Genomic DNA, 50,604 nt, shown 5'->3' with positions numbered 1-50,604 from the left:
CGAATTCTGACTAGGTAAGTACTAATAATATGTAGTCCCAAAAATGATAATGTATTACCTTTAAAAGTAAAAATACAGTCATGTCATCATGAGTCAGTGTGAAACAGAAGGTTAAAGAGTAAATCGATGCGATAAAACCAAAATTATACTTTTCATAACACAGAATAAGCTGATACATTATGTTGATATCTTATCTACAACGAGAAATACCCTTTAATTTTCCTCAAAAAGTACTTATCGATATTGTTATCAAGCTTTTATTCATTTACATCGGATCGATAGCTGTTAGAGCAAAGATAATATTGTAATTATTCGTGTTTGTGGCAGATTAGTATACTTTTCACGTGCTTATGGGAAACTTGTGAATTTTTACCAAACCGTAGATAATAAGTAAAAGTATTTGAGTAAACAAAAGTAGTTGAAACAATCACGCAAGAAAATAAATATAGTTCTACTTCAACCGTAAATAAACCGATGAGGAAACCTTGAAGGTATCTAAATGGAAATCGGCACATTTCGATAAATATCTCTTATAAATAGGTCTGTCCTATTTACCGTGCACCAGATTGCATATTGAATAGCTGTACAGTGTACCTATAGCACTAAGCCTAGGAAGGCTGGGTGTGGTGCCGGACCTGTGACCTAGTTTATTGCCCTGACATAGTTTACTAGCATAGGACACCTGAAGATCGTCCGGACTGTTTCAGGTCACCAGCTAAAGGCTTAGCGAATATGACAACTATTTCATGCAAATATTCGTGCGCAACCTGATTTAAGTTTTTGAAGTAATTGCAAATTCCTGTGCTGAATTGGAAATGTGATAAATGGAGTAGCTGCACGAATGAGCGATTAGTACTATCTATGAACGTTTTTATCCAAAAGTAATAAAAAAGTGCTTAAGAACGGTTACGAAGGGTTCTAAATTAATATTTTGGAATTGAAATAATAAAAAGATGGGTATGTGTGTTTACAGTTAAAAATATGAAGTTGGAGTGTATAAATATTTATTGTTTTTGTAAAAAAGTAAGAATTCTAATTAGAGCCAGTTTTATCGTCAATGGATAGGTGTTTAATAATGTCTCTCACTAAAAAAAGTGAACACAGCAAATGTATGAGAACAACTGTCAAAATTTCACCCGATACTTCTACTCATTCAGAAGTGGTAAAACCGGGGCTGTATATCATAATTGCACCATTAACAAAAGCTACAATATAATATATCGACAGAAGACATATTAGAGGTATACCGACCTGATAAAAGAAGCTTATTAATGCTCGCATGACGTAAACACCCATTTATCTGTAGTAACATATTGCCAGATTAGATATCACTAAAGTTACAAGTAAAATGTCACGAAAACCTGCATACATTTTTTACAAAAGAGTCGTCTTTCTTTTGATTCAAATTGGATGCTGAAATCCAAGATCAAATACCGATATATCCATTTAATCTTGTGACCTAGATTGTCCTCTGAAATTCTAGAATAAGCACTTACTTTAAATATTATTGAAGTGAATTTTATTTATATTTTAAGAAACCTACTGTTGCTCTGAAAACCCATTGCATTTACAACTTAAGAAGTGCAGTACGTTAAGCAACTTTAAGCGAGGCTAGCTCTATGATTATTATTTTAGTAACCGACGATTATTTTCCTTTGGAACATAATCGTTTGTCCCGATAGCTATCAATTAGAGAAGCTCTTGTTAATACCTACTATTGAGTTAACAATTAACTGTAAAAAAAGCATTGCAGATTTGTTCAAAAGGAAGCAATCTTAAGTATGGTTCTATACCTCAAGAGTAAGGCCAAAAATTGAACTTGTCATACTGATTGCATAATAATAAGTTGCCTTCATATAAATAGGAAAATATTTGCAAATAACACTCTAGAATTCTGATTCTTCAGGAAATAATAAATGTATTTGATAATTCAAATTCAATAACTCGTTCCCGTCACGTTACCGTCTGATCTACAGCGGCTTGCAAAAATTCCACTCAAAACAGAAAAGGTTATAGGTGAAAGAACAAAAAGGAATTTTGTTTCTTTTTCGTACACCCACACTCGTTAAGTAAAAGCGTAGCGACGGGAATTGAATATATTCGTGCTTTAAATTACCAATGACTGTGGGGTTACTGCATATACAAGACTATGTCTGTGGCTTTACCTAATGAACATTTGTTTTGAAAACCTCTACGGTGAGTTGAACATTAAAACCGGCGAAATGCGAGTCAGACTCGCGCTTTCCGCACCAAAAAATACGATTATTAAATGGGGACCCCTCTTAATATTTTGTATTTTTATTATTCTTTGTTATAGCGGCAAATACATAATTTGTTAAAATTTCAGTTTCCTAGCTATTACGGTTTATATGACACAGCCTGGTGACAGACGGACAGACAGACTGCGGAGGCTTAGTAATAGGGTCCCGTTTTCACCCTCTGGATACGGAACCCTAAGAATCTTCTTTAAGTGGTATTTTTCCCTAATCATGAAAACTTTAACACTCCATCCATCCATTGTTCTCAGTGTGGTTTTACAATCCAATCAGTAGATTAATCAATATTATTCCTTAATCTCTATGACATAAATTGCACTACAAATATCTTTATGCTTTCAGATTTACGGCTAAAAGCCAGTGCTAACGACATTAGATTGGACTTGTGGTAAACTGTGTCCATAGTTCAAAGGGATGTTATAATTGAATCGTCTTTGAGCGTCCTCGCTTAACCCGCTGCAGGAAATGTCTATGGGAAGGTTCATATCTGACGTCGCGTATTATCGGTCGCGCAACGCCATAACAGACAAATGTATAGAAAAACGCTCGATCTTTCACACTCAACCGATGATGCGTCGATGCAAAGCCCATACAAATTACGTTACGCCGACGCATCTTCCGTTCACGCACGTTCCCTAATTTATCGATTATCGGTGTCGCTTATGGATAAAACAGGTAGCCCTCAAACCATGCATCAAGGAAACACAATTAACTTATTAAAGACTATAAATCATGAAATAACGTTTCACACAACAATAGCAGCTTACGGCTGTAGGCGTTAACTGGTAGTCGAAAGATTTAAGCTTAAATTCCACTTAAATTATCGCTGGCAACCCACTCTAGAAGCTAACTGGAAAGCCATTGAATGTTCTTAGTAAATTAACTTGTGAAAATACTATATGAGTTTAAACACCCACTTGCTTTTTTAACATTTTGTCAAGAGAATAAAAAAGAAAGTAGGTATTCATTCTAGTTGGATGCCTTCATATATCGCCAACTGACGCGAAAATACGCGCTTACTGTACCGTCGTATAAAATAAGGTTACTGCTACAGCATCCCGTTCATATATTTTTCTTCAGTGCTGCTATAAACAGTTTTGCTATTCAATGCGAAGCCACTACATGTCGCCATTTTTATGTGGGCGACTTTGCATCGCTGATAGAGAATTTCACGGATCTTTTCAGTCAACCCACCTTCCACACTGAACGCTCTTACATACAAAGCACTGACTTTAATTAAAAGCCATATCAGTGCAGCATTTAAAATAAAATAACCGGTTTTCTCCAGCCAGCGGAAAATTACCAAACCCAGAAATTCTAACTAAAAAACAAACACAAACTTGCAAAAGAAAAACAATACAATTCGTAACTTCCAGAAGCCAAACAAACTTCCCTTTATATACGAGTTTGGTGAAGTTTTTGCTACAACATAAATGTTTATAATTGGTACTTTTACAGGTTTCGTGTACTAAAGGTAGTTGCTTCAACATATCGACTGGTGAACGTCTGCGAGGCGCCAGCCGGCCATCGACCTCTTGTTTGTGACGACTTCCGCACCCGAACCTGACGATGCACTTTGACTGCACCGAATTTCACCCGATACGACCCCCTCTCCCGACCTACCCCATGGAACTGCGAACCCACCCGTGGGAACTTTGCGCCAAATGCATGGATTACGAAATCGAACAGTACATACTTCATATACAAATCTATAATCGAATAGCTACGAATAGTATTACCTAACTGAAGCTCGACTTTTGACCTTTCGATATATCTGCTGAAAGAGGAACTACAGCAGCCGCTAGGTATATTTAGTATTTGCGTGGGAAATGCTGCATACAAACACCTACACTACATGAATACGCAACAACTGCCGCAGTATTGAAACAAGTGGAGCTAATAATACAGCTTGCTATACTTACTACGTTTATTAATACAAAGTAGGGTGTGTAATTACGTTTCCAATAGATAGATTGATAGAAATAATTACATAGCATCTATAACCGATCTATATTTCCGATATATGTATAGGCATAGAATTAAATTAATCATAAAAAACGCTTTATTTCTTTTTATATCAGTAATATTTAGTCTGCTATCCAGACTAGCTACAACATATAAAAGTACTTGATCGGACTGTCGTCATGCATTACGCCCACATAATAACATAATGTACATCGCAGTCCCTTCATATTACTCTGAACTGTGATGCCCACATGATCAAAAGATAAATATATCTTGCCATAAATTTGTACTTCGAAAATCTGTCATAAAGACACGGAAAAAGAAGGAAAAATGTGTTTTATCCATGCGAATTCATCCAATCAATCTCTTTTGAAAAAAAATCCTGGCTTTGTAGAGCCGGAAAATTAACACATAAATCGATCTATCTAAGGTTTTACGCGTACGTTTCCATCGAAGAGTCCACTATAAATTGCTAATGCTGGCAGGCTGGCAAAACACGGTACTGCTACCATTGATTTCTTTTTAAAAGGCAAGTGCCGCAAGGACTGAATAATTCCGGTATAGTAAAAGACCTAAGCGATGAATCACGATTAAACTGAAAAGTGTTCTTTGAAAGAGTGGCTTTTTGGTGACTAATACATGAATCATTACACCAGATACAGGACCTCGATCAATCAATAGCAAATACTATCACAAAACGTGTCACAAGTTTTAAAAGTACGTAAATTTTAAAGATTACTTTCATACAATCAGTCTCGTTTCCTCCTGTAATTACAAAGAATTATACTTATTAGATATCCTTATTTCAAACAGAACGAAGGACAAATAAAAAGATTCACGCTGTGTACTCGTGCATACGTTTTTCTTCGTAATATATTACACGAGTAGCAGATTTATTATGATACATCCATTGACACCGGCCTTCTGTTTGGATCAAACAATACGAACATAAATTATTTTGGTACATTACAACAGCGTAAGATGTGTTTGAACACAAAATAATATAAAAAGAAATCTTGTATGTACAATCGAGCTTTTTCTTTTTACACAGACAACATTGGCTGTAATTTGATGTAGAGATAAATATAAATTACAATGGAAGCACAATGTATGAGACCTAGGATCTGAATAAAAATTACTTGAAACCTAGATAGGTCTTTACGTCAAATTACAAGAACGAAACTCACGAAATAGAACTGAAAGGATTTTAGTCAATAAAATGACTACCAATAGCCGTACACGCCAGACGCAATATTAAATTACTATAACTCTCAGCTAGGTACTAGAATTTACTAGATATTGGAGTAGTTGTTTTTAGTTGGCACTGTAGAAACGAATGTCACTATATGAATTTAACACATAAATCTAGGTTTCCCAAACGAGTATAAGGAAATAAACATACTGTGTAATGAAAGTAGACGTTTGCCAAATTGCCTTTAAAATCGAAACGACAGGGGTATTCCACAGAGAATCCAATTCAGAGTTACTGTTATTCATTTTACAATGTCATACAAAACATTACTGTATATCTGATGTATAAAAGACCACGTAAAAGAGCGTTTCGAATGCGAATTCAACTTAATTGGATTTTTGAAAAGTCTTGTACTGTCAAAACTAAAAATTACTTACAGTACCTCGATTCTCTACCACTATCGACTACCGACAACCGGCTAGCTATCGAAATTTTGACATTTAGAATGTACTGCCAAAATGTTTCTTACGACAACCGTCAGAGGCGCTGATCAGATTTACATACAAAATTTCTCGATGACAACCGGCTAGCTACCGACATTTGACATTTAGAATGTACTGCCAAAATGTTTCCTACGACACCCGTCAGAGGCACTGATCAGATTTTCATACAAAATTTCTCGATGACAGTTTGATTGTCGGTAGTCGATAGTAGTAGAGAATCGAGGCACAGTTGTAACTTTATGTTACGTCTGCTTCTAACGAGTTAGTTTAAATACAAAAAGTAAATACGTATATAGCTTAATCGTTTCGGTTGTTATACTGTGTACCTTTTTTATTTTTGGTTGTCACTGCTAACATTTTTGTAATAAGTATTTAGTAGTAAGTAGTTTAGAGTACTTTTAGGAAGTAGAATGATGATGACGATCAAAAATATTTTGATATTTATATAATAATAAAAATCTCACTTCTTTCACGACTGTTTGGAATTTTTCATCCGTTAAAATAATATTCGCAGTAATTGAGCTTAAAATATCAAACCCAAAAGTTTTTGTAAATTGATGTGTTACACAAAACGTATGTATTAAAAATATCTGGTATTATCTAAAAGCATTCGTTAAAACGAATACCGTTTTTATTTATAAGCCACTTTTCACAGAAACGACAATTTATATTTAGATAGCACTTCTCGTGTTTTCGAGGTATTTTCTTATAAAATGCCAGTAAGAGCTTTTATTTTCCTTATTTAGATCATATTATTCCCCACAATTAAATTGTGCGGTATACCTTGATATGATAACTTCTTTGTTTAATTAAGAAGAATATTTTTAATCTCTTCGTCAACTTTTACAAGTTCTTCATACCAACTAAAGTAATAAACACATTTAAGTTATCCTTTAAATGGAGTCATCAAATAAATATAAACAGAAACATGTTCCGTCTTGACATTATCCGGACCTTGCCCGTAGCGCAAGGAGTATCCTATCTGCAACAAGATACGTACAGTTTCACTTCTGACGTAAGGACATTACCTTCACTCTAAGCTACTTTTCCACTACAGCGCTATACTACTGTAAAGCTAAGGCCATAGGAATTTCTCCACTTAATTGCTCTCACCCACACCCCAGAGTGCAATGAAGTATTATATGACTAGTTGAATGAATGAAAGTGCTACGAACGTGCTACGAAAGCGCTACGTATATTTACTTTTGTGTTGGCATGAGCCACATTTTTACTCGGAATGATATGAAAATTAATGGTACACACAACATGAAAATTGAGTCATACTAATAACAAAAAAGCCTTTTCGTGGTACTGGTGGTTTTACAGTGAATTTTAATGATTAAGTTCGTTTTCACGCATTGAAATAAGCATTAACGAATACTCGGCTTTTAATACAACGTGCCTTTCTAATTTCATTAACATGTATTCAGATGAGAATCGGACCCTAAAGGTTCAAGTTTATTACTCTCAACTATTTAAAGTGGGGTCTGAAGGAAGGTTGACCATATCTTATCCATTCTGTATCCGTTCTTAGGGATCCCATTCTAAATTTAAACCGGAGCTTGAATATACGCGAGCTGTGCTACACGCGCGTCGTATTATCTACGTATAGGTCGTGCGTCCCACGGGTCCTCGAATGCCACCCTAGCGACTGTTAGTTGCGCGCTGTTAGCCTACAACATACAACTTTTAAATTATTCAAACCAATATTTGAAGTAAACTAAGTTAAAGATAATAGAGCAATAGTTCGTCAGTTGTCAACGGTTTCTCTTGAATAAAAACAGTGTGGTAGTTTAGCAAGATGAATAATCTGTGGGCGCGATCGATACAGAATGCCGCGGGTTGAGGGGTAGTTGGGGGTGACGGGATGCCGGGATGAGATGGGGATGGGGAGAAACAGTGGGCGCCGTTTCATTGAGAACGTGTGGGCGGCGCGCGTGGGCGAGCGCTTATAAAGCCGCCCGGCCCTCCCCTCCTACTTACAGTCGTGTCTCGATCGCGCTCCCAGTAACATCTAATAGTGACAATGTGCAACATGCGGCTCTCGAGCTTAAGGTGAGTCTTCTTTTTATTTTATTTTTCTATAAAGTAAATAAATTCAGTAAATTAAATGAAAAAAATAATATTTTGGTTTGAGCTGGTGCAGTTTGCGATTACTATTTTTTATTTTTTTAAAGAGTTAAAGTTTTTTAATTATTATGAATAACAGTGAAAATATTTTTGTTGTAGGCTATTAACAGTCTTTCTCTGCTACTTAGTAGCAAACGCAAAGGCCTATCCCATGCAAGGTTGGCCTATGTACCCACAAGCGTCAAGGGAATATCCCGACGATGAATACTACTATGCACCGAAAGTGCAGTACTACTATGATACTCCGGCTATCAGTGTACCCGAAATTCACGGTCAAGTTCCTTACCCGTATTTCTACGACCCATATGGCCACTTCGTAGCCAACGAAGCACCTAAGAGGCAAGAAGAAAGACTAGCGGCTCTCCCCATCGGACAAGAGACTTGGTTTGAGAGCGACACCACGCCCCGCTGGCAAACCAACGATGTTGATGACGTCAGTGCAGCATTCCTCGACAATTTGATCCTTACCCAAATGGCCCAAGACGCGCAACGTCGGCGCGAGAATGCCCGCGCAGCCTTCCCGCCTGTTGATTACGAAGAACGCGATGTCGAAGACGAGGACGTCCGGGAGCTGAAGGCTTTAGCGGGGAAGCCCCTCTACCACGTTCCTAAAACAGTACCAAGATTCGATGACGATGACTACGCATCTGATGATGGATTTATTAACTGGAATGGAAACAAAAGAAGTGTAAAAGTGACAACGGCCGCCCCGGTTACTGAAGTCGTCACGCCTAAAGCTGGTGATAAGGAAGTTGTGATGCCCCGACCTGCGCAAAACACATATTCTCATGGACATCAAAACAGCCAGATCAAACGAAACAACGCATTCTACGACACTATTGCACAATACTTTGCCAACAAGTCGCCGAAATCTATTCCACAAGTGAGTATCGCATATTCAATTTATTTTAATCTTTAAAACTCTTCTTTACAGTTAATAAAAATCCCCACTTTGAGAAATGTACTGCTCATTGTTTTCGAACTTACTGACTTGACTGTGGAAGCCCCGAAGTCTAAAAATAGCATGGCCGGGTTGTGGGGTGGCGGGTGACACAGTGGGCCCCGAGGCCGGGTCAATTGGCGCCGAGAGCGTATATAAGTGTTAGCATCACCTAAAGATCGCTTTATGCGAATCAATTTAAACATTTACGAGTTATTAATGAAGAATGTTTTTTAAATCGACTTTTTTTTGTTAACAGGATTCAGCGAAAGGACGAAGAATTGAGAAGCGCTTCGTCTCAGATGACTCCGATCTGGTAGTAGAACTTCGAGGATTAAAACACCGCATTGCTACTTAAACTGATTCGTCGGATTATCGCCAACAAATATGAGACTGAGTAATATGTAGAGCAAAATTATAATGCAGCGGCGACATTACGGGACGGTCGCGTCACCAGCAACCAAAACAAACAAAAAAATTGTCACGCGTATAAATATATCCATTTCATAAAATTTGTCGTCCACTTCGAAATATAAGTAATTTTGTGTCAATGATTAATAATACAAAAAAAAAGTTTAGAAGATCCTTTTCTATCTCTATAAATAACTACTTACTTTCAGTACAGAACTAGTCGTAGGTATGTTAAGAGTGATGAATACGTGTGTTAAATAGAGTACAAAATGTGACTATAATCTCCATTTAACAAATGAGTTGTTGACTGAAATGCATGATAGTATTTTAATAAAAAGAAGTTGCTCCCTTCAATTGGCAGCTGCTATGCACAACGTGTGCTATTTGTAAATATATATGTGTAGGTACTGATCGTCTAAGACTTGTAATTATTTAGATAGAAGTCAATACATCAAAAATCTTAACATTAAGACATGATTGATACTATTTTTTAGTTTTGTATAAATCAGTCACAGAAGAATATCTTATTGTTTCTTCTATCGACGGCTAATAATACCATCTTGCTGAAGGAATTATGTGAAAATGATTCATCGTGTAGAGTATTTTTAATTCATTTCTTTTCAAAATTGCATTATATTGTTTAAGCTTTCGTTGACTTTTTTATGTACATAGTTTTATTGGCCTATCAGGTAAACATTGTATTTTCTCTCGGGTGCTAATTTTAAGTTAAACTTTCTAACGGTCTATGCAGACAATACCATAAACGAACTTTGCAAAGCAAAACTTAACACACAATATTATGTATATATCTATTTATCTGTAAGGGTTAAGATTCTCTCGGGAAGCAGAGGATACGTGATATTTTAGCTTTACTGCTTCTTATCTAACGTTAATAATGTGCAATTGGTCTATGAGACCGATAAAAACACTAAAAAAATGTATACTTTGTTATTCCTTTTTTATATTTTCTACTGTAAATGAAGAATTGCTTATGTCCATGACATTACACAGTTTTGTACCCACATTTTCTAACATCCCAATTTTGTCTACATTATAAATCACCCCTTAAGATCGAGTAAGTAAAGTATCTTTCAAAGTACATATCTGTTTAAAGTAACTTCAAATAACTTCCCTATGTTAAAACTATTCAATCCTTTAAATTAGTTTGTAATGTTGTGTAAAGTATTACTAGTTGATGTTAAACGTTACAAAAAATATAAAATAAAATTGTAAATTACAGTTAAGGTTCTCCCCTTCTGACGATTTCTGTTCATCCTAATATGTTACTTTTATATACATATAAGCAACCTCTACAATAGTTGAAGCCTTTCATAGTATTTTGTAGAAGAAGAAACTAATTTGGTGTAGCATCTAACTTTGTCCAAGTTGGTATTTAGATGCCGTTTTGTAAAGTATTGCTCAGAATAGTGTCTATCTATAGATACATGACGTACATAGCTATCTGTGTATTTGTATTTTATATAGGCATTGACATATTTTAATAGATAGGTATTTTTTTAATTATTGCATACTTGTAACTGAAAATGTACCTATGGATACAAATCCGAACCTTAGCGAGCTATGAATTGTATCAATATAAACGAAAAATAAATCATTGCGTAAAAATGTAACAAAGGTTTAATTTTCCTTTTTCAATTTCCTATAAAACAAAAAAAAAAAGGTTGGTGGACACCTGTTGTCTTTTATTTTTCTTTGTGACACTCTTATCTATACTTTAAACGATAATGCAGACTGTGCATACAGAATTGGGTTATTGGGTCATCAAAATCGATTAGCGAGCTACGAGCCACACTATACGAGTATCATAACCGTCCCATGATCGTAAATCAGTTTCGTATGTGCGCCTCAATGTCTGCTTCGCCTGTGGTGAATGCAATTCTGAATGCTGAACATTTTCATTCGATAGTTCCTAGTTTCCATATCAATTTGCGTTATTCTTTTTTGTGAGTTTTTTGGTAGAATATCTTAATTATGTATTATAAATTTTAACTGTTAAAGGATAATGCAGATATTTTTGTGTCTTGTTCACCGCATACAAAAATAGGATGCCTCTATAATTAACCATGGATGATTTTATACTAATCATTTTTACATCCCTTTATTTTATTTTTTTATTTTTTGCAATCAAAAGTGCGCTCGCAATTAAAAGTGATCATTTTTCAATATGATACTTTTTAGGTGCCTGTACACATACATATTTCATATGTATTACATCACAATATAATTATCAATAAAATGTTTGCATTGCATATTATCGAAAAAAAATTCGCCAATTAACTTTTTGGGTAACATTTTTTTCCTCTAGGTACTTAAACATTCAATTTTCTTTTCAATAAAAATGATTAAAGAAAAGAAAAGAATTTTAGACAATACTAACCCACTACAGTACGTACAGTTAACCTTTGACATTTGCACAACACGCCCACACTCCGTTACTTACCTCTCCATTTCGATTCTAGCAAATTTCTTATGAAAATTGGATAACCAACAAATCGTACCTTCGACTAAACTTTTTCTTTCTGAAAGAGAGCTTAGAAAGTTATTTACTTTACCTATTTATTTCATTTCACTCCGATATATTCTCCAGAATACACTTATGCGATTATATAAATTTACATAAGTACCTACAGGTAGACCTGCTTAGCAACAGTTTTCTGGGGTCTAAACTAAACCCGTACTTTTTAGAAAATTTCCTCCAAGCAGGTGAATGGTGGCTCCATTCACTGCTTGGAGGATTTTTTTTAATTCAGTGTCACTACTGCGTTTTACGCCAACACCTGTATTTTATTATTTATTTTTACCTGTACCTATAACCCGCCATGGGCAGATAGTGAGTCCTAGTAAAGACAGAACTTGCTAGAGTCCTTCCTTCTGTATATTCAGTGCTCTAATGAGTCTACTATAAATTAAGAAATTGTTAGCTTCGAGTGTCTAATTCAGTCTATAAAGGTATAAAAAATACTGGGTGGCACTGTGATTAGCGTAGGCACCACTCGACGCCACCATTTTCGCGGCTTGTATTGTGAATTCGATTCCCACAAGCAGAAAAGATTTGTTCCATTATCTTCTAAAAGTGTACCTACATTTCACGCTACAGCATAACCCCTTGCGCTGCAACAACCCCGTCGCGCGCATCCCTGACCCCCTATATACTAGAACTTATTTGGGTAGTCCCGGACGGATAGCAGCTCTAGTAGTAGATATAGTTAGTTTTAATGAGGGTAAGAAAATATGTATAGCAGCTTTACTTTGAAAATAGGCGTAAAGTCAAACTTTTAGTAAAAGAAAGTTTATTATCAAAAATTATAAATTCTTATAAAAAAAATCTGTAATCTAAATGATTTTTATATTTTACGCAGAATCATATTTTATTCTCATGTCCCAAATCTTTACTCTTACAGTTCGCGCCCCCACGCTAAACGCCTTAAGGTCTGATATATATATTCACTCAATGTTTTATTGTACCTATATGTTTTAATTACACAGCATCATTAAATAGTAATGTCTTATACAAAATTACAAAGCAACTGAGTTAGAAAAATTGGGTAAAAGGTATTTATTATTTATAACATACTATAACTACATAAAAATATATTTAAGCCATACGTTGAAGGTAAGACCTACATGAGAAACATAGCCGGAAGAAGTCACCGTCTTTTTTAATTCCATGTTACGACTCTGTAAACTAGCACTTTTAAGCCCGAGCCACAAAAATAAAGACTAGTGAGCAGATCCGTGTAACAACGGCATGGCTTTTGTAGCCCGATAGTACAACTATGACTAAGATAAAGTATTTTATTCATCCGCACGAGATGGCCACATCACTATTATTTTGTTAATGTCAACATCATGTCATTATTGTCAATTGTCATTGTCATTTGAAAAGTCTACAAACCACTGTCAAAACAAATGTTTCGCTTATTTCAGTTGTTTATTTTCATTTAAATATTGGGGGTGAATGTATGTGAAAGTGATATTTTTGTGCTTATGTGTCTAGTTTGTAGCATATCTGAAATATTATTGCACGAATAAATATTCGCAGTTGGCGTTTCAATTTATAAACCGCTAATGTTCCCGTTACACGGCGGTGTTACTTGAATTCCACGTCAGAAGTGATTTCTTTTTGTTTTTAGAGAGAGTAACGATGGGTCGGTCTAAAGGATATCAGGATTTGGACGACAGCCATGTGCGGCCAAGGTCCCCGGGGCCGCCGATGCCTCCTCCGCAAGAAATTGAAATGGCTTCGGTGTCTGTAGTCCCCGACGGTACGCCGACCTTTACTTCCTTTACAACTGCATAGTTTCGTGATTTATACGCTTCGTACAATAAAATTCTGAAATGTCACATACATTAATTTATTTTTTACATAAAATAATGTATTGGTAACAAAACAAAGTATTATAACTTTTATACAACTTAGGTTTAAGCAAATATTTCATATTTTATATATGCCAAAATAAATATAAAGTTTAGATTATTTATTTATTGGAGATTAATTTAACTATACCATATGTTTCAGATACCTTTACTGTAACTCAAGCAGTGAATGCACTTGGTTTTGGTTGGTTTCAAGTGAAACTTTCTTTATTTACTGGACTGTGTTGGATGGCTGATTCTATGGAAATGACTATACTAAGTATACTCTCACCCGCACTACACTGTGAATGGAATATCAGCAAGTTTGTATTTTTAGTCTTTTTCAAGTTTTAAGTCATAGGCAAGGTTAGAAATATATTTAAGTATTAAAAAGGTTTCTAGGCATAGAGGTTTGAAATTTTCATAATGACTATTGCCAAATACTGTATGGTATGTAACATACTGGGTAGGTACTAGGCTAATTTTCCATAGGTAGACAGAAAATTAATATCTTACTATAAGAAATTTATTAATAATCACTAAATAATTTTATTCAATATTATGACTAACTTATTAACATATTCATAAAGAGACAAATTAAACAAGTTTTAAACTATAATAAGGTAATGATGTCACAAGTGTTCTGTCTTATAAAGAAACAAAATACATTTATGAATAAATTAACAGTAGTAATGGTTTTACCAAACACACTGAGCTAAATTAATGTAGCATGCAGTCAGCACATGAGTAATCAACTACAAGTATAATTTAATGACTGAACTTGAAATTCACAAAAAAATCACAGACACTGTTAATGTCTGCTTCAGAATAGGTCAGGATTAGTTTAAATGAATCAATCACATGTGGTGTAGCAGACCTCCTAAAGACAGAGACAAACATACCACAGATGGCACAGATTGGACACAGACCACTAAAGATAGGCTACAGTGGAAAACTATGGGAGAGGCCTTTGTCTGGTAGGGGGTCAATGTACGCTAGAAATAATTATAATACTCATTACCTTTGGTTATTCCAACTTCAACACTACAATTATTGAAGGGCCCTACAATTTAATACTACACTCTTGTCTTATGGCCAGTACTTATTTGCAAATTTGTGTTATTCTGTTACAGATACCAGCAAGCATTGACTACAACAATTGTATTTATGGGCATGATGCTCAGCTCCACATTCTGGGGAAACATCAGTGACCGTTATGGAAGAAAAACAGTAAGCTAAATGCATACTTCCTTACTATACATACTAATTATATAATTTATATGCAGAAATCATAATCATACATAATCAAATTTCGTATACAGATAGTTGAGGGTCCAGGATCTAGGATCAAACATTTTCGGAAATTTTCTCTTAAGATCTGAAAATAGGCTGAAACTTTGGTAGAGTTACTAACAAGGAAGCCAATCCTTGTACATAATAAAAAAATCAGCTCATTGATAGTTTCAAAAAGGTTTTTTTTAATTTTATTTATCTCTGTTCACAGGCTCTGAGTATGTGTGGAGTATTACTGTTCTATTATGGGTTACTGAGCTCAATAGCTCCAAACTTTCTCTGGCTGCTGTTCTTAAGAAGTTTAGTTGGATTTGCTATTGGATGTGTACCGCAATCGTGAGTATAGCAAATAATATAAAAATAAGAAACGAATCTTGTTAACCGAATTTGGTATATAGTGTTATACAAAAAATTAAAATAATGAGGAAAAAAGCCTTGTAAACCGATGTTAGTGTTTAATTTAAATAAATGGTGTTTTTCTGTTCTAGTGTCACATTGTATGCAGAGTTTCTACCAACGAAGCAAAGGGCTAAATGTGTTGTGCTTTTGGATGTAAGTTGGTTATGCTTTTAATTTTCGTTTTAAATATTGCCTTATTATTATTTCAAAACGGACCGGAAAGCTCTATCTGTCTGACGACAAGCTCTCCGGTTCAGACTGCTGAAAAAGAAATAGGTATTTTTCTTTGACAAAAAAGAAGATTTTCCAAGAAATAGCAATTTCTGTTTCAATATTTGTTACTAAGCTAAAACAAAATGATGCAATATTAGTTTTGTTATATTCCAGTGTTTCTGGGCGCTGGGTGCATGTTTGGAAGTGGCACTGGCGCTAGTAGTGATGCCGACACTGGGAGTCCACTGGCTTCTTGCGTTGTCAACGATACCGCTACTAATGTTTGCACTTATATGTCCTGTACGTATTTCTCAGAAAAAAATGAACAGCTTAACAAAACGAAGAAGATTTGCAGCTGCAAATTTTCTTCGTTTTGTTAAGCTAAGCAGTAAAAAGCAATCTTGCTTTTTTGAGTAATTGTCCAATTTAATATTATTTTTCTAGTGGCTGCCGGAGTCCGCCAGGTTTCACGTCGCCAGTGGTGAACCAGATAAAGCTTTGGCTACTCTAGAACAGGTAAGAAACAAAGTAAAATATAAAGTTGTATTCAGTTGGCCCAGTAGGAATGATATTTGTAATATAAAATACCGTCGCATTCAAGACAATCTATTCTTATCAGGCCCACACAATCTGTTAGATGAAGATGGAAAACATTTTCTCTAAACTACACGTGGATTTTTAATATCCAACTCAAATAAATATTAGTGCATTTTTATAACGTGATGTAATATTAATGTTTTACAGATAGCTCAAGACAACGGCAGACCGATGTTGCTAGGACGCTTGGTGTGTGATGATTCCGTTGGCATCGGACAGCGCGGCCGTCTCAAGCACCTGCTTATACCACATCTCAGAAACACCAGCTTATTGCTGTGGTTTATATGGTAACTAGATCTGACTGACTCAATTCAGAGCGATATTGTACAATCGTCGTAGTAATATTTTAAAGTTTCCTTATCAGATTATTCTGTCTACTAGTGAAAACCACATTAAATCTGTTCAGTAGATTTTTAGTTTATTGCATACAAACCTTGTAATAAACATAATTTTGTATTTTGTACCTGTAGACTTAACTTTCTAAATTAACTAACTGAATAATTTAATTCAGAATAAATTGTGTGATCACACACTAACTTGTGATTGAAATCCATTACACAAAATCAGACTAGACGAGAAAATGTGCTAGGTTCCATTATCCTCTGTATTTGTAGACTTGCACCTACCTCGTTTTATCTCTGCACTACCCAAAGGTTGACTGGTAGAGATTATTGTGGCCTTTATACATTACTAGCTGACCCGCGCAACTTCGCTTGCGACACCTAAGAGAATGGGTCAAAATTTTCCCCGTTGTTGTAACATTTTTCGTTGCTACTCCGTTCCTAATGACCGTAGCGTGATGTTATATAGCCTATAGCCTTCCTTGGTAAATAGGCTATCTAACACTGAAAGAATTTTTCAAATCGGACCAGTAGTTCCCGAGATTAGCGCGTTCAAACAAACGAACAAACAAACTCTTCAGCTTTATAATATTAGTATAGATTTTGTTTCTAAAGACTTAAAAAAAAACTTGCAATTTTGTTTTTCACTAGGATGTCATGTGCGTTCTGCTACTACGGTCTCGTGCTGATGACGACGGAGCTGTTCGAGACAGACCCCAGTGGGCTGGAGGAGGCGTGCGCGGCTGACTGTCGCCCGCTGCAGACCACCGACTATATGGACCTGTTATGGACTACGCTCGCTGAGTTCCCTGGTATATAACTTTATCTTTTAAAGTGGTCAGAAAGGGCCGCATTGATGTATGTAACATTTACTTATTATGACCACAACTATAACAAACTGGTACGGTCGTCAAAATGTTCCGCTAAGCAAGGAATTGAAACCTAAAACAATAAATACAAACGATCGAGAAGAAAATAAATACGAATAGCATTAACATTTTCTAAAACAAGATTCTAAATTTCCACACATTTTTTCCGGATGAATTATTGTAAATTTTTATGCTTTATATATTATTTTCTTTATTTCAGGTATATTCGCCACAATATTCATAATTGAGAAGTTTGGTCGCAAGAAGACGATGGCTTCGCAGTTTGTAATATTTGCGATGTGTGTCTGTGTTCTCATCTACAACGGAAAGTAAGAACTTACCATCATAATTAATTATTTTCTAGAGTTTACTTGTTAAACATATTTTTTCTTTGCTTTGCCGGTGTAGTCAATTGTGTCTAAATATTTTCTAGCATACTATTATTATAAGTCCCTTCACACTAGAAAGTTAGAATTTATATTTGGTGACATAACTCATAATAACTAATTGTAATTTTTGCGCTTTCAGTCGTACATTCTTGACGTGCGTGCTGTTTCTCGCGAGAGGTATCATTGCGGGCCTGTTTCAAGCGGCCTATGTTTACACTCCAGAGGTAAGGCACAAAACACGATTAGCTTGAAAATGATTCATGACGAACACAAGATCAAGTGTCTTATGTCAAATAGAAATAAGTGAAACAAAGGTCGCAGGACTGGGTGAGCGAAAACAATATTTTAATTGTACTCGTGAAAAGTGCATCTAAAATGCTCAGGCTTTGCAATATTTTTCTTAAATAACGTTGAAATCGTAGTTATTACAGACTAAAACATTTATTAGACACCCTTTTGATAACAACGAAAATACGAAGCTGTGACGACACTACACCGTATCTAAAGACTAAAATGTGTTTTTGACATTTCATAAGGAGTAGCTGGTTTGTCTAGACTACCCTATTCCATCCAGTACGAGTAGATTGTTTTCTTCAATGCTTTTATTGAAGGTTGAAAACTTGATTATCCATGAATATCAAAGATTTTCAACACAGCCTTTGAGTAGTTTGGCAAACATTTTCGACGATGCTCAATAATGTTGCACACAAATCCATGAACTTTGTCATTGATATATTTGAACATCTTTGTCATGAATTTTCAGGTGTATCCTACCGCGCTTAGAGCAACTGCAGTTGGAGCATGCAGTGCTGTTGCGAGACTTGGAGCCATGATCACTCCTTACGTAGCTCAGGTAAATATATACTAACCCTCTTATTCATAAACACACTATAAACCTAATTTAGTTAAAAAGCTACTATAATATGTTTTCTCTTTTTCATTTTGCTAAGCCCTTCATAACTTCATATATTTTTATGAATAAGAGGGTTACTCTATAAACCATTATCTTAGTGGTTTGAAAGAACAAAAGCAAAAGTGGTGAAAGACAAGTGTTCGTCTTATTTCATGTTAACTGCTGACATTTAGTCATTAAAATGTGCATTTTTTTGTGTTTGTATTGTTTTGTAGCAAAACTTTGGAAGCGTACTTTTTCAGCATCTTTTCTATTATTTTAATACTAGGGGACTGGCCCGACTTCGTCTGGGTATTATTGCTTCTATCCCCGTAAGAATTTTAATCTCATTGATCCCATAGAAACCATGTCTTAAATGAGAGAAACATATTAAAAAAAATCATTATTCAATTATGTTTGGTTGTTCAAAGTTAAGCGCGTACATACATTTCGGTGATTCTTTTTTTTTTATAAATAGTTATTCGGCATAGACACTTGGCCAGCTAGACTTGGGTATAATCTCTCTTTTTGCCTCAAAATATCCTTATGCCTTGCCGTCTCTCTTGCCGTATCTTTTTTTTACTAACAAATATCGTCCAACATTTTCAGGTGCTGTTAAAGAACTCCATAGTAATAGCAACCAGTGTTTATTCGCTTGTAGCAGTATTGGCCGCCGGCGCCTGCCTCGCGCTACCCATCGAAACTAAAGGCAGGGAGATGCGCGACACCGTCACAGTGACCAATTAGAACCATATGTGATCTAATAATACTTATACATTCGTATTTTATAAGTATATTGTAATACACGAACAAACCGTCGTAGCCGTAGAACAAAAACGATTTTGACTTTTGAATGTTTTATTAATTACCTAGATTTGCTTAAAATATTGTTTCTGAATCGTAAAATCTATCCCTCTTATTCATAAATATACTATAAACCTATTTCAGTTAAAATGCGACTATAATATGTTTTCTCTTTTTCATTTCGCTGAGGAGTGAAATAAACAAAACACTTTATAACTCTTTCATAGATTCATATATTTTTATGAATAAGAGGGTATGTAATGAAAGAAATCGCAAAAAGTCAAACAGTCTACGTCAGCGACGAGATATTTTTCTTATAGGCTTTAATTTTATACCTTCAGATGTAATAATGGCCTTCTGGTCGATATTCGGCTACGGTAGCTGATTCAGATGTATGGAAATTCGTTTGGTTACAAGACATTTTGTCTTAAAAACGAATTTCTATCTAGGTAGGTCAATCTAAAGCTAAAATATTGAAACCGAACTGGCTGTTAGTGACAATCGACGGAAAACGTGTTACAAACGTTTGAACAAAATGTCTATTTTATAAATATTTACACTGTTTTTTCTATTTGTCTACAACTTACTTCTTCTACTCGATAAGTATTCTATCTGTCTCTATCTAAGTCACAAATAAAATTATATATTTTCTTAACATTAAGTAAAAACTTGTTGAAGATTCCAAGGCAATGGAAGTATTATTATTTAATTTCAGTCCGACAACTTAATAGAGAGTCTTGACATGGACTATTTTTTAAATTATAATTTAATAATTAGGAGTATTTCCAAAATAAAGTAGATATATCAAAGGCTATGAACACCGTCAGCTTCATAAGCCTACTGGTCACTGATGTTCAGAATTCTCGATTTTGTATACATGCACCAGCCGTGAACTTTGTATGCAAGGCTCTGTACTAAGTTGTTGGATTATAACTGTAGACTAATGAGTGTTGTGAATCGCATTTCTATATTAATTTGTCACAGTTAATATTATTAATTTTACGCGTTAAACATAATAATTTTGTTTTCCAATAATCAATCATGCAATGAATAATAAAATGTAATTAATGAATTAGAATCGAATGAAATAAGTGTAATTATTCGCGTGTTAAAATAGTAATTACAACTGTCAAGACTGCTTTTACAACATTTCTATGTAATATAATATTCTTAGGGCTAGTTTCAGGACTTCTGAACAAGTGTTAGTTAACCTTTCTGATAAATAAAATGAAGGCAAGATTATGAAAAGATCTGTCAATGTAATTAAGCTATCTGAAACTGCACGGTCCGAATCTCACCCGGAATAAATACTAAAATTTGTGTGATGGGCACGAGAATCTGTTCTGAGCCTGGTGGTAAATTTATTTATATGAGTATGTATTTAGAAGAATGTAAGTATGTTTATCAGTTATCTGGTTACAATAGCACAAGCTCTGCTTAGTTTGGAATCAGATGACCGCGTGTGAATTGTCCAACGATATATTTTTGTCCTTTGTCCTTGTCCAGAATTTGTGAAACCAGGCATAAGTATTTGTAAGAATAAACCCTGATATTATTAATTGTTAAGTTTAGTTAAGCTGTCTAATGCATTAAGATTTATAATTGTACTAATAAACTATGAATGCAAATGTACTTACTAAAATACTCAGTTCTAATGAATACTCAAAAATTCAATACGATATCCGTCCTTAACAGTATCAAATCATGTCTTCCATTAACTATTTTTAACCTCATAATAATATTACAACTAAAACTAGTCTTAAATTGGTAAAGGTTTTTTCTCGTTGTGTCGTTTATATCAAAGGTGCGACTGGGATATTAGAGTATTGGTAAAGTTGAGAAGCTTCTTATAAGGGAAGGTTCATATCTGACGGAAGATGCGTCGGGCGTAACTTAATTTGCATAGGCTTCGCACCGAGCGACGGTTGAGTGTAAACGGTCGAGTGATTTTCTATACATTTGCCTGTTCAATCGCGCGACATATATTATGTTCCGTCAGATATGAACGTGCCCTATTTAGAAGTTGCGATTCTTGTTTATTTCCCGACCAGGTTACTTTGGCCTTTGTCTGAGGTCGAATAATCACTAACCACTGAGTTTAAGAGCTCTCACTTCACTCTTCTCTCTTTATCTTCGAATAGTGTGCAAATAAAGAGCTATTTTATTTAATTGTCATCCTATTAAGTACTCGTTTTAGTTGTTATAACACGTCTTCCATAATATTAGTATTATTGAATGACTGCAGGAAGATAGAATGTGCTAATTTATATAAATTGTAATGATCTAAGGTTGTAAATGTGATAGTATGAAACGGTACTTAATCTCGGTGCTCTGAGGTACTTTATACAAAATGTATACACTAATATAAAAAATATATTCTTCTACAAAATTTTATATTATCTTTATCGTATTCTGCACAATAATTGATTATTAATATTTGTTTATTGTTGAAACATCTCATAAGAAACTTGTCTGCATTTTTGCGCGCGGGTTAGACATTCTTCAGGTAAATATTTTTATTGCTTGTGGACCATAGTTAATAAGTATAAAAGCACACAGTAGTTCTTATATTGCTTTTATGTGTGAAAAATGTAAAATTCAAATAAAGATGATGTATTAAAAGATACTCAACATCCATTTATAATATGACTCAATTTTACAATAGCAGTTTAAAATAGAAACTAAATATGATATATTTTGCTAAAAATCTCAAAAAGCAAATCTCAAAAATATTTTCTTTATAGTGTCTTCAGTAAAACCCATGCGCAAAATAAAATGTTGAACGGTGTTATTTTACATATCTATTAGAAATATATTATAAGTTGTATTATATTTATAAGAAATAATCGCCTGAATTTTGTGAAGAGAATTCTACAAATTGCAGTTACCTTAAACAATGTTGAAATCAGCGAATTATGTATATCTGCATATTTTTATACTTAATGTTATTTTGACTATCCATATTATTATGGCAGCTTCAACTTACTGTTATCACTTGCAATATTTTTGTGATGATTATCTATTCTTTTGTTTGAAAATAGGCGATATTATTTTAAATAAAAGATCGAATCGTCGATGTACAAAATAATCAATAGTATACTTACCTATGTATTGATAAAGGTATGAGTAATAAATAGATAATGTATACAGAGGGCTACAAAAGTCGTTATTACACATTCCATTGTTATTCACACAATAGGTTTTTATTTTATTTTGATTTATATCATACTAGCTTTTACCCGCGACTTCGTCCGCCACCTGAATTTTCCCATGGGAATGCGTTCCCGGGGTAAAAAGTAGCCTATGTCCTTTCTCGGGTATCAAAACATCTCCATACCAAATTTCATGCAAATTGGTTCAGTAGTTTAGGCGTGATTGAGTAGCAGTTACTTACACCCGTTATGAGGTGTACCTGTATCTATAGACGTGAAAAGATAGAGAGATATTGTAGAATTTGGCATGAAACCTGGAGAGTTCGGGCAATAGTTTTTAACAAAACTGAATTTCCCAGACCCCAAAATTAAACAGGACTATTAAGGAACCATCTAATGATAGAACTAAAATACACTAGCTTGTAACACAGCTGTAATTATTGTGAATTTCAACCTGTGCTTGTAACGTGTTCAACGACTTTTGTACTCGACTGTACTTATAAAATCATATTTTTACTGTATTTTCCAAGACAAATTTTATTTTTTCTATTCAACTAAAGCAAATTTTATGAATTGTTAATAACATTCAATATTCTTGCATCAAATAAAAGATTGGAGTGTGTTTTAATGAATTAGTAGCAAAATAATAATGATGTTAAACTAAGTATAAGTTTTTTATAGATTTTACAGTGATTCAATCACAGCTATAACACCAAATATATTTATGCTTATTTGTTTTAATATTGTTTTACACAATTTTATTAAATATTACTACTATGCACAAATAGTTTTTTCATTTTGTACTTTTAAATGCCTATTTTTGTTCCCTACCTGAGATAATTTTAAGAATTAGGGGATAGAGGGGGAAAATAAAATAAAGCAATTAAAATTAATATAAGAATTTAATCATTTTCCTATTGAAATTAATACTCACACTCTTAATTATCATCCATACTCGTCAGAAGCAAATAAAATTTTGGAATCACAGTATAAATCACACAACTCAAAATAATTTACTATAGTTACGAATTCAGTTATGCTAACGCGAGAATTAAAGAACTAAATATGAATACAGGCAATCAGTCAAAAATGGCGTAAAACTAGTTTATCCTAAGAGTAATATAACTAAACATTTTGGTGATCTTTAAATTTGTGGATTTCTCCCATTCAATTAGTAAAAAAATCAAATTAAATAAGTGTTGTCCTTGTTATGATATTCTAATAAGAGCATTGTATTTCAACACCACATAATTAAATGATACATAAACATTCTCGATACATTTCTCTACCTGACTGAACCCAGTTACTAAACAGTGTTATGTTGTTAGTACTTTAATTTTTTAATTATTTTATGTCCTTGTGGATCCAAGTGTCTATCCAGCAAGGATGGCAATACATACTGCCAGATAGAGAAACACATCAAAGTCACTTTTTCTCTTGTTAATGTTTCAAAAAAGTCAACTAATATTAATCCACTGATCTAATTCATGTGTCCCCAGACATGATGTATTTATTATTATTAACTAGAAATCATGGTGGATATTATTTCACTACAATAAATATCAATGTTGGCTAAGATTTTTAATTTCACAAATAAACTTACTTAACAAATTCATAGCCATTCATGAAATATTAACTATACTAGTTTTACACATAGACTTCATTAATATTAGTTTTAAATTTAAGAATTAGAAAATGTAGTGATACCACAAATTCAAATGTGAAAGATAATCACTAATTACAAATAGTGAAATAATCACTAAGTAAAAACCAGAACTAAATCAAATGTCTTATAGTTATAATACTATTGATACACCAACCAACATCTTATTATTATTTTACATAATAATATATCTACTTTCAGTTAACCAATATACAAATATATAAACAAATACACAATGGCAATATTATCCATATAATATGGTCATTAGGCATGTGAAAAACCTAAAGTATTTTTCAGTTCTGTTTCAGCAGCATAAATATGTAATTTCCTTATCACCTGAATGTGATTCATATTGATTACATATTTATAATACTGATTATATTGAGATCAGCATACATAAGTCATTATGGGCTTATTATAGATCTTTTACAATATATATGAATATTTGGTTTTCAAATTATCTGAAGCCTTTTTTCAGCTTTTCTATCATAAATTATTTATCTATCCAACATTAAATACCAAAGACATTATTATAAATAGAATGATCACTTTTTACACAATTTATAAAACCTACACAACATATCCAAAATGGTAGATATTTGTATGAATGATCATTCTTAACTTACATTAAATTTTGATTTAAAGTATATTTGATAATTATTTTAGTGTGCAAATATTCTTAAAAATATGCATTTTGGAACAGACTCCTATCTCCAAAATATTAAAGCAAGAAATGAAATCTCCTCAACTGACAATGATTTGTAAATCTTAAGTATAGGTAAAACACATTGAAACCTAAAGAAGAATTACAGAGTCTTACTTATTATGATGCGGTGGGATATCATTAATTTATAATACCATATAACTACATATCTCAATAATTAAAAGTTGAAAAATAAAGTGTAATATTTACATATTATTAATTTACCTACTCACAGGTTTCAGATATACAATATAATCTTAAGTTTTTACAAAATAATCATGCATATTTCAATATTAAGTTTCTATAAATAAAAGTTGAAAAATAGCAACTCATCAATTGAGTTATAAGTAATGTAAATTAAATCATTGTGATAATTGTAACAAATTATAAAGTTGCCTAATATACTACATTATTTCTCACTGTCCAAGAGTGTGAGTTTTATACTTAAAGCTGCCTTATTGTGATGAACAAAAATCATTTTAAGCATATAAGTTAGGTACTAAAATATTAGTAATTATATCTTGTTAACATACAGTAAGTGAATCTTATAATTTGTACTAGCCCAGTCTATAATACACTCAATCATCATCTAACTCTATAACAATTGGCTCAGCATTTTCTGTAGCTTTTGTATATTCTTCTCTTAACTGAGACAATAATAGACACTTTGGTATTCTAAGCTCCTCTGCCTCATCAATTAGTAGTTTCAATTTTTGCAGTCTCCCAATGTCAGGAGCAGTGGGAAGTAATATATTCTTGGTTTCAGTCATCCACTTATCAAAGCTATTGACTCTAAAATCTATAGTCTGAAGCATAATATGTAATTCATCCATGTCATAACGGTAATTCAATGTTTTATTCTCTAGAGGACACTGGCAGAAATTATCTGAATGCTGTAAACACACCATGTGTTTACAATTACTACATGATACTGATGACAGGAAACATGTTGTTTTGCACACCTCACAAAGACGCTCATCATCACCTAGCAACTCAAATGCAGTCCTACGCACACTTTTTAATCCTGTCTTGGCTATCATAGCTCTTAAAGTGCCTTCTTCTTCGGTAGCCTTTACTAATTCTTTTTGGGTTTCCAGAGCTGTCTCTAAATCCAAACGATCTCCTTCTAGAGCCATTTTACAAATCAATTCATCATGAGAGAAAACACAAAACCTTTTCAAATTTTTATAATGCAAAATACACTCACGTCCAATCTTTAGCCAGTCCGGTGGAGCAAAGTTAACAGCTTCAGCAAAATTATATCCCTGGTTGAATCCTGCGTGATATGCTCTAGGAAATGTCACAACAAACTCCCCAGCATTCTGATCCGTCCTGTATATTGGTACACCAGCAGCCATTAAAATATTGGGATTCATAATAGTAACAAGTTGGTGTAATAAATCAGGTTGTGACTTAAAAAGGTCTGGAGCCGCTGCTTTCATAGCAGTTTCTAGCATTTCTGCACCACTGCCTGGCACTCCATACCATGTTTTAGCTTCACCCCAATGCAAATAATTAATAGAATAACTCCAGTGATCTTCATTGTGCCAACAAAATGCTGAGAAGCACATACCAACATACATCCAAGGGACTGTCATACCTGATATATCTGCATTTATAAATTTAAGCACTGAGCCATCTAAGACAGGTAAATTATTAAGGTTCCAGCCAGAGTCTACATACTCTTGATCACCAGGATATAGATTCAAAGATGATTTTGTGGGGAAGCCTGAACCATGATCCATGGAATGAAGATCAGCACCATATTCAACAGTGACATCTTCTTCCACTGATGATATAATTCTCCAAAACTCTGCTTCAGCTACTGTTGTTGGAACTAAGTGTCCGGACATTCCAAAATAATCTGACTTAAACTTATCAGCCATTTCTCCAAATTGCTGCAATGTATATTCTCTTTCTGCCTGAGCAAAGCCAAATGCTTCAGCCGGTTTATGGACTTCTTCAGCAATGCAACATGGACACCTCCAATCTCCATCTGGTACTGAGTTAAGTGGAGGTTTGAGACAAAAAGTATGATATGTGTCAGAACAACCATTACAAATCAATAGTAAGTCATCTCTGTTATCTTTTTGACATATAGCACATTGATAAATTGCTAAAGGATCAAGATCATACCGTGGTCTTTTCCTTGATTTGGTTATATCAAATTCCTCATCATTTAGTCCAGGCATTTTTGGTCCTGGCCCATAACATGCCAACCTTCTCAATTCTCTACTACGTTTAACTTCTTCATTCTCTGTTTTATTTTTTAAACTATCAAGATCAAGTTTGATATCTGATCCTGTTTTTGTTTTTTTAATACTTGTGTGAGGCTTTTCTTCCTTGAAATTATAGTCAAGTTTGTTAATTGCTGTATTTGTAATTGATTCTATAGGTACTTCTGTAATCAAAACCTTTCCTCCCACTTCATCCTTTGGTTCATTTTTTTGTTCGATTTTCTTTACAGTTTTCAATATGTCTGCCTTACTTCTCTCAAAAATTTCATATGGTAGTAGTATTTTTTCATAATTACTCCTTAGAAAATTCATTGTGTTCGTGTTTTGGCTGTAACCCATCGCATTAGCGATCTTTCGCCATTTTTTAGGCGTATTACAACTTTCGAAGCCGCCCTCTTCATCAACCCAAAATTTGAGGCAATACAAATCCAAAGTTTTGTTTTCAATCATGGGAATTTTCAAAGGTGATCCCTGTAGGTCCCAGAATTTTAAAATCTTTTCGAGAAATAGAAGTTTTAATCTGGTTATAGCTTCTAACTCGTTTACTTTCTGAATTCTAGGAACGAATTTTAATTTGTCCACGTCTAATGAAAAAGGTGGCTGCCAGCGCGACGGAGGCCTTATTTTACATATGCCCGTTTTCTCTGCAACCGGACGTATTTTAGCTATGTATCCTAAAGGATCCAAAAATTCTTCAGGCGTAGGTTCAAATACAGGTGCTTCTGGTGGTGGAGTGAAAGTAAACTCTGCACTTTTATGCATGGCATTTTTCTGAATAATCTTGCTATCCATTTCCGTAAACAAAATAAATCTTCACTCAACAAAATTATCAATTCAATGATCTTGATACGGCTACGTGAAACATTTCACTCACGGTAAAAGACTACGTGACTTCTCGCCATGTGTAAATGGCTCCTAAAATATTGAAGTAGTAAAATACACTTCCATTACTCTTTATTCCGCATTATGCCCAAGCAAATGGATTACAGAGGCAAATCAATATTATCACTGTATATCTTGACCACAAATCATTTAAAACGCAGTTTAATAATGTTCAAAATTAAAGAGCAAAATCAGTATTGATTTACGTTTTTCGTTTACAAAACCCGTGCCAGGCTAGTAATCACAACCAGCCAGTAACTTGATAACACACTCGACTTTAGTTTATGCTCACTCGACAGTCGACACTCCTCCACACTGTTCATTGATGCCTCGTTCAAACGCTACTTGCTCGTCAAAAATATACGCACACTAAGAAATTTTCAACATCGACTTGCACTTCCTTCACCCTATTGGTTAGGCAGCGTCCCACGGTGAGTGAGGGAGTTGTGTAATTATTTTGAGTTGATTCTTTATGTTGGCACTCTTCTATTCAATATGATGTGACGAGACAAAGAAGGAAAATGGCGCAGGTACCCATTCGAATTTATAAATAAATAGAATTTATCATACGATTAAGTCATTATTTTTGAGATTCAGTGCTTCCCTATTGAACATTGGACGTACTTAGCGTAGTAGAAAGATAAATATCGTGATTATCTATCGAAATTAAATATATTATCAACAATGTATAGACGTAGGTACATTCATAAACACATGACGTCACTATTTTGATTTGATACGGATAGCAGTATAGCGACATTAGCGACGACATGACATTATTCGACAACTTGAATTAAAATGATCAATAATTGCTTTTAATTATATATCGATGTACAATAGTATACACTCTCGGTATGTTCGTCGTAATATCGATCGTATACCTATTTGTATTTGCAGGATGCAAACCTATGTCCATAGGTTTAAATAAGTGGAAAAACTAGCTGACCCGGCTGTGCATTACTTTCTGTGAACTTAGAAACCTTTTATCACCCTGTATAATGGTGAATACGTAAAATATGGATCAGAAGGTAGACTTTAAGGTAGCAAATAATTGGCAAACAGTTTGTCTGTTTACAATAGAGGTCTTCATTTTATACTATTTTGGAATATATTTTTTATTGTCGCGTGCGTAGATAAACAGACTTCGCAGTAATCAGCACTGTTTCGAATATTTTCATGATTATATAATAGGTACTACAATGTGTTAATTTTTTCTACACGTAGGTATATAGTAGGTATATACTGTATGTACCTACTAAGTTAGCGAATAAGAATGTGCAAGTGAATTAAGTAAAGGTTTTTTTTAATTTACCGTCGACACCTGCTATCGCTGATATTATGTGAAGTGGCAGTTTTGACAGGCCAAGGGATGAAGTGGACCTCAGGATAAGGGCCAGTTTCACAGCTTATTAGATCAGTGTTAGATAATATAACTGATAGATCAGGAATATCAAATTATAATGTATCAAATATTTATACGATGTTCTGAAGAATCATCGTATCAATATTTGTATGATGAGTATCTCGGAGACAGGTGGGTGCCATAATATAGGATATTTTTTTATCTATTACTGCCTAACTGCTGGGCAAGGGTCCCCACCTAGAAACGAGGGAGTGGCTGGGCCTGGAGTCTACCGCTGGCTACCACACCACAAGTGTAGGCTGGTGGATTTGCATGTCTCAAGAAAAGCGTTAAGCAATTTTAGGCATGTAAGATATCATCAAGATATTTTTCTATACCGTTGGAAGAAATGATAATTAATACTAATGCACACAACTACGAAAAAGTTATCTGTATGTTACTTTGGATTTGAACCGTCAACCAATAACGTAGGAGGTATAAGCGTAGACCACTTGGCTATCACTGACGGCCATTCTTTGGTTTCTACTTTGCTTTTTTTCGGAAAGTAAATATTTGGATGTATGAGATGTAATGTTGATAGTAATTAAACGTATCTGTGGAGCGCATAAACGCGTATCTAATAAGGTTTCAAGTATTTTGGTAAAATGCAATTTAAATACACAACATTTTTTTTATGTAATCTGGTGTTAATGCCCTCCTTTGCAAGCTATTATCACATTGATTTTTTATCTGTATTGTAAAAATTAAGGTAGGAAAATAAAGATTTTAAAATTATTAATATTTTAAAGGATAATATGATTATTATTGATTGAAATTCGTCTACAATTGAATATGTTATATTATAAAAGTTGTTTTCTAGTTTGCTTGCAGACAATTTTTTTCTTTTGCAATACTCTTGTGACTGTTGTCAGAAGTGTCAGATTCTGATCTGTCAATTGAAACATTTATAATTTTATAACCTCACTCGATTTTAACTAATAGTAATATTTATTTAATAAAAGGATTATTTGAGCGCCAGACACTTATTTATCAGTTACATTATGTTAAATACATTTAGAGGAGTATGGGCATCTAATATCCAGTTACAACAGATTAGATTAGCTCATAGAATAAGAGGAAAAGCTCCTATATATTGTCGTACCATCAAAGAACGACTTGATGAATTAAATTATAAAGATGAATTATATACGACTAGAATTGACATCGGTCTACCAAGGACCAAGTAAGTAAACCGCACTCTTCTATTATATCTAACTTGCGGTTAATAAAGCCTCTCGAGTACTTAGAAATGATCCTATCATAACATCTTAGTGCGGTTTACTAGCAGAGAAGGAATCAATTTGTTCAATTATAGGTGACATTTTTAACAATCTCAAATATTAGCTATTTATAAAACTAACAGACTGTTATAACCTTATTTATTATAATATTTATAGATAGCTATAACCTTGATAAAGTAGGTAGGTTGTCCGACTAAAAACATATGCAACAGGGCAATTTTTTATAGTAAATATATAACTTATTCCAGAAAACAAAATGGAAATCATCGCACATCCAGACTTGAGCATCTAAAATCATTGAAAGCTGATCAGAAGTTGGAACAACTGGCTCGTAATTTTCAGTTAGAAATTGATTTGGATGAGGCGAGGAAAGAATGGCTTGAAACCACTGGGCCCTCTCAGAAGAAACTCATTGCAGACCACTATGCTATATTTGAACATTTATATGGAGAAGGCTACTTTATACCGTACACAAATTTAGAAGTATTGTATGATTTGAAGGATGGTTCATATCTTCCAGTACACACTGGCAATGTGATAAAGCCAGCTGAAGCATTAGAATATCCTGCAGTCAACTATGAGTCTGATGAAAACACTCTATGGACGTTAGCTCTAACGAGTTTAGATGGTCACCTGACAGATAATAATAAAGAGTATGTGCATTGGCTAGTTGCTAATATCCCTGGCAATGCTATTGAGAAGGGTGAAATCATTGTGGACTATTTGCAGCCATTCCCCCTCAAGGGAACTGGCTATCACAGATATGTATTTGTGCTTTACAAACAGAATGGCCTTGTGAAATATGATGTACCTAAAGGTAATTTTATACTTGTTTTGTTTATATTTATATAGAGCATGTGATATCCTCATCTTGATCATCACTTACCATCAGGTTAGATGAGAGACAAATGCCTAATCCAATATCGAATAAAGACATAGACTTTCATTGGGGCTAATTTTGCCATACCAATATAGTACTTTACAGAATTTTATTGTTTAGGTATTTTAAGAAATTTCCAGATAATGACATGTTTTCTAGGGAGAATTAAAAAAATGGCTTTCAACTAAAGGTATTCAATTAAAATTATCAAAACATAATGGTAGGATCAGATTTTCCAAATGTTCACCGACTTGAATTTCTTGTGTTATAGCCCTCTATATAACAAATAAATTCAACTGTCTTAGCTTCTATTAGTAAAATTCATACTCTGATTATTTTTTAGTGACATCATCATCTCCTCTAGAAGAGAGAACATTTGAGACAAGGCTCTGGTATCAACAGAATCAAGATGACATAACACCTGCAGGACTTGCATTCTATCAGACCCTCTGGGATACTACTGTCAGAGACTTCTTCCACAAAGTTCTCAACAGAAAAGAACCAGGTAAATAATTCTTGTCCATTATTTGATCCACTGTTAACAAGAATGAATATTTTTTTAATGAAATTCATTAAATAATTAGAAATATTAATAGCCAAATCCACACCAAAGAAATTTCATGGAGACATGTTCCAGAGTGAAAAGTTAAAGAGCTAGTTATCCACAATGCTTGACCACAGATCATAAGATTGCAGATTCATAATGGAGTGTTTGGTGTAATTCTCGCTCTACTAATGTATTCTACAGATGCATATAATGTTTTTTTACCTAGGGATATAACTACTAATACTTATAAAATTTATTATAATAACATGAACAATTTGTTTTCCAGTGTACGAATACGACTTCCCTCAGCCATACATACGTCCACAAGAATGGTTCCCTCGCAAAAAACCATTCAATCTCTATATGGATAAATACCGTGATCCTAAACAGATCAACAAGGAATACTTGTTGCGAAAGCTGAAAACTGAGGATCCTTTCAATATGCCACCTCCTCCATTGAAGTTCCCCAATGCTCAACCACTGCCTAAGAGTATGCCGTCGTGGTTGAAACTGCATGAAAAGAAGATTAGACTTGGTTGGGGAAGAGTTAACGATGTTTAGTTAAAAATATATAAGATAATAATAATATAGTAGTTGTACATATGGGCGTGTTTTATTAATTTGTCTTTTATATTCTTACTATAAAATTTAGAACCTAAATGAAGAACTATAGTTGGGCCATTACAAACGTGCGAACTATGACATATTTAAAAAAATGGCCGGAATAGGACATTGTGTAAGTACGAGCGGAAGAGGAAGAGAGGAGAGATTATGTGGCATGACGTAGTTCGCACGATTGAAATGGCCCAACTACATTCCTGATTACAACTATTCGTGATTGATAACGGCACTAGCCGCCGCAGTCGTATATAGGTAGGTACCCGACAGTAAGATTTCGCCACAATCGCAAAATACCGGCGCCAACTATCTTGTCAAAATTCAAACTATTGACTCCAATGAAGTCATGAAAATAAATAAATAATCGTAAACGTACATATGTACATAGGTATATAAGTTAATTTGATTCCAATATCTAGACAATATCCAGAAAAAACATTAAGTAGATGTAATTAAAATACGTGATTTTATTTAAATGCGCGTTTGCGCACGGCGCGACTAGGTACCTATATAACTAAAGAAATCGGAGGAGTCAAAATATGGCACGGTCGACGACTGCACTTCCACTGCGTCGGTCGGCGTCGGAATCGGAGCGTACGAAACGTACGTAAGAATCCGTCACTTTGTATTAATTTATGTAGCGCTGAAATCCCGAATACCATAGAAATTAAACACATTAGAAATCCTTACGGTCCGTAGGCGCCAAAACCCGTCGTAGTGGACGTGCAGGTTTGATGGGACCTGATATACTTTCTAATTCTGGCTTGATTGAGTGAAAACGATGGGGATCTTCAAGTTGTGTTTTGCAGTTGGTTTTTATACTGGTTTTATATAAAGCCTGTGTGAGCACCCTTTGGAGTGGATACGCGTATAAATAAAACAAAAAATTGTTATATTTTACGCACTTTATTGAATATTTAAAAATTAACACTTTGAATTGGACAATTCTTATGTTAAGTGCGACAATTTAGATAATTTTATGTACTTTTTATTGAGTTTACTACATCTTTTAAGGATTTATACAGTCTATAAGGTTATGATATATTTTAATATTAATATTTAAGTAATTTAAACAAAACAGCACAAAAATCTAATCTGTTTCCAATATTGTTTTCATTGAATTAAATGTAATTAAAAATATAATTGAACACATACCTACCACACTAAATAGCATTACTAATGAACATCAAACATAATAATATTAAATCATAGTGTTTAAGAATTTACACACAATCAATTTAAGCATCTATTATGATATAAATGTTGTCCAAACTTATACATAAATTGATCATTATGAATGTATGTACCTACCTATCGATTTAATCATAACTGTATAAGTTCAGAGCGCGTATATATTTTCAAAGATGCAGAGACAAGTAGAAACACTGAGTGCTCTCATTAATGAGTTAAAACACATGATATATTTAAAGTAGAAAAATAAAAAGCTTTAACCATGTAGTGATCCTAATAATTAAATGCAATAAAAGTAAACTTAGTCAAACCCTGAACACAGGCCACAAGCTTTAGGCACCAATGCTCACAAACATTTATGTGTATAATTACAATTTAGTTACAGATAACAGTAAATCCCATCTTCTGGCCAGTCTTGGTGGGATAAGTTATGACTTAGATACAAAGACACTATTCTACAAATATTGCAATTATTCAGTTCCTCTTATAATGGAACTAGAATACAGTACGATTACATTTGAAGCAGATAGTTATAAACGCGGCGAGTTTCGATGACAGTTATTTTTGTATACCTAATTTTGCAGATTAATAATTTTCGTTGCACACGTGGACATTATATTCAAGTTCTTATTATTTTATAAATAATTCCTGAATTATACACATGAACGTAGATGAGTCTTTAATGTCGATAGATTACCCACTCCATACAACGTACGTGTTATACAATGTTATAAATATATTACAGTATTTGCATCAATTACAAATATTGCATATTATACGGTGCAGTTTAGTCAAGACCGACATCATCATCGGACGGAGGCTTTGGTCCTGAGCCTGGGCCAGCGGGTGCGCCTCCGAAACCTGCAAATTAAAAAATATTGTATTGAATTATTGTTTGAAAATAAGGTTCTAATTCTGACTGGTGGTCATATAAAATGGGGTGAAGTAAAAAAAACTTTAAATATCATAGAATTTTACCTGGGAAGGGGAATCCACCACTGCCTCCCTTTCCGAGCTTGGTCTGCAGCTTTTCAATAACGGACGCAATTTTGGGGTTGTTTTGGTATTTCACGAAGTTTGCGGGATTAGAAGATACATCTGCGAATGCTGCAGTCACTTCGGGGTCCTGAACAAAAAAAAAGCATTATTATGTATATTTCGTGCCTAAATTGATAGTAAGAGCAAATACATGCATGACTTATCAATACAATAAAAAATCTTTATAAAATATTGTAGTACCTGGAAAGAAGCCATAATGTCAGGGTCAAACAGCAGGTTGCTGAAGTCTTGAGGGTTGATACCAGCTCCAGGGAAGCCTCCAGCGCCAGCGCCGGCTCCGGCTCCAGTGGGTGGCGGCCTGGCGCTAGCTGCCTCTGCCTGAGCTTTAGCGGCGCGAGCGCGTGCTTCCTGAGCCTTGCGTGCTCGGCGCAGCTTCTCACGGTGCTAACATAAAAGAATACAAGTTTGTCTTATGAATATAATAAAAACCTGATTTTATGAATGGGTAAGAGGGTTACATTACAAGTTCAATATTGAATGTTCCCCAGTTTTATAGAGTGAATTAAAAAGAGTAAGCTTTTGATGATTCGTTATTTTATACAATGTAGATCATGCCAGAGTTAATAGTCCTTCATCTTAAATGTTGAACAGGTTTGAAAAAGTGGCATGTTCTGTTTTGGCAACCACTTAAGAAAGTCTAGTATACTAAATATATTAGGTTTTAGTAGCTACCTCTCTCTCTTCCTTCTTGCGTTGAGCACTGAGTTTGTGCTGACGGAGTTTCTCAGCATTAGGTTTCACCTCATTCAGCCACTCATTGGACTGGTCATCATAGTCGATCTTCAGAGATTCGCAAAGATCATGAGAGGCTTCTTCGAATTTGCCCAGGAGCCTGTTAAAACACAAATTTATTATGATGGAGTAGAGCACTATTAAAAATTCGTGAGGCTATGTTTAGTGAGAGGAATTAGTCATAGAGACAAGTAATCATTTCATAATATGCAGATGCATAGAAATAACATTATATTATTTGTTATATTACTCTCATAATTACTGTGGACAATTAAAACAAACTACTGTTTTCCGTTCTTCAAAATACAAGTCTCAGTGTTACATTGAAGACAAATGTACACTAAAAATAAATAAGCAAGCTATTTTCACAGTGATGTGCGAGATATTTCCATTATCATGTTTGTGTAATGCTCTAGAGTTCTAGACACATCTATTTGAAATGATGTTGACTCACAGCTCCGGCTATTGTTATGCTAAATAGTAGGACATACATGTGATTTGATGTTTGATAATCAAGATTGAATAATGTTTGAGAGGTCATTTTACCTAGAGATTTTATTTTGGGATGCTGTTACATCATAGTTTGTAAAATTATTTAATTTCTATCATCATATTCACATGACTATTATAGTATACTAGTATATAGTAGTTTGAAATATTATTTTTGATATAGATGATATTGTAATTGCTTCAATATATTTACCTGTAAGCACGACCACGGAACTTGTATGCAGCGGCGCTGTCACAGTTGAGTTCCAGAGCCCGCGTGCAGTCTCTGATGCAAGCATTTGGTTTGTTCAGCTTGAGGTATACCTGAAATATTGGAAAAACACTCTCATATTAGGTGAAATAATATAATAATGTTCAAATGCTAAATAAATCAAAGAAAGGCTCTCCTTAGAATAGTTTGTGTCATTATTTTAGTTTTTATGTCTTAAAAGTACTCTTGGAGAGTGAGCTAATACCAGCTGAAATAGGAAACCAAGTCATGAGTGTATGCCATTTTTTTTGTCAGGAAAATGCATTACTGCATGTTCCCCTCCAGGGTGGAAGCGGGGGTCTGTCGGGCTTGTTCCGGCTCTTAAATTTGGGCATACTGACTAAAAACCTGACAGTGATCTTTCAACAGTCACCATAAAGTGGCCAGGATGCGGTACCTCCAATTGGATACTCTGTGTCCCAGCCGGATGAGTGTAGCCCTACAACATTCTGCTTTAAGTCAATCAAGAAGTTACACTGCAGCTTATGATTGTGTGTGGCAGTTGGACAGATTATTGGAAAGAAGCTTAAAATGTATAACCAAAAAGTATATTTCAGTAGCTCACCTGTCCTCTCTTGGCAAACAGCAGAGCACTCTGAGGGTTCAGTGCAATAGCCTCATTGTACAGTTTGATGGCTTCATCAAACTTCTGCTCAGAGAAGGCCCTCATTGCCTCTGACCTCTTCTCATCAGACTGGTCTCTCTCCTCATCTGTCACTTCCTTGGAAGCATCGCCAAATGTTTGGGAGTCATCCAATGCATCTCCTTCAATGACACCTGGGATAAGAAAACAGCTATTGTAATAAACAATGGTAGAGACTTTTTGCCCAGCAATGCTCAGCAAGCATGCAGAAAATTGTTTAAAAAAAGATACCAAACATATGTGCTTTAAAAGCAAGAACAATAAATTTCCAGAGCCATTCGACATAATTATTAAAATCACTACTAAAAGGTACTTTATTTCAGATAGATTAGATATAGGTCATCTATTATGCATGTATGCACAAATTACAGCAAAGCTAGCCAAGCAAAACTGAGGTGTGCCATATGCACACTATAATAGTCAATTCAATAACAAATTAACATATTATCATTGCTAATAATAAGAAATACAAACAATGTTATCTTGTCAGTAACCCTCAAACATTTTTACTACAACAGAACATATTACTGAGGGCAAGGGTCATGATTATATATGAATAATGAAGGAATTTTAATATGTAGTTTCACAATGTACACAAATGTTTGTAGATTAGAGACTCTCCTTTATTATGAAGGAGAGGTCCTATTACATTTACTACTAGGGACAATTTATACTTACCCGTTATTGGAATACAACATTACATTTAATGATTACTAAATCACCTAGTTGATTGCCTTTTAAGCATTAATTTTAAAGGGGACCAAGAAGTTTAGCACCGCATTAAAATAACACTTGTTGCAAGTTATAAGTTGAATTGTGACTTCAATATCAAAAGTCTTCACACCAAAAGCTTACAATTCCTTATAAAGACATTTACAATGTAACATGGATATGAAGTAATACCTTTTGCTTCAGTAGACAATACTTAATTGCATTAATTATTATTATGAATACATTATATTTAAATGTATGCGGGATTGTATTCCTAACCAGTTTTCACCTGAATTTTTGGTAAGACATAAGAATATGACTAAATTAAGTTTAGTGACTGCCCAGTCAAGCCATAAAAAAATTGCATAGAACACAATGACCTCACATTTTTTTATTGAAGTGATTGATTCCTTTTTTGAATTAAAGTCATACCTCACAAAAACATGTACTGCTTTATTGGCGAGTTTATGAAAAATTTATCTTAAATTACAAGTAAAGCCTGGCTAAGTCAAATAATTATTCATTACCTTCCATATCCAGTTCAACATCAGATTCAGCATCTGCCTCCTCTCCAGATGATTCAGGCTCATTTGGTTCAGCATTGTTGTTGGTAGCAGTATTACTAAAAATATATTTTTAATCTTTACATTTTGTTACAAGAAAATGTAGAGAGTCTGTAGACTAGTATCTAAAAATAATTTCCGTTTTAATCGATAAAACCGGAATTCAGCCACATGTCTCAAAGTTAACTTCAAAATTTTGCTATTTTTGCGTAAAACAAGCACGAAATATAATGTTTTACTCACGTATCTCCGGAAGGTGTGGAGTTCTGAGCAGTGAATGTGGCCGCCTGTGGAATCGTTACTCCAAGTGATTCTAAATAATCTTTGAAGAACGCAAGTTTTGGGTGATGCAGTATTTGTGGCTCGCCTTTGCAGAAATCTACAAAGGCTTTTAGCTGCGCTAGTTTCTCGTCGTTGAATGGACAACTCATTTTTGTAGACTACTCCTGATAAGCTACCGGCAAGAAGAAACACCAATTTATAGAAAAATCACTTGAAATAAACACTCAACGGTAATATGGCAGGTAGGGATCAAATCTTATTAGCAAAATACATCCAAAGCACGTAAATTTCAAACAAAAATTCTCACTTTTAATTAAAATACAAAACACCGCACTGCATACACCGCATAAAACAAATAAATTGACAGCTCGTCGGAAACGGAATATTCTCGCTTCTTCTATGGCCACAGATTATAAAGAATTTTGCAGTTATGCAGGTCACCGTGCCATAGCTAGCATATTATGTACAATCCTAAATAAGGTGATTGAAACTTATTTATCCCCAGGAAAATGTTCAAGATGATTATTATAATTATATTATATTATAATTTTTTTTTTCATCTGGCTCCTACGGAAAATAGTATTGTAATATTTGGCTGTAAAGGTAATCACATGGTATCATTTAATTTGATCATTGTTACATTGTAAAGTATCGTTGACTCTTTTCTATTCAAATATAGGTATACTTTAATCGATGTAAAATATAAACCTAGTTAAACTCATTAGACAAAATCAGTTGGATGCTGTTTACAATCTAAAGCCCTTCTCCCATTACGATACGCCCGCGCGACTCTAGTCTCGGAGACTAGTCGCCACGAAGTATCTCACATACATTTGTATGGAGACTCTCACATTACGATACTGGTAGTCTCCATACAAATGTATGTGAGATACTTCGTGGCGACTAGTCTCCGAGACTAGAGTCGCGCGGGCGTATCGTAATGGGAGAAGGGCTTAAGAAACATATAACTGTCGAGCTTAGCACGCAGGGTTTGTTCTACTTTGCCAAAAAAAATACTAGATGGCGTTACCTGTTTGTTCTGATTTATGAATAACATCATTAGTAATATTCATCATAGAGCTATGAATGGAGTGATTTTATATATTTTTCTTTTCTATTGTCAGTTCCCTCGTGAGGAGCTCGTGGCTTAGTTAACAACAGCCGCGCGGATCGATCTCTGAGGTAAAGTTACGCTTGCCGAGGTTGTTCTGTGGATGGATGACCATTTTACACATTTCGAGTTCCTCCGTGTTTCTGGAGGCACGTTAAATTGTGGGTCCGGGCTCTTATTTTCAGCGATCTTTGACAGTCGTTAACAGTAGTCAGATGCTTGAAAGTCTGACAACCAGTCTTACCGAATGTTATAACCCAGGAAACTGGGTTGTGGAGGTCAGATACGCAATCAGCTGCATCCGGTGAGACTGGAAGCTGACTCTAACATAGTTTAGAAGAACTAGGCTGATATTATCTCTGACTACTCGACTAGTATAAATTCGTAACTGAAAATGAATTTTAGGTTTTTAATGTATTTTCGGCGTTTCCCTCTCGTTGATAGACCACTGAAACTAATAAACAGTCGATAACAGTTAAATCAAGCTGTCACCTGATTTTCTGAAAATAAAGCAGTGTAGTGTGTCTTAAAATAAAAGAGTAACCTGGCATAGGATTACAGTAATCCTTTGACTAGACTTATAATAGTTGTTTCTTATTAATTATGGCTTAAGTTGAGAACAGCAAAAATATCGCAAGCAGTGTTTTCACAGACTTATTACTATGCTTTTACCACGCTAGCGTAAAAATAGAAAACATTATAAAAGGAACGTTAGAATGGTAATTGCCTCCTGTGTTAACGTGACCTCTTTTATTTTTCGACACGTTCGGGAGTAGGAAAGCACTCGTCCTTTATGCCACATAGCTTTTTAATGAATGGCATTATTAGGGTACATTTACCGGTTGTTGGGCACTGCTATAATTAACGAAGCCAGATTTTTTTTCTACTTCTGCTTCGGACGACGTGCTCTGTTAATTTCATAGGATTGTGTGTTGCCATCCATTGCATATACTCGTACGTTACGATACACAGGTATTTACAGGAAAAAGATTTTATGTCCAAGACGAATTTATAAGGTACCTAGTACCAATTCTGTTTGTCTAAGTTTTCCTGACAATTTTTTTTAAACTTATAGCTTTGGCCAGTATTGTCCATGGTCTTCCGTTAGATGTCTGTAGAATGATGAATCTGTAAAGAAATGTATAAAATTAATCGCTTTTTAATGAACGGGAATTCCTAGATGCTCAATATAGCGGTAAAATTCAAAGAAATCATAAATGGTAATGTAATTAGTTGGGGTTCTTCGGTTTATGACAAGTAGTTAAAGTCAAGCACTTGATTCATTAGCAGTGTTTCAAACAGATAGTTGACTGTAGTTTGTGTTCGATTGCAGTTCTTTAATAATGTTAAGCATATAAAATAGAAAAAAAAATCTGAGTGAATAGATTTTGAAATAACCGGAGTTTAATACAAAATGATTTTATATAAAAAGATTGATCGTGTTTGGGTCTTATTGTTAGGTAAGTAAAAGAAACATAATTCTACGTTGTACACAAATGTGTGTATTGTTAATTGGATCATGTTTGTACTACATGACAACAGAACTCGCTCGAAACCGCGCGTAATCTGTTGAACATACTTATATCAAAGGAAAATTAAATATTCCTGAACACAGACGGATATCGAATGTCCCACGAGGAATATATTTTTTTTATTAACAACATACTGATGTGTATTTTTTACTAAGTCATATATCAATAGCAGAAAGTCATAAATTGAAATATTCATATTGGAGCGGCCGAATCAGTGTTGAAAAAAAAAAAAACTAAATGAATGTTTGCTTTTCGAAGATGACTATATTACTGGTTTATTCATGAAAAGCAGACTACCATTGTTCCTTCAAACAATTTATTTGTTTTAAGCTATTATTCTATGTCATTAATATTAAGAAGCACTAAATTTGTTCTAGTACTTCTGAAAATAAGATTTCACAATGCGCAAGAAGTTAACAACACAAATGGTAATCAAGGCGCCGGGGTGAGTTCTGTGGATGCGAGGTTTTACGACCCCAACGGCCGAGGTATGGGATACCCGAACTTGCGGGAGCCGGGAAGATTCGGAAACTCACCCAATAATTATCCTGGGAATCCTTTTTTCCCTTACGGTAATCAGGTAGGTCTTTAGAACCATTACTATTATTAATATTTAGGTAAAGTTTGTGGTTTTGTTGCGATTTCGAATTCGATTAAAGTGTTTTATAATTATGTTCAGTTTTGGATTTTTTATGTTTTATAGGCAATATCGTATTATTATTTAAAACGTATTTTGCAGAACGGTCAATCACCCCAACAAGGATGGAATCCAAATAGCCAGAACCCAAACCAATTTGATTTTCAAGGCAGACCATATCAACGCCCCGGGGGAGGCTACCCAGGAAACCAGGGAGACTTCCCCTACGGCGGAGGTCCAAATAATTTCAGACCTGGTCCAAACAATGGTTTCTTTAATCCTAGCAACATGAACCAAAACCCAGGTTATCAGCAACCCCCTTATAATTCACCTGGAGATAGAATTGTGTATCCGGGTAACATAAACGGTCCTTATGGCAATGGACAAATGCCGGGTCAAGGGCCATACTTTAATCAACCGATGCAGCCGGGCCCATATCCCTCACAGAATGGACAGTTCTATCCTCAACAAAATTTTCCAAGCAATCAAAATAACCGGCCGTCATCTCCAGATGATTTAACCAACGTTATATTCCCAGGAAATATCAACGGTCCGAATCAGCCCGGTCAATACCCCCAGGGCGGTTTTGGGCAGCAGGGTAACTTTAATATCGATCCTACTGAAAACAATCATTTTCAGACCTACCCATCAAATAACAATCCTGTAAATAATGTGCAATATCCAGGAAATACTCCTGGTGGTAATGACGGTTCAATTCAGTTCCCCAACCAAGGTGCTTTAAATCAAGGCAGTAATCTTCCTGGATCAAATCAAATTCTTCCGGGAAATTTTAATGGTGCCCCTCAAACCAAACCTCAATTGCCGAACAATCAACAAATCGGTTCGATTAATGGGCCAAATGCTAATGACACGGCAGCCATTCTGGGAAAACCGGTGTTTGTTCCATCATCAACTGCGTCACCTCAGTCGCCTGGCCAAGCATCGGCTGATGGCAGGTAAATTGAAACAACAATTAATGTGTCGTTTGTATCAGATTCCGATAATCAAGTCATTATTTCGGTATTGTTGGTTTTGAAAAGAGGTTGATGTTATTTTTTATGTTTTTTGTAGTGTAGAGACTCCTGCCCAGAGGCAGTGTGTACAAGACTGCCCATCAACAACAGAATATAATCCCGTATGCGGTACTAATAACGTAACATATATCAATCCGGGAAGATTCTATTGTGCGCGTAATTGCGGCGAAAGTAAGTAGTGAATCGAATGTTTTTTTTTATAAATATCTTTTGTTGAAAGTCCATTAACGTTACTTTTATTTTTTTATATGGCTCACAATAATTTGTTTATTTTTTCAGATGTAAACATTCAACAAATGGGAAGGTGCGCTAATGACATTCAAGTAATGTAAATAAATATATTTGCACTGCAAATAAAGAGTTGTTTTAATAAATATCGCGTTATAAAAGTTGTTTTGAGATGTACCCTGAACTCGGTCACGTAACAAATAGTTTTTTCCCACTTGTTCCATTTTTGCTTTAGCGTGGTTTGCCAAAGTCTAGCAAATGTCGTAACTTCTAATACAAATTTATTAATTGTGTTTCTTAACCAAGTCATTACAATATAAAGCATTTTTCAATACAACTTGAGATGTTTATAATTAAATAATCAGGAATATTTTAAACTAAAATCGATTTAGATCGCTTTGGTCTCTGCCTACCCCTATGGGAAGAAGGCGTGATTTTATATAATATGTATGTATGTATGTCGATTTAGGTTTAGAAGTAGATTTGAAACTACTTAATATTCTGGTTGCATTTGTGTAATACCGTATACCTTTATAATGTATGCATTACAGTACTTACATTCTGAATAAAAAGGACCATGTTGTTACTAAGCTTTCATGAATAATGTTGTAAATATAAAGTCCCACGATATAACACACAAAGAATACTCTACAAATAGCTGTTTTATTTTATACTTCAACATTGAAACAACCCAACGCGTCTGCGGAGCAGTCCCGAGTCCATTTATAATGGGGATTCGGTTTGTGGACAGTGAAAGGGTTAAGCGCATTGAGGTGGATTTTGAGTTATTGCAAAGTTTTTTGTAATAGTCCGATAGACTCTACATAGCCCCGCCTAATCTAAGTGGCTTGCCTCGACGCGACGCCCACGTTTTTGCATAATAGCTACTGTGCTATTTGATTTAAGTTCTGAAAGCTGGATTATGTATTCTAGTTGAATACAAATTTATAATAGGAGCGCTCAATTCTAACGATGTAATTATATACCTTAGAATTTAAATGAAATAGTGAAGGTACTTGTATCGTTTTAGATAAGACTAGCTATTCACGCACACATTACTTAGTCTTGTAATATTAATACGTAGTAATTTATATAAATAAATAGAGGAGGAGGCCTAAAACCTTAGTTGTATTTATTACCGCATTCAAAACCTGTTAACTAATTATGTTAATGGCCATTAAGGCACCCGGAATTCATAAGGCGCGTAATTAAAAGATAGTTGATAGGACGTTTAACCTGAAAACTATTTGTTTATTAATGTTATTTAAATCTTTCATTGAAGCACGAATTTAATTAAATTGATTACCTATAATATTTGTGACCAGCGGTTAACCTAAAACCAAACAGCGTGTGAATATCTATTAATTATTATCATGTTGCCGCGTTGCAAACAAATGCTGAACAAAGGAAACCTGATCTATACGGATACACAGATTTGTAAAACTAACTAACAAGCAGTAACCTGGGTACAAAGTAAAAAGGATTGCAGTAGCCGTCAGTGAGCGCACGTTCAGAAGCGATTGTCGAATCAGTGCTCTACGTACTAAATCGGAACTGTCGTTAAGCTTATCGGTTACATGTAACTCTGTTGTAATGACGTCACGTACGTAACGATCCAACTTCTGAGATAACAGACAATAATATGTTGACTATTTCAAATAATTTTACCTAACTCGTTTTTTATTTTATAGTTTCGACAATTTCCGTCACGCGATGGCGACGTACACAACAATTTTGCTGCTTGTTTATGCATGTAGGACGCAATTGATTATTCCGGTCGGACAAAACAACTTGCTGTAACTAAATGTTCTACGTAAATTGATTAGCCGCTGTTTACAAATACGAATACGATAGGTATTTGGAATTGGACCTAATTTAACAGCATGTCGTCGCTAATTTATGTTATACTCTTTATGGCTTTCATGTTGTTTAAACACAGATGTACCTTGTACGTCTGTACGTACAAGGTACATCCGTGTTTAGGCATATAAACTGGGATTTAAATCTAATCACAAAAATGCTGGCTTCTATACCAAATAGAAAGACACAACAGTTACAAGACGCAGTTACTTTGTGATTTCACATGACTCTGCAGCGCACAATAATTATTATAACCTTTCTTTTGCATAAAATTCTGAATCGAATTAAAATCTCCAAGAAACCTTAAACATTTTAACCAATCCATTGGATCAACGAGGCCCTACAAGGTCAGAATCTAATTACATGATTCGTGTTATACGAATATAAAGTAATGTTAGTAAAAGCTACAATTTTACCTATTATGTTTTTGTTGGCGTAACTCTAAGCTCGAACGACCAAATTCTGAGACTCGGACAATTATTTTACTGAGAGTAACGTCAATTCTTTGTATTTGTCGTTCAGAATTTCAACTTTTCTCATAATTTAACCACATAATAATGTACCAACAAAGAATAGCTTAGAACTATACGGTTTATATTTCGTAGAATATTCTTTAGTATTTATCTTCCTACTTTGTAGTGTTGAATAAAGGTTGTTCTAAAGTTTGTTTACAAAGTAAATCCTTGAAAAGTAAAGGTTCTGAGAAGCGCATTTTATTTAGACAACAATACTGCTTCTTGGTCCAGGACTAGCGAGCGAGTCTGTTGATAACGAGAAGCATTTTATCTCACTTTAGTTCAGATAGATTCGCATGCTACATTGTGATATATTCTTTGCCTATCGTTCGTTGTTTGCTTTGTTTATTTAAGCTTATCAAGAATGAGATGACATTTTAACAACGACGAAGCAAAATCCTAATACAACTTATGTAAAGACGTGTTCAATAAATGCAAGCACTTGGCCTCCTTTGATTATAAAAAAGGTGAAGAGAGGTGCTAAGGCTAAGGGGGCAAAAAGGTGGAGTGTCGAGCGAAAAGGGTATGCCGAGGAAATTGTGTAAAAGCACCCTCGAGTGAATCTCGACGTCTGAGTGCGTTTATATTGTCATGCGGCGAATATGCCGACTGGCCGTCGTTTATTAGATTACTCAGATATATGGTGCACTCTCAGCCTGCAAGGGGGTCGTGCTGTGAATATATTATTTGCGGCGTGCCTACTGAGTGCCTCCAGTGACGACAAATACCTCCTAGATATTTAGTAGTAGGTACGTTAATCAGTGGGTTAAGTTTTTGAAAGAGATAAAAACGTGTTATTTATTTGCTTGATTTAACGAGATACGATAAGTATCAAAACTAATAGTAAACAGCCTTTTGCATTACGTACATGTAATGTAGTCTACATCTGTTAATTTACTAGCAGTGCTCAAATATTACTCGCGCTACAAATTATGTCTAAGATGCTTTCCAGGAGTTAAAGTATTCATCATAATATGTAAGGGGCAAAGTGTAGTTGTGTACAGTTTACTTCCGAATGGATGAATTATTAAATATGTCATCTTTGCTTTGATGTTACACTCAAGAGAGGAGTAAAACTCTAGTATATTAATTTACCTCACTCTTCGTCTGTGTGACGTACATACGCGGGTCTTATAAGTGAGAAACAAAATGGTACGAGGAGTGGGTTATAAAATCGAGGATAGCATAGATGGTTTAGTCACATGATTGACAAAAGGGTTTACGAACCGACCGGACATAAACGAGAATACAGGTAAAGAACGCCCTGGGCAAACAGCGATCCCATCGGTGAGCCCATGTGTCACGAGACTTGCAAAAACAAAAATGTCTAGTGTTCGGAGTAGTTACGTTTCCTACTCCACGTTTGCCATTTTTTACAGAACATGAAACATTCTGGTATCCATCACGTCGCTGTAATAAAGAGAAGTGCAGATATAAGAGTGCTAGTCTGCTACTTTATTCAAATATAATTATGTACAATAATATTATGCAAATAGCGCAGAATTGTACACTTTATTCAGCCACCATTACCATTGGCGATCTCCACTTAAAGTTTACTTAAAACACAATAAGAATGCTACACCCAAAGCTGCTAATATCCATTCCCTAATACGAACATTGTCAATTTGTTAGCGCGAAGTAATAAAAGACTTCCTTTCCCCTATATCCCTGAATTAAGTAGCTCAATGTTTGCTAACTAAGTCTCGGTAAACACAATTAAAACGGCATCTCGCGTGTGGACGGATTCTAAGAGACTTAGATATAATTTTCCGTTGTAAATCCGGGCTTTAAGGAGCCCTTTCAAATTCCCCCGTCCGCCGTAAAGGGAATTTTAACGATAGCAAATCGTCTATTGCGAGTTGTCTTCTTTCCCACTAAAATTGTAGTCATACAGCACATTTTAAATAGCAGTCCGCTGTCGCGCCATCCGCGATTTCCTATGGGAAGCGGCTTCCTCAGACATTATACGTCTCAGTTTCTTCATTCACTTTTACGTTGAGTATATTTTATTTGCGTGGTAGAAAGTGTGCAGTCTTCCCCGAGATGCCTTTTAAAGGAGGGGAGAAATTAAATTGTTGGGAATGTGCATTTTTTATTAGCGGGCTCTTTAGCTTTTAATCCACATTGGATGATTGAGTACGCTATATCAATTAAATTCATCGGGAATACGTGGGAACAGGAGCGAGTGCGGATACGATGTAGGTATGTAAATAAATAGGGGTACGTAAACTTGTGCGCATCGCTAATAAGATGTGTAATGGATTTTGATTCGTGTGGCTTACAAGTTTGCTTCTACTTACCTGTTTATAGAGTTATATAAGACGGTATCAGTGACTATTACGCTACACATAGTAACTTTACTATAATGTTTGTTATTATGTTAAGTTATTGAAGATTTTATTATTATATGGGTATATTTTTTTTAGTATTATTATTACACAACTTTCTTTTGCGATGTCCTATGACCCGTTGTGACACAATTGATTTTAAATATAGCAGCCACGTCCAAAAACGTATTGTTAAGTTTAAAACAATATTCAAAAGTCATAAAAACATGTTCTTTAAAATGTAGACAAGCTGATGTCTTTCACGTGTATACGCGTAAAATATTAATCAATGAATTGAAACGAGTACTTTTATGGACCATTAAAAGACTTTCTATTTTATATCATTTCTTTTATGTGAAAAATGTATGACACAATTTATGTTTTTACAGCGTAATATCGAATGAGCGCTGGATCGAAATTAAATTTTAAAGCTTTTTTAAGACTTGCTTTTGTGTATTTAAAGTAATTAATAGTTTAATTTACAATCCAAACGGCTAAAAAAGATTTTATAATGAAGGTCGTTTACAATTTGCTCAGTTTTGTTACTAAACTGTCTCAAAGATAACCTAACTATGCTACGAACAACTACGTAAAGCTACGCCGTAGCCATGATACGTTACCTACGCTACGTGAACTACAAACGTCTACGATTGACGCCGATTACACGATTTGCAATTTCCGATTCTACTTCTTTTATGGAACTTGCTTGACAGACAAATTGTTTCTCGGTATCTTTGTATCGTTTTGTTAACGGATCTCAATAATACGTAAGTATGAATAAATTTACGTTTAATAAATCCGGAAATACTTATTACAATCTCAATAAATGATCCTCTTTGTCCCAGAATATCAGTGAATTCACGTAGCAGTAACATTAAGGGTAAATCTTATTTAAAAATCCACGTTCATTTAAAATGAAATGAGTGAATTTTCGTAATACAATTTTATTGTATTCGACCACGAACATACGAACGTCTGTCCGTCTGTATATTTTAATGTGTAATGTTCAAATTAACAAGTTTATTTTTTTGTTTTATTCGAGGGAGAAAGGGGTCAGATATTCCGATGGACGGCAGCGGCACTGGCTAAATCAGAGAGGGGGACAGAATCGGGCTAACGAACCGGACCAACCCATTACTTCAGCAGACGGCCGCTGTCATGGCTACAATAACGTAATAGCTAGGTATACACCAGCCACCTAGTTGCGGAAAAATGATTTAGAGCCTCCCCCACCCACGGACTTGCGGAAGGAAAATATATTTCAATAAAGCCAAGAATAAATTAGAATATAACGCATACTTTTCTCAATGAATACATTTATGAATCGGTATTCTCGAGCTATTGACATACATCAAAAGCATCGCGCGTGGAATGTGGTGTGAAACCGTCGGGTAGTTAAGTAGGATATGTTGGTGTTGTCTATATTAAACGTGGCACACACAAACGTTTTGTGGAGCGGCGCAAATATTCACACAATTACACCTACCCTGTGTAATGCCCACCGCATTGCATTCTGTTTGCGGAGTTTCTAACCAAATACCTACTAAACATTTTTCGTTTTCTAAACATAAAACGAAACTTTATTTAGAAAGGGTTTTTGTAAGGTGTATTTTAACAGATTGATATAAAACCGTTGTTATAAACAGTTTATTTATAATTATAGATTCAAGAAATTATGTAAGTTTACTAGAAAAACATATATCTTAATATGTTTACGAAACTATAAAATTTCTATCAAGGTGGCTTCTATCGATATTAATTTACTTTCAATATGCAATGGATATTGAACGACTTCAGATACAAATTGGTACGCGTCAGCAGCACTCGTTTCCTTAAAATGAAGTTTCTTGTGAGAAATTCTCGGAAATCGAAGATTTACATTTGATCAAACACAATTCGTTCGCGGACTTCACAACAGAACTTACGAACTCTATTATACACGAGTCAGAATCATTGTTGAGGTTGTAGTGGGAAAATACATCTGTAGCAGCCGCGTTTAGCCGTTTATTTGTCTTAATAATGTTTTAATTGTTTCTAGAGCACTCACTTTAAAGTTTTAATAGTTTTTATACCACACCCTCGACGGAAACTTAATTCATTTCGACTATTTGATCAGTATCTGGGCGGGTGTTTGTGTTTTTCGAAATAGTACCGACGGTAGTTCCGAACACATTATCAAGTATAGGTCGACGTCGTTAAGTGATTTTTGTTAGCTAAACAAAGCTATGTTCGATCAATAACCCATCATTTACATAATTCATTCGTTTAATATTCAAGTATTTCATAGCCCTGCGTATTACGGTAGACATATTAAAGAAGATTCATGACCCATTTTACTTATTCAGGTTTATTTAAAAAAAGTGAAGCCCCCACTACTTCAGCTCTGCGATGAATTACGAATATACGATGTATTGTGGCTTTTGCCGAGTTACGAAAATATTAATAGCTGCAAGCACATTCTTTTTATTCCTTAATGGGTAATGGCGATATTTAATGTATTTCA

The 50,604-nt window shown here is 34.6% G+C and overlaps 6 protein-coding genes across 6 annotated transcripts; 4 read left to right on the top strand and 2 right to left on the bottom strand.

Moving 5' to 3' along the window:
- Positions 1 to 7,905: 7,905 nt before the first annotated feature.
- On the top strand, positions 7,906 to 11,042 carry LOC142975612 (uncharacterized). The gene is made up of 3 exons (XM_076118569.1): positions 7,906 to 7,991; positions 8,166 to 8,949; positions 9,266 to 11,042. The coding sequence occupies exons 1-3, from the start codon at positions 7,963 to 7,965 to the stop codon at positions 9,362 to 9,364; spliced, it is 912 nt and encodes a 303-aa protein (XP_075974684.1). The 5' UTR covers positions 7,906 to 7,962; the 3' UTR covers positions 9,365 to 11,042.
- A 2,259-nt stretch (positions 11,043 to 13,301) lies between these two features.
- Positions 13,302 to 23,522, top strand: LOC142975600 (synaptic vesicle 2-related protein). The gene is made up of 14 exons (XM_076118546.1): positions 13,302 to 13,398; positions 13,572 to 13,703; positions 13,958 to 14,117; positions 14,928 to 15,024; positions 15,299 to 15,423; positions 15,576 to 15,639; positions 15,874 to 15,999; positions 16,144 to 16,215; positions 16,444 to 16,583; positions 17,289 to 17,449; positions 17,727 to 17,835; positions 18,035 to 18,119; positions 18,659 to 18,748; positions 19,397 to 23,522. The coding sequence occupies exons 2-14, from the start codon at positions 13,583 to 13,585 to the stop codon at positions 19,532 to 19,534; spliced, it is 1,488 nt and encodes a 495-aa protein (XP_075974661.1). The 5' UTR covers positions 13,302 to 13,398; positions 13,572 to 13,582; the 3' UTR covers positions 19,535 to 23,522.
- A 104-nt stretch (positions 23,523 to 23,626) lies between these two features.
- LOC142975277 (lysine-specific demethylase 5-like) lies at positions 23,627 to 28,723 on the bottom strand. Its single transcript, XM_076118020.1, has one exon. It carries the CDS (start codon positions 28,136 to 28,138, stop codon positions 25,688 to 25,690), a length of 2,451 nt encoding a protein of 816 aa, XP_075974135.1. The 5' UTR covers positions 28,139 to 28,723; the 3' UTR covers positions 23,627 to 25,687.
- A 1,793-nt stretch (positions 28,724 to 30,516) lies between these two features.
- On the top strand, positions 30,517 to 32,918 carry mRpL38 (mitochondrial ribosomal protein L38). The gene is made up of 4 exons (XM_076118021.1): positions 30,517 to 30,813; positions 31,120 to 31,688; positions 32,095 to 32,256; positions 32,585 to 32,918. The coding sequence occupies exons 1-4, from the start codon at positions 30,632 to 30,634 to the stop codon at positions 32,857 to 32,859; spliced, it is 1,188 nt and encodes a 395-aa protein (XP_075974136.1). The 5' UTR covers positions 30,517 to 30,631; the 3' UTR covers positions 32,860 to 32,918.
- Positions 32,919 to 33,803: 885 nt separating this feature from the next.
- Positions 33,804 to 39,275, bottom strand: LOC142975435 (putative protein FAM10A4). Its single transcript, XM_076118266.1, has 9 exons — positions 39,165 to 39,275; positions 38,819 to 39,029; positions 38,540 to 38,634; positions 37,224 to 37,435; positions 36,602 to 36,711; positions 35,839 to 35,998; positions 35,347 to 35,550; positions 35,086 to 35,233; positions 33,804 to 34,968 (listed from the first exon to the last, which is right to left on the bottom strand). Exons 2-9 carry the CDS (start codon positions 39,004 to 39,006, stop codon positions 34,895 to 34,897), a joined length of 1,191 nt encoding a protein of 396 aa, XP_075974381.1. The 5' UTR covers positions 39,007 to 39,029; positions 39,165 to 39,275; the 3' UTR covers positions 33,804 to 34,894.
- A 1,972-nt stretch (positions 39,276 to 41,247) lies between these two features.
- On the top strand, positions 41,248 to 43,529 carry LOC142975482 (uncharacterized). The gene is made up of 5 exons (XM_076118337.1): positions 41,248 to 41,428; positions 41,878 to 42,080; positions 42,240 to 43,093; positions 43,209 to 43,342; positions 43,451 to 43,529. The coding sequence occupies exons 1-5, from the start codon at positions 41,383 to 41,385 to the stop codon at positions 43,501 to 43,503; spliced, it is 1,290 nt and encodes a 429-aa protein (XP_075974452.1). The 5' UTR covers positions 41,248 to 41,382; the 3' UTR covers positions 43,504 to 43,529.
- Positions 43,530 to 50,604: the final 7,075 nt, after the last annotated feature.

This window comes from Anticarsia gemmatalis, chromosome 9 (assembly GCF_050436995.1).
Source record: "Anticarsia gemmatalis isolate Benzon Research Colony breed Stoneville strain chromosome 9, ilAntGemm2 primary, whole genome shotgun sequence".
NCBI classification, from domain to species: domain Eukaryota; kingdom Metazoa; phylum Arthropoda; class Insecta; order Lepidoptera; family Erebidae; genus Anticarsia; species Anticarsia gemmatalis.
The sequence above is the reverse complement of the archived record's forward strand: the minus strand, read 5'-3'. Positions and strand labels throughout refer to the sequence as shown.

Excerpts from the sequence above, each read along its gene's own strand:
- LOC142975612 (XM_076118569.1), top strand. The coding sequence starts at position 7,963 with ATGTGCAACATGCGGCTCTCGAGCTTAAG. Across the intron at positions 7,992-8,165 it reads ATGCGGCTCTCGAGCTTAAG|GCTATTAACAGTCTTTCTCT; the intron begins GTGAGTCTTCTT and ends TTTTTGTTGTAG. Across the intron at positions 8,950-9,265 it reads CGCCGAAATCTATTCCACAA|GATTCAGCGAAAGGACGAAG; the intron begins GTGAGTATCGCA and ends TTTTGTTAACAG.
- LOC142975600 (XM_076118546.1), top strand. The coding sequence starts at position 13,583 with ATGGGTCGGTCTAAAGGATATCAGGATTTGGACGACAGCCATGTGCGG. Across the intron at positions 14,118-14,927 it reads TGTGAATGGAATATCAGCAA|ATACCAGCAAGCATTGACTA; the intron begins GTTTGTATTTTT and ends ATTCTGTTACAG. Across the intron at positions 18,749-19,396 it reads TCACTCCTTACGTAGCTCAG|GTGCTGTTAAAGAACTCCAT; the intron begins GTAAATATATAC and ends CAACATTTTCAG.
- LOC142975277 (XM_076118020.1), bottom strand. The coding sequence starts at position 28,138 with ATGGATAGCAAGATTATTCAGAAAAATGCCATGCATAAAAGTGCAGAG.
- mRpL38 (XM_076118021.1), top strand. The coding sequence starts at position 30,632 with ATGTTAAATACATTTAGAGGAGTATGGGCATCTAATATCCAGTTACAA. Across the intron at positions 30,814-31,119 it reads ATCGGTCTACCAAGGACCAA|AAAACAAAATGGAAATCATC; the intron begins GTAAGTAAACCG and ends AACTTATTCCAG. Across the intron at positions 31,689-32,094 it reads GAAATATGATGTACCTAAAG|TGACATCATCATCTCCTCTA; the intron begins GTAATTTTATAC and ends ATTATTTTTTAG.
- LOC142975435 (XM_076118266.1), bottom strand. The coding sequence starts at position 39,006 with ATGAGTTGTCCATTCAACGACGAGAAACTAGCGCAGCTAAAAGCCTTT. Across the intron at positions 38,635-38,818 it reads TCCACACCTTCCGGAGATAC|TAATACTGCTACCAACAACA; the intron begins GTGAGTAAAACA and ends ATATATTTTTAG. Across the intron at positions 34,969-35,085 it reads TGGTGGATTCCCCTTCCCAG|GTTTCGGAGGCGCACCCGCT; the intron begins GTAAAATTCTAT and ends TTTAATTTGCAG.
- LOC142975482 (XM_076118337.1), top strand. The coding sequence starts at position 41,383 with ATGATTTTATATAAAAAGATTGATCGTGTTTGGGTCTTATTGTTAG. Across the intron at positions 41,429-41,877 it reads TGTTTGGGTCTTATTGTTAG|TACTTCTGAAAATAAGATTT; the intron begins GTAAGTAAAAGA and ends AATTTGTTCTAG. Across the intron at positions 43,094-43,208 it reads CAAGCATCGGCTGATGGCAG|TGTAGAGACTCCTGCCCAGA; the intron begins GTAAATTGAAAC and ends TGTTTTTTGTAG.